The sequence below is a fragment of the Myodes glareolus genome, chromosome 12 (genome assembly GCF_982192425.1).
Source record: "Myodes glareolus chromosome 12, mMyoGla1.1, whole genome shotgun sequence".
Lineage (NCBI taxonomy): Eukaryota > Metazoa > Chordata > Mammalia > Rodentia > Cricetidae > Myodes > Myodes glareolus.
This window is the reverse complement of record NC_142037.1, coordinates 40,316,229-40,388,107: the sequence shown is the minus strand read 5'-3', so window position 1 is coordinate 40,388,107 and position 71,879 is coordinate 40,316,229. Positions and strand designations below refer to the sequence as shown.

The 71,879-nt window shown below is 46.4% G+C and overlaps 1 protein-coding gene across 3 annotated transcripts; it reads right to left on the bottom strand.

Moving 5' to 3' along the window:
- Positions 1 to 34,917: 34,917 nt before the first annotated feature.
- Positions 34,918 to 71,497, bottom strand: Rubcnl (rubicon like autophagy enhancer). Of its 3 annotated transcripts, none has more exons than XM_048421860.3 (14): positions 71,340 to 71,497; positions 58,840 to 59,442; positions 55,503 to 55,585; positions 54,797 to 55,007; positions 51,580 to 51,681; positions 51,138 to 51,201; positions 48,446 to 48,578; positions 46,754 to 46,899; positions 45,235 to 45,299; positions 40,547 to 40,785; positions 40,152 to 40,213; positions 38,342 to 38,495; positions 37,710 to 37,800; positions 34,918 to 35,897 (listed from the first exon to the last, which is right to left on the bottom strand). In XM_048421860.3, exons 2-14 carry the CDS (start codon positions 59,408 to 59,410, stop codon positions 35,782 to 35,784), a joined length of 2,037 nt encoding a protein of 678 aa, XP_048277817.3. In that variant the 5' UTR covers positions 59,411 to 59,442; positions 71,340 to 71,497; the 3' UTR covers positions 34,918 to 35,781. The 3 variants fall into 3 exon arrangements, with proteins under 3 accessions (XP_048277817.3, XP_048277818.3, XP_048277820.3); XM_048421861.3 differs by having other exon boundaries at positions 71,319 to 71,490; XM_048421863.3 differs by lacking the exon at positions 71,340 to 71,497 and adding an exon at positions 67,451 to 67,585.
- Positions 71,498 to 71,879: the final 382 nt, after the last annotated feature.

The window sequence follows — 71,879 nt, the reverse complement described above, 5'->3', positions numbered from 1 at the left end:
CCGCATCCAGTCCCATGGACATCAAAGAAAAAGAAATCTGTGAATTAAAACTACTCATCCTATGCAAAGTTACAGAGCAAGCAACAAACGGGGAGTGTAACTCCTCTAGGTCACTAACCCAGGAATCTTCACTGGAAATGACGGAAACACATTAGAAGCAACAAAGGGAAATATATTGTTTCGTGCACTCGTCCACAGGCAAGATGTTTCAGTAGCTCAAACTGTTTTACTATCTATTTACCTGTCTGCCCGCCATCTGTCTTCACACCACTTTTTAATTTGCCTTCTGCCCAAATGGTCTCCTCCCATTTTTGTTTCTGGAGTAAATCTCTGACTCCAGCGGGCTGTGAGGCACGCAGCAATTAGGATGTCCACATGAGATCCGTCTTTCAAATATTCTTGGTTTAGTCACCCAAACATTCCTCATTCTACCATGCTAATATAAAGGTTAAATAAATAGACATCTCACCAAGTGGGGGACAGTGTGTTGGGCAGAAATCTGCTGATGTGTGGCTTCATGGGAAATCTCTGGCTAGAACACTCCAGGAGCTTTCCAGACTCTACCCACCTCAGGAGGAGGATGCTGGTAGAGATCCAGAAGGTCCTTGAGCACACTGGCCAGTGGTTATCATTGTCAGGTGCATTAGCAGGTGCACATGTGTGAGCTCAGTACCAGTGCCATAGGTTCGAACATCTCCAAAGCCAGTCTCAAAGTCCTCTTACCAATGGGTATCAGTAAAGTTGATAGCCAAACAGCGCTGCAACCCTAGGGGCCACCTTCAAAGTTCCTAGGTTTTCATTGCATTTTCAGGGCTCTCAGCTTTGGGGTGGTTCACTGATAAATCGGTGCTTTCTTGGGGTTAGTTCATTAGCGTATCAAGGCCCATCTCGGGCTTGCCTGTATCTGAGCCGCCTGATCAACAGGCTTTCCTCTTACAGGCACGGTATTATTCCAGTTTACATAAAACGATTTTCAAGTAACACAACGTGGTCTTGCTCACGCTCCTAACACTGACCTAAAGTGATGTGGGGAGGAAGGGGGTTCTTTGGCTTACATTTTCACGTCCTAGTCCAACTCTGGGGGAGATCAGAAAGTCTAGGTAGGAAGCAGGAGGCAGGCCTGCTTGCTGTTGATAGCGTACATTATTACCTCTAACTAGGAAACTCACAGCCAAGAAAGGACAGTACAAACCATAGAGGAGTGTTGCTCAATGGCACACTCACTCAGGTTCCTGCTTAGCTAACTTTCTTATCAAGACAGGACTGCCCGTCCAGGCAATGGTGCCACCCACAGTAAACTGGGCATCCTATATCAATTAACAAGACAATACCCCTATACATGCCAATCTGATCTAAACAATTCCTCAGTTGAGGCTTTACTCTCAGATGGCTGTAGGCTATACCAAGGTGACCATGAGAGCTAACTAGAACATTCGGAAAGCAATAATGGCTAATGACAACTCTAAGTTAATATACAAGAGCCCTAGGAACTCCAGAGAGACATCTGCCATTTATACCAGCTGTGATACTGTGACACACATGGGGGTGAGCGCCATTGATTCAGCTCAAGTCACCTGTCCACTCGTGTCTTAGATAGGGTTACTATTGCCGTGGTGAAACACCATGGGAGGAAAGTTCACTCTCGGTTCCATATAACAGTTCATCATTAAAAGTAGTGAGGGCAGCAATTCTCGCCAAGTGGGAACCTGAGGCAGGAGCTGACACCGAGGCCATGGAGGAGAGCTGCTTTCTGGCTTTCTCCTCGTGGTTTGCTCAACCTGCTTTCTCAAAGAACCACCAACCCAGGAATGGCCCCACCCACAATGGTCTAGGCCTATTGATCACCAATTGAGAAAATGCCCACAGGCTTGCCTACAGCCTAATCTTAGGGCGGCATTTTCTCATCTGAGGCTCCCTCCTCGCTGATCACTCTCGCTGGTGTCAAGTTGACATAAAACTAGCCAGTGCAACATACCAATAATTATCACTCTCTGGATGCCGTGCTACAGTTGGCTACACCTGAGTCACAGGCCCATTTCTAGAATTGAGAAAGGCGGAATAAACCTCTTCTAAAAGAACAGGAACTAAATTCTCCAGAAGAGAATTGTTCCAAGAGGAGGGAAATTATCTTGGAGGTGTAAAATCCAGAACTGTGGAAGGCCTTTGAACTTACTAATAGCCAATAAGTTTTTACATGTGACAAGGAAGCAAAAAGAGGCACTAAATTTGTAAACAGCTCCTACAATCAAAATTACATTTATTTTGAGCATAATTATAAGAATTTCCTGGTTGAAATATTTGTACTCGTGTACAAACAAGCTACTTGTACTCTTCGAGGAGAGTTTATGCATATTAAGATAATATATAGATATATTTCTTCCTTATATAATATTAGCATCATATAGTATTAGCATTCCTTTCTGCAGCTCTCCATTCCGCACTGTTACTGAGTTAGCTCCTCACAGGCCATGGCCCAAATTTCTCTTACGGTACCTTACCATCCCACTGAGTAATATACGTGGTTTCTTTCACCAGACTATAGCTGTGGTAGTTTAATGAGAATGGCCCCCATAGGCTCATAGGTTTGAATACTTGGTCAGCAGTTAGTGGAACTGTTTGAGAAGGCTAAGGAGGCATTTGTTGGAGGAGGTGTGTCACTTGTGTGGGAGGGTCATCTCTGAGGATTCCAACCCAGGCCATCCTAGTTCACCCTCTCTTTCTGTCTCCTGCTCATGGCTCAGATGTAAGCCCTCAGCTGCTGCTCCAGTGCCATACCCGCCTGCCTGTTGTCATACTCCCTGACACCAACCTGCGAGTGGCAGTATTGCACCCGTGTGCTTGTTTTGTTACGCTGGTCATTGCTGTGGTTTGTAGATGTTGCAGCTGGTCAGCACTGTGCAATTGCTTCCCTCCGTTGGCTACTTATATCGTATTTTCTGGCACCATCGAAGCTAGACCACAGGAAAGACGTTTTCAGGTCAGATACATCTCAGTTGATCCAAGTCCTGTGCCCTAAGTGTGTGGTGTCTTCCTCAATATGGGCTACAATACCTGAGGGGCAACCAAGAACTACAATGATAATCTCTATTGTTGGGGAAGTCCCTCGGACTACCCTGAACAACCATTCAGAAGGATGTTCTCCTGCCTGCTACTGGGGTTTTTGTTAGTCTATGGTTCTTGAGAGGGCACTGTCAGCCCAAGAGACTTAACATCTTTTAAGACACACACACACACACACACATGTACACACGCACGCACGCATGCACACACATACAGAGAGAGAGGGGGAGTGTAATTTTAAGTAAATATAAGATAGCATGAGTCACTTAGGTTTTATCCAACAGCCTTGGTCCTCCTTCTCTGTTGCTCTTTCTGTCTCCTCCCCAGTTGGAAGCCCCTCCCCATTATTCTGTTTCCCACTTCATATTACCTGTCTCATGCTATTTCCCTCTGAGATATGCCTCCATGGTACCTTTATACCCTCCTGGTCTCTGTGGATAATCCATGTTGTATGCTCACCCTGAAGATTTGGAGCTGGGATCTTCGAATGAGAGAGAACATTCAGAGTTTGTCCTTCTGGGTCTGGGTCACCTCACTCAATCTACTCTTTCCTAGGTCCATTCATTCACCTTTGAATTTCATGACTTCATTTTTTTCTTTACAGTTGACTAGCGTTCCCTAGTGTACATGCACCACATTGTCATTATCCATTCATCTGTTGAAGAATGTTTGGGTTGTTTTCATCCTCTGGCTATTGTGAGCAGAGCAGCAATAAACATGGGGGAGCAAGCGTCTATGGAGTAAGGTGGCTTTAGGCATATGCCAAGGAGTGGGCTAGCTCAGTCATATGGAAGGGTTTTTTTTTTAAATCTTATCCTTACTGGCAGACTTAAATCTTCACCTAAATCCACACTCATCTTTCTTTGATTTCAGGAGATATTTTTAACATTAAGATCTTCAGACATTGTGCAAAACAAACAAAAAGTTTGTTTTGTTTCCATATTAACTAATAATAATTGTAGCATTTAAAAATGTTTTCCTTGGTATTTTTTTCTATTGACATATTTATTGCTCTTAATATGGTGTGCATACATATACAAACATGCACGTGTGACACACATGACGCACGTGACATACATGACACGCGTGTGACACACATGTGGCAGGAGAGAGCAGCCTTCTGTCAAACACAGTAAACACGTGCCCTTAGCTTGCAGCCTACTTTTTTATTTGACTTGATGTAAAGATTTTAGATGTTAGACTCTGAAATCTATCAAACTGTTCTTTTATGTCCTTTATTGATTAGTTTAGCAAGTCCTTCCTCATTCCTTCAATTATTGACCTGAAATTTATTTACTCTCCACTTGAATCAATGAGTCTCTCAGAATCTTAGCTTTGGAGAACCTAAGAAGTTGTGCCTCCAGCTGCCGTCTACTTGATCTTCACCCCAGGTTGAAATCCACCTCCATGGTCCACAGCAGTCTCACATGGCCAGCCCTTTTGTTTCATTTCCTGTTCTGATCCTCTGAGTTTTCCATTTAATGTCAGTGCTACACTGTTTTCAGTATTTCAACAGAAACCACATCTTGGTACATCTACATTATAAGTTCTAATGTAATTGTTGTTTTTACACAAAACTTTCCAGTCCCCACCCCCTGCCTGTTGGAGAGTAAACCCTGGGCCTTGCACGTACCAGTTCACAACTCTACCGCTGAGCTGCAGCCAGCCCCTGCTCGTATGCCTTTTTCCATAGTGATCGCTGTGATCTTTGGAATTGCTTTATCTTGTTTTCTGCCCTAAGTATACCATTTTGGATTTTTGTTAGAAGTGTTCTAATTTGAAAAGAACCAATACTTACACACAATATAGTATCTCTCCATCTGGTGCGGGAGAATTATCTGTATTCTGTCAATCATATTTTAATAAAACGCTGATTGGCCAGGCAGGCAGTATAGGCGGGAAAGCCCTACAGGAAGTAGGGGTGGAGCAAAGAGACTGGGAGTATTCTGGAAGCAGAAGCTCTCTCTCAGGCACTCCTGTGCAGACCACCGAAGAGGCAACATGTAAGCTGTCACACTGAGAAAGGTACTGAGCCCATGTGGCTAACATAGATAAGGATAATGGGGTAATATATGTTATAAGAGTTAATAAGAAGCTTGACCTAATGGGCCAATCAGTTTATAACCTTATGGAGTCCTGTGTGTGATTTTCCTTGGGGTATGCCAGCTCTGGGGTACCAGGTGGAACAGAAACCCCAACAAGTCGGCCCTCATGTCACATCCATCCAAGAACACTGTTGGTTCATTTATGTGACGATGATGGCTTTGATTTAGTTAGCAGGAGTTCACATATGTTTGATCTCTCTATGCAACAGTAAGAATAGTATGTCTATAGTCTGAGGTCTGAGTCTTCTCCGGACATTGTAACTATGAATGTCATTTCATATCACTAACTTAAAAAGTATAATTTCCAAGCTCAGAGTTTTGTTCTGTATAGCTCAGTGGCATATTTTTAATGTCTAGTTCTGTAAATCTGTAAACTGATGCTGTTTGTGTTCTGTCTTTTTAATTGAATATCATTTTTCCACACAATATATTCTGATTACAGTGTCCCCTCCCCCAGCTCCTCACATATCCTCCCTTCTCCCCACCCACCCAAATCTATACCCTTTCTTTCTCTCTCATTAGAAAATAAACATGCATATAATTATTATTATTATTATTATTATTATTATTAATGGTTAAAACCAAACAAACCTGAATAGGACAAAACAAAAAGACACACATTCACACACAGAAATCCCATAAAAACGCAAAAACAGAAACCATAATATATAATACGATTGAGTTAATTTTGTGTTGATCATCTACTGTTCGTAAATTTGGTTTGTATACCCTGTGAGACTCTGTTGGAGAAAGCTGATTTTTCTTTTGCAAGCAGTTATCAATTAGATATATCTCCAGGCTATGGATGGGGGCTTGTATGTACTTCCCCTCTCAGCACTGGGACCCGATCTGGCTTGGACCTGTGCAAGCCCAGTGCATGCTGCCCCAGTTTCTGTGAGTTCTTATGTGTATTATTAGTCCTAGTGTGTCTAGAAAGCCTTGTTTCCTCGGTGTCCTCCATCCCCACTGGCTTCTACAATCTTTCTGCCTCCTCTTCTAGAGTTCTCTGAACTATGAGGGGAGGGAATTGATGAAAACATCCCTTTCAGGATGGAGTGTCCCAAGATCTCTCACTCTGTGCACGCTGTCCAGTCATGGGTTTCTTATTTTTGTTCTCATTTAATGAAGGAAAACCTTTAATGATGAGAGAGCAAGGCACTACTAATTTTTGATTGTAGTAGAATGTTGTTAGGGATCATTTTTATTGCTGCAATCTTTTAGCAGAACACTAGTATTTGGTTTTCCCTCAGCTCCATGGTTTACCTAGCTTCAGGTTCTTGGCCACCTGAGCAGTGTTAGGTTAGGGTACCCTCACGGAGTAGGTCCGAAATCCAGTCAGTTGTTGGTTATTCTCATAACGTTTGTGCCATTATTGCACCGGCATAACATGTAGTCAAGCCACCATTGTAGATAGAAGGTTTTATAGTTGAGTTGATATTTACTTTTCTCCTCTGGTAGCATGCAGAATATCTTCCAAAATCATGAACACTAGTCAGTAGGGGTGAAGGTTCTAGGTAGGCACCAGCTCAACCTCTCCAGCTCTATGCATTGTCTTCAGCAACAGGACTTTGCCATCACTTTCTGGAGAGCAACCAATAGCCTTGGCAGTAGCCTGAGTTATTTTGGGATTTCAGTGGACACCTTTGTCCAACAATCCATTAGATGTAACCCACTCCTAGTGCTGGAAGCTTCACTTGGTGTTGAGTGGGAGACCTTTCATTTGGGGCTTTGTCGCCCCTATTATTTGGTGACTTTATTTGTATTTCCTTGATTTTTGTGTATATTTTAAAAAGCTTCTATTGCAGTAGGCTTTCATATGATCCCTCAAATGGTCTTTAGCTTCAGCTTTCCCTCTCCACATTCCTTTCCTTACCTTCTTCTCCCCCCCCATTCGATCCTCCATTCCACCACCACCCCCTCATTCATCCATAACTATTCTATTTCCCCTTTCTAGGGAGTAAATTCTGGTTCGTTGGCTTGTTTGTTTGTTCTTTCACTGCCAACAGGCTTCATGGGGAATCAGTATTCTCAGCCACTTGTGCCAAAAGCCAGGGGTGGGATGGAGTGGAGGGCTCCCTAAATCTTCTTTGCCATTTACACTTGGAATCACAGAGAACCGTCAGCATCCTCAGCACATCACAACAGATTCAACATCCTCTGGGCAGCAGGCACTCCCAAGCAGTCCTTGGGTATGTCTGTGCTTTAACACAAACTCTCAAGGAGGCTGGGCTTTTATCTGTTTAAACTCCTGCGTTTTTGGCCTTTGTGCTGAGCCTGACTCCCCTCCTGCCACTGCAATGAGTGACTACTGGAAGAAACTGCCAGCGAGGGCAGGGAGTAGACTTGGGGAGAGACCAGTGCTCAACCAAGGGACCCAGATGGTGCTGCCTAAGGCTTCTGTGTCCTGCCAGTTGTGGGCGGGGGAGAAGTCCAGAGGCCTGGAGCTCATTTGCTTAGGAAGCAGGGAGAACGGCCTATTGTATGGTGGTGAACACGGCTTCTGCAGACTATCCCCACCTCTTCTACCCATGATCATGCATCCTGAGTGTCTTCCACTTCTCAACAGTGTGGACTGACGTTCAGACAGAGTCCTTTTTATCACGAGACAACTAAATAGTACGGCATGGGAAATGGGCAGAGGTTAGTGCTGTCTCATGTTAGAGACTAGACTTGGGTTCTCGTGGCAAATACAAAAAAGCTGAAGTGGAGTGATTTGCCCAAAGCTCCAAACTTGTTACTGAGCTGCCAGAAGTCTTGGTTCTGGACCTGGAGACCGAGACTTAGGAAGGGTAGCTCTTCATTTTAGAAACAGAACTCCTATCTCCTCCAGCCCGTCCCTAGGCTCCCTTTTGCACTGTGACCACTGCCTTTATGCAAGCTGCTGTTGGCTTGCTTGTTTGCTTGTTTAAAATAGATTGTCAAGTCTATATTTCTTCGGTTTCTGCTACTTATAAAACACAGTGACCTTCCAAGTGATCGAATGTCCATGGCGTTCCTCTTGAGTTTTTCATTTGTTGTTTTCATTACATTTGGGGGTTGGGAGAGAAAGCAGAGAGTAATATAAAATTGATTCTTCCTTCTGATTTCTCCGAGTTGTGCTTAGTTGAGCACATCTAATATTTAAATAGGATTCCCTTGACTGCTGAGAAATGCTAATGTTCTGGGTGCAATTAATCTCAGAAATTCATGCATGCACAGAACAAGATGCCAGCTCATTCTGATTACCTCACTCTTTCCTGGCCGGGCAGGAGGCCCTGTGTCTCACAGTAAGTGTCGCAGCGTGTAGTTGTTGAGGGGGTGGAGAGACGGGTCAGCAGTTAAGAGCACTGGCTGCTTTTTCAGAGGACCCAGGTTCAATACTCAGCACCCATATTTGGCAGATCACAAGTGTCTGTAACTCCAGTCCCCTCTTCTGGCTTCTAGTTTCTGTGGGTACCAGACACGCATGTGGTATACATATATGCATACAGGCAAAATACCCATGCACATTAAATAAAAATTATAAATAATTAAAATAGCTTAAAAATGATATCATTGTTTGGGGACATTTGTAGAGTGTAGTGAAGGATTTGCATTTTAATTAATTGTCTCTTTCTTTGCTTTTTAAATGGAAGATAAAAGATTTTTCATCCTGGTGGTCCCTAACATATCCTTTAGCACTACATTGTGTACATAGCGAATAACTCATAAATTTATTCAACTGAGTAAATTCTCAAAACTATAGTGACCCCAATAATATGGTGTGAAGGACCTCACACATTCAATCACTTTGAATCTCTCCTTTGACTTAAGTGAGATGCATTTTCTCTATGTATTCTCATCTTGTAAAATACATTCATAATTATGGTCTTTTATGGCTTTTTGTGAGGAAAAGAATGCTGGGCTCACACATCTCTACCCTTGTGATATCGTACCCTGCAGCTCACTGCAGACTTACTTCCCAGCCACTCCAATGAACACCCTGTTCATTCTAAGCCCAACCTGCCTGCAAACCTTGTCTATCAGTTCATTAAAAAATTCTGTATGTTCACACACCAGCACTTTGCAAGTGCATTTGATGTCGCCTCTCCCCTGCTCACTGAACTATGATGGGCACTAGGGAGCAGCTGCAACAAGGTACCAAAAAACGAGATTTTCACTGTCTTCAGTTTAGTCCTGTAGCTTAAAAGAAGATGATGTTTCCAAAATGAGGTACTACGTAGAACCTGGAAGGAAGGTTGTCAAGACTGGAGTGAGGCTAAGCAGTCTGTCTGCCTGGAGGCTACCTAACTGGCATGTGTGTTGGGTTTGAGAAAGTAGATCAAAAGATAAACCCTGGGATGACAAGCTAGCTCAGTGGGTAATGTGTTTGCCACACAAGTGTGAAGATCTGAGTGCAGATCCCCAGAATCTACATCAAGCCAGACATGGTACACATGTCTGCAATCCCAGCACACCCAGGTGGGAGGTGGAAACAGAGGAATCCTCAGAAGCTCACAGGCCAGTTAAAATGTACATGCATTAGTAAATAGCAAACACTGTCTCAAGGTGCAAGGTCACCTCAGATTGTCCTTTAACAATTTGATTGTCATGGGCACACCGTGGAATGCATGCAGCTGCACCTGCATTCATTCACATAAACACCGACACATGGTGCACACACAGAAAGGGGTGGTATTAAATTGAGTGTCATACGAAGGAATTCCTTTGGAGAGCAGTGCCCAGCTGAGTTAAGGCTTCAGAGGCCATGGGTGATTGCTTCTCCTTGCCCTAAGCCAAGGGAGAAGCTTCCAGGCACACTGATAGTGTCTGGATGTGTTCCCTGAAGCATCAGGAGCAAGGGGCACTGATGTGACACATCCAGAGAAATGTGAAGGAAAGAGATTGCCTACAAGCCTGGGGGTGGGGGGCAAGCAAAGGGAAAGGAGGCAGCAGCCTTGGCAAAAGCTGTAGGCCTCAGATGGGTCAAAGGTGTGTGTTTTCGTCTGTGGGTGCTAGAAAGAAAACCCAAGTCCCCTGCAGGAGCAATAAGTGCTTTCAATTTCTGAGTCATCTTTCCAGTCCCAAGTCACACAGTTCTCATAATACAAAGAGGCAGAAAGGGTTTTGTTATCATAGGGCCAAGGGAAACATCATCTCTGACTTCTCAAGGTTTGCTGGAATGAGCTGAGAGATCTAACAGAAAGAAAACGATGGCATGAATGTGCAAAGGGACCAAAGTCACAGCACGGGGGAATCACAGGACTGTGACTATTCACTAGCCAAGAAGAACTTAGAAGTGTGTTTTCTTCTTCTTCTGCAGAGAACAGGAGAATTGGAAATGCAGATTCATTTCTGGTGCATGAGAACAAGGGTATTTCTTTTCAACATCAATATCATAGAAAGAATTGCCTAATGGGGACTTTCCGATTTCATTCTGTCTGTTTGGTAATATGCCAAGGGAGAAACCCAGTCTGACCCCTTGCCATTATGTATCAGAACCAGCTTTTGGCAGGGCTTGGAGAAACCTTAAACATGCCTATATTTAGATTCTACCTGAATTATTGGTAGGTAATGGCTCTGGGGACAGTCTTTTTGGAATGTAAATCAGCCCAACAGACAAACATTGTCCATGATGGACGTCTGTCCAGGGGTAGCTACATTCCTTGGTACTTGAGGGCCTGAGGGTATGAAAGCTCTTGTTTCCTTTGATCATCTGGCCTTGGTTCATTAGGCAATCGAAGAGAGCCTTTCTCCTTACATCAAATTTCCATGTGCCATAAAACAGTACATTTGGGGGTCTTAGTTATCTGAGCCCCAGTTGGATCTACCAATGTTGTGGGATAATCTTTTTGTGCACTGTGAAGATGTGTCACTCTGGACAACTTAGTAAAGAACTGAACAGTCAATAGCTAGGCAGGATTTGCAGGCACAGAGGATGCTGGGAAGAAGAAGAAGGGGAAGAGTCTCCAGCTGACACAGAGAGAACAGACATGCAGGAGGAGAGGTAAAAGCTGCGAGTCACATGGCAGCATGTAAATTAATAGAGATGGGTTAATTTAAGTTATAAGAGCTAGTTAGAAACAAACCTAAGCTATCAGCTGAGCTTTCATAATTAGTAAGAAGACTCCGTGTTGTTTATTTGGGAGCTGGCTGGCGGGACAGAGAAAAGTCCAACTACAAGAGATTTCATTAAAAGACAGGGAGAGAAAACAGACAAACACAAACATTCTTGGAAAAGGCATCAAAGGTAATGAGAGAAAGAACTCTGTGCTGCCCCTCTCTAACTGCTATCATCCCTAATTGGACCAACCTGTTCAGAAAAGCAGCCATTGAAATTACCTGGTGTGAGTGAGAAGGAAACATGGAACATGCAACAAACCCTCTTAGGAGTGCGCGTCCAGCTTTTAAAGGCTGCCTAGTGCATGCGCACAGGGGGATGGTGTGGTTACGTTATAGGCAGATGACAGAGTTCACGCATATGTGCAAGGGCTCATACAGCTGCGTCATACGTAGATGAGGCAACCATGCTGCATGTGGGTCACATGGGGTCATTTAAGATTCCCAGGGCCATCAGGCACTTCTGCTTGAGGGCTTGTCCACACATGCGTGGCCCTGGAACCGGAAGTGTCAGCCATGTTGTGTGGCTGAATCATTATAGCTATGCCTTCTTCAATCTGGAACTGCTTATGAACGTGGAGAATGTGTGAGGCTGAGAGGGTCAAATGGCCTGTTCTGTTGGAGAGCAGCTTTCGCGATGCCTGGAACACGAGGAGAATCAGGATCAGTTCCACTGTTCAACGTGACACCGGGATCTCAGGGTCTGACCCGCCTAAACGTTTCAGAAGCAAGCTGCTTGTCTGTTTGCCCTTGGGAAAATGAAAACCCGTTCAATATTCACTATGTTTCAATAAAGAAAGTCAATGCTAAGATATTCTTCCAAAACCAGAGGGATCTCCAGAATAAATATGTGTGTGACCACATTCCCCTCCAGCTGATACAGTCAGGAGCCACCTAGCCTGTTCCCCTGGAGCTCGGAGAAGCTGTGCGCCCTATTTTTGAAAGTTTAGTGAGAAGTATAAACTGTGTCAAATCGTAAAAATCATGCTCCCATTCTCTTTTCTTTAGTCTCATCCCAATTTCATACACTGTGCACTGCATCCATTCTTTCTACTCAAGGAAAGACGCGAGCTTGCTGACCTTTTCAACCCCGGATCCCTCCCGATTTTGTCACACACTTTTAATTTGAGGAGCGAGATATGGAACTGGCAGCGTTACCCAAGTCTTTTATAGTAATGCAAGATTTGGCTCCGCCAGCAGATCAATAGTCCCCATCAGGCAGATCCACTTAGGAAAAGTCATTATCTAATTGGAAAGATATGCCAAGACCCCAGATTCTCAACGACCTTAACGGAGCATTTCTCGTCCCAGAAATCATAGTAATGGCCCCTTAAAGAGCTTTGGACAAGGCTATTTCTTTCACAGAAATAATTACCTAATGGGGATTTTCCAATTTCAGTTTTTCTTTCTGTTTGGCAATCTACCAAGTGAGGGACCCAATGTGACCCCTGGTCACTGTGAACCCTTAAACATCCCTGCGTTACGTGCCACCTGAATTCATGTGCATCTTGTGACAGAGGTGCCTGCTGTCATACCATGAGGTCTATCTATCTCTTCCCTAGTTTCCGTGGGAGGGGAGGGGGCAAATGTAATCACAAAATTTGTAGTAGTCAGTTGATGCAAGTCAACAGTATAAAATAAGTTAAAATTTTACTTCTTTTTAAAATTTAATTATTGATTTTATTTTTTTGTGTGTGTGTAAAATGAGGGTTTTGCCTGCATATACGTCTGTACACCACATGCATGCCTGTGCCTTCAGAGGGTAGAAGAGATGGTCAGATCCCCTGGGATTGACACCACAGACAACTGCAGACAACCACGTGGGTGCTGGGAATCTAATCCGGGTCCTCTGGGAGAGCAGCCAATGCTCCTAACCACGAGCCACATCTCCAGCCCCAGCAGTCTATCCTTGGGCTAAGATAAATACGTGTAAAAGAAGCAGAGAAAGAATATCACTTTGTGAAGGCAATAGGATGCTAATTAAGCCATGTCTCGGCTTGATGATATACATTTTCTTCAGTCTGTCAAGACCCTGCCCCAACACCAGAGCCTGGGATCCTCTGAAAACGCTGAGACTCCCCACTGAAGAATTCTCTGGGAGACCTTGTAAGAAATTGTCAGTTTGGGGTCTAGATAGGCAAGCACCACGGCCCTTCCGAGACACACCTGGGCTAGTCACTCAGCTGCTGAGGTACAGGGGCAGGTGGGGACCGCTAAGAAGAGGGGACCCCGATTTCCATTCTCTGAAAGGCTGGTGGCTGGAGTTGAACACAGCACTCAAGGAGGCTTAAGTAAAGTCTCCCCGCTAGGCCCCACCCTCTCCGCTAGGCCCCACCCTCCCCACTAGGCCCCACCTTGGCTCTACACTGATGGTCATTCTGCGCTGTGACAATTCCTTCCAATCTCGTCCCCAAACCACCGTGTCCCCTTCCTCTCTGTTCTCTGTGGGTTCTTAGCACGCAGCATTTACAGCCTTTCCAATAGTTGTGGCTTCCCTCACGCGGCAGAGCTGATGGTCCATCTGCGACAATCCATCTTTGACTCTTAACTTGAGACTGGATTGAGAAAGGCCTGGGAGAAGGGGAAAGCGGACCATACGAGATCAGATCACGGAGTGTTCTGACAGGAATGAATGTATTGAACTCTTGATGGATTCATGACTAGATGGTGCCATTGGGAGGTGGCAAACAGCAGGAGTGAGGCGGAGCTAAAGCGAGTGGACCAGAGTGGCCTTGGAAGTGGTAAACATGCCCCGGGCACCTTCCTGCTCCTCTGCATTGCTCGTTTGGTTACCTTGAATTGAACAGTTCTGCTCCACACACCCTTCCACCATGAGGGCTAAAATCCTGAGGAAGTGTGACTAAAACAAAGAACTCCTCCTTTGAGGTGGTTGTCTGAGGTATTTAGGTCACAGCAGCACAGCGTCAGACTGGCTCACTGTCTAAACCACAGCCTTCTCCTGACCAGCGGCAAGCAATCAGACGCCCTTTCATCGAGAAGTAGCAAGACCCCATCTCCCAAGCCCTTTGCAAACCGAATGGACCCAGCTCCTAGGCTCACCACCCTGCTCACTGGGGGGTTGATGAGCACACGCTGACACACGGTTCCAGGTACCTGAGCATTCCCTAGAGAGGTCCTGAAACACACTTTACATCTATTCCCCCCAAATTGCATGTGTCATGCTCTTATCCAAAGAGGTTCTTAACTTTTTATGACAGTGTCTCCAAATTAAACCTTGACCTCTAATTTAAATAACTTTCAGACATCTCAAGAGATCTATTCAGTAATTGAATGGGAAGTGAGTGGGCGGAAGGCTCCAAGGTACAGCCCAAGCTCCCTGGCTGTAATGGCTTTCAGGATCACTGCCAGACAGGGCCCCAGGCTTCTGAGCCAAGGCACTGTGACGATTCTAACTAGAAAGACTTTTGATATGTTCTCATCAGAAATTATAGCTAACAATTGGTGAGCATAGGCCGAATGCTCGCTGTCCATCATCTGTTTCTCACGTCACTCGGCGAAGCACTTCGAGTTAACATCTCTGTTTTACAGGTAACTGAAGCGAATAAAGGAACAGCAGATCCTGAACAATAAGATAGCAAGGCAATGAATACGTGTCTGAGCCTCTGCTATGGGAAGTTAGCTTGCTTTCTGCCAACTTCTTGACCCCTCTCAGCCCATACCCTAGAAGGTGATGCCACCCCCTTTCCACTCTACTGTAGTCTCCAGACTGAGACTTCTCTTTGAAAATATCGACTGACTCATCACATAGGAAACAGTGTCTCACTGTGGCCATTTTCTTTTTTCTTTTTCTTTTTCTTTTTCTTTTTCTTTTTTTTTTTTTGAGACAGGGTTTTCAATAGCTATGGAGCCAGTTCTGGAACTTGCTCTACAGACCAGGCTGGCCTCAAACTCAGAGATCCACCTGCCTCTGCCTCTTGAGTGCTGGAATTATAGGCATGCACCACCGTCCGACTCTTAATTTTTCTTATTTTCAATTCCATTTTCTGGTAGCTTACCTTTATAAACTTTTTAAATTTTATGGGGCATACACTCTACTAATACAATCAATCTTCTCTTTGGGGCTGGCCTAGCCTAAGTATTTTGTTTTTAAAACAGGAAGGAAGGAAAAAAGGAAAGAAAGAAAAGAGAGAAAGGAAAAGAAGGACGGAGGGAGGGAGGGAGGGGGAGGAGAGAGAGAGAGAGAGAGAGAGAGAGAGAGAGAGAGAGAGGAGAAAGAAAAGAAGGAGGAAAAGAAGGAAGGTTGGAGAAAGGGAAGCCTAGTCATACCAACCCTTCCCGTCCTGTGGCTTGTTGCAGAAAAGGGAACAGTGTCCAGACTCTGAGAAACTGGACACAAGTTGACTCCCCTCAAGGGAGTGTGTCCCTATCAAGGAGCTGACCAGCACAGACACAGGTGACAGGAAGCATGTGGCTTTGCATGTGTCAAAACTAGCTTGAGCCTTGCAGGCTTGTGTGGTATGTTCTTGTGCCAGCCATGGTATTATGTCCCTTCCGTGCTGAGAACTGCACCTCCGTGAATACGGCCCCGAAACCCAAAGCCCAAGCTCACTCCACAGGAAGTAGGTCCACGCTCAGGGCTAGAGCATTTGACGGCAGAAAGCTCTGTGGAGAGCCCAAGGCTCCCACGGCCCTTTCACACCGTTTCGGAGAGTTGCATAAAGCAAAATGACTGCTAGGTGTTGCAAGTGCGGAGACCACAGTCTGCCAGCCACCCTGGCCCCTCCCCTGTGGCCTTCCCTCAACCCTTTCCTGGCAAATAATATCTACTATTTTGTGCAGCGCCAAAGAACAAGGCTTTCCGGGAAATTGTGTCTCTAAAACCGGTGATTGGGCAAGAGAAGAAAAATCAAATTACCAGCTATTCTAGACTACATTGGGATTGCGAGTGCAATGATCCTCAAATGCAAACTATCATCTTTTGCTCCACCCATAAACAAAACAGCTTGAAGGAAGAAACGGCCGGCAAGAACGGCACTGCCAAACTAGCCTTCCTGCTTGGGTTAGCTTGTTTTCCAGAACCTTCCACCAGTGAATACCAGGACAGGATGTGCTCTCCGGGATCTGGGTCTTGAAAGGATAATGAAGCCTCTGCTCGACGAAGGAAGTCACACGTTCAAAGGGCAGGCGAATCTGCTCCTGACTGTTGCTGTTAACAACCACAAACCAGTGGCTTAAAACCACACGGCTTTAGCAGCTCACAATTCTGGGGGGCCCGAAGTTTGAAATGAGGGTCTTCGGTCTAAAGCTGATGGTAACTTCCTTATTGCGTGGTCAGCTGATCAGCAACATGAATTCAACAAGGAACCCCAGGTTTCTTACTGCAGGTGACAAGACCCCTTGTCCAGCTCCAGAGATTTGGATGTAGGTGTGGGGTGAATTGGGTGGGTGCCCTTTCTGCTTGCCAGAGGGAATCTGAGACACTTCAGCCTTTGCCCTCATTCTCTGCGCTCCGCTCTAAGCCCCCCTTAGCCTCACCTTCCACACCCACACCCTGTCACCATTTACACCATTCTCACCCTCCACACCCCTTCACCCTCTATACCACCCTCACCCCACTCTCCGCTCCACCCCCATCCTTCCCACACTCTCTTCCTCCACACCACACCTCCCTTCCAAGGCAGCCTGGCTCTTTTGGCTGCACCTTCACCGCAGGTGGAGCCTAGTGGGGCTCTCTGCTGAAATACATCTTCCGGGCATTTCAGGGATCGTGTTGAGGATGACTGAGGGCACGTGACCTCTGCTTCATGAAGCATCACAGCCACTACTAATGATTCTTGTTTTTGTTTGGTTTTTTTTTGGGGGGGGGTCCCTCAGCCTGAGGAGCTATCAGTGACCCAAACTTCTGTGCCACCATATTGGATTTTGTTGTTGTTGTTGTTCTATGGAAATTATTTTTAATAGCTCTTCAGGCAGTTTGCGGAATGTTTCAAGCTTCTAGGGTTTTCATCTGTGAAAGACAGATTTGGGTCCACATGACACCTGCAGTCAGCGACACAGGTCTCAAATTGAGTGGGCGTATGAGTGAAGCCACCGCGCACAGTGATGCCTCTCCAAGGCGGCTACGTTTGCCACCAACAGTTGTCCCACTGACACCTGCCCTGGCTGGAGGAGGGGATCAGACAAATGGCCACCAAACTGGACCCATGAGCACACTTTCCAGCCCGGCTCATTGTCTATTGTAGCAAGACTTTCGTGACAAAGGAAGCAGTGTGCAGACTTCCTCCCAGACACAATCTTATCACCAAGCAAACCTAACAAAGAGTTCCTGTGTCAGATTCTGAGTAGTGCTGGTGATAAAAAGAATAAATAAAAGAGCTCTCTAGTTCAGAGGGTTAGCAGCAGAACAATTTTAGACAGTGACGGCTTTTGCAAAAAAAAAAAAATTACGTATTTATATATTTTGATTTATAAAACCTATATATAATTATTTGTATGTGTATATTACATATCTATGCAAAAATTACACTCAACAATTTGCAAGAATACAATAGCTTTTGGGCTATGTGGTAGCTTGCAATAATTCTTCCAGATTGCTTAGATTTTCCCTGTAAAAGGCTTATTACACCCACACCTGTTGCCACGTGACTTACCACGCCCTCCTGGAGAAGTTGTTTCTTCTGGCCAGAACTTGTTTTTTTTATTATTTGGAATGTAAGCAGATGATGTCTGTTATCTTACCCAATGCCTCAGGACTGTTATTGTCGCGTGGTTCAACCGTGGCTTTCTTTCTTTCTCTTATAAAAATATAAGACCTAAATGGTAAGAAATAAGCTTTCCTTGTGGTAAGACCCTGAGTCACCCATTGCTGCTGCAGCCTAGCCAAACCAAACGCTAAGAACAATGGCTTAGACAAGAAGTAAAGGACCTGATCTTGTGGCATCTTGAGGATTAGAAAGTTATAACCCCGGGGTTTGGGCTTTTACCCTTCCCTCAACTTGTTGGGTAAAAGTGGGAAAATATAGGGTGAATTGCTTCTGTGTTATTAGGACAAACTCCTTCCATGTAGCTCAAGCTGGCCTAGAATTCAGTATGTTACTCTGTCTGGGCTCAAACTTGCAGGAATCCTCCTGCTTCAGCCTCCATAGTGATAGAATTCCAGGTATAAGCCACCATGCCCAGCATTATTAAAATCACTTACTTTTTTCCTTTTCTTTCTTTCTTTCTTTCTTTCTTTCTTTCTTTCTTTCTTTCTTTCTTTCTCCTTTCTTCCTTCTTTCTTTCCTTCCTTCCTTCCTTCCTCCTTTTCTTTTAGAGAATTAAATCATCAGCAGTAACATTTATAGAGGCTTTATGTAAGGAAAATACTAATTTTAGAAGATATTTTAAGAAGAGTTGGAAGTTTTGTTATGTGATACATATTTCTGTACAAAATACCTTCACTTCACTTTCCTTTAAAATAGAAATTTAGCTGAGAATTGAATTTTAGGCTGGTGGCCTTTCCCTGTTAGCCCTTAGACATGGAGGTTTCAGAACTGTTTTAAATGGCATGCCCGCCCTCTGTATAACAAATGTCCCTCTTTGGCAACCTGTGTGTCTTCTCCTTGCATCTCATGTCTCTCTGTCTTTGATGTTACGAGATACATCTAGCGTGAACTTGGTTTTACTATGCTTGGGAATTTAGTATAAATCCTCAAGTTGGAGCTACAGACTATTCCTTTCTAGGACGTTCTCAGCCATTGGCTCTTGGTTTTCTGCTGCCATTTGTAGTCTCTCTCATCTTCCATTTCCTTCCCATTTTCATCTATTTGTTTTGGTGTCCAGCACTTGTAAGCATTGCAGCTGGCCTACTCCTTTGATTTCTTCCTCATACCAGATCTGGCTTCCAACTCCTACCTTGCAGCAAGCTTACGGATCCAACAGTGGTAGCTTAAAAGACAGGACTTTTACACAGTGCATTGTGGGGAAGGCCAGACAAAAACAAACTGGACTTGGAGTGGAGGAAAAAGAGAAAGCTTAAATGTAGGGAAAGGGGAATTGCTTTCCATTTTCCCAGCTCTTGCAGGATTTGGTAAAGGTCCTGAATAGTATTGGGATCTAAGATCTGTCACATGGCCATTTGGATAACCCCACCCCACCCCACCTCCACCTAGAAGGTGAATCTGTTGTGGTTGAACTGGAGGTGAGGGATAGGGCCCCAGTGAGGCTTGGACCACAATGGGGAGCACAGGCACCAGGAGAACCTATCCAAGTCACAGCACTAAATGCAAACATTGCAGCTGGCTTAGCTTACTCCTTTGCTTTCGCTGAACCAAATGTAAGCATTGCAGCTCTGGTAGCCAGGAAGTCAAGGAATGCTACAAAGTCACTGTAAGTCTAGCTGCTTACAGCTCTGCTCCAGGGAAAGGTTTCCTCAATTTAACAGCTGTGTTGTAGCTGGGGAGGCTTTCCCTAGCCAAGTTGTTATAGCTCTGCTCAAGTTCCGCCAGAGTATAACAACTCTGCTCCACTAGGGGAAGGTTTCCCTGGAAAACGTGTTACAGTTCTGCTAGGCTCCCCTCCAACTCCCCTTCCAGCTCCAGCAAAAAGCTGTTGCAGCTGGGCTTCACTGCAGGGAAAATGTCACACCACACAACAAACCTCACTCGAGAGATTTATTGGGAGGGAAGCATCCAGGAGAGCAGCTGGTTCTGCCAAGGTGGTAAAAGGCAACTCCAATCGAACTGGTACAGAACTTTTTAGGGGCAGAGCTTTTCCAGGGTGAATATTTTCAGGGTGAGAATTGGTTGCATTTCAGTCCCTGAGTTTGGACAAGCTCAGTTAGAGGTTGGCTGGATTTTGTGTTCAGGGATCCGTTGATTTCATGCTCAGGGATTGGTTGTTTTTTCTGCTCAGGGGTTGGTTGGTTTCTGTACTGAGTAGGCCAGGGGCAGAGTGTGTTTCTTTGGCCCTGGTTACAAGGTCAATGTGTGCTTCTTTCACTGACCCTTTTAGACTTATTTTGGCTCTGGCTTCAGGGTCAGGGTGTGTTTCTTTCACCGGCTCTGCTTAACCTTTCGGCTCTGGTTTCAGGGCCAAAGTGTGTTTCATTCACTAGCTCTGGTTTCAGGGCCAGGGTATGTTTCTTTGGCTGACACTTTTACTCTTTAGCTCTCTAAAGGATTACCTCATGTTTGTCTTCCTGTTTTCCAGCTGATTCTAAAATGTCATATAGTTCATACGATCAATTTTTATAGTGGTCCTTTTGATCCTGTTTGATTCTTGTTGACTTTGTTTCTCCACAGTGTCCATTCTTGTGTTATGATTTATAACCCTATTAAATTAGTCACTATAAATGTGCTCATTGCAGAGCCTCTGTCATCTTGTTTTTCACATTCTCCTCATGCTAATCTTGTTTGTTGACTCCTTCTTGGGGATGACTTCCTCTTTGGACTAGCATTTTTTTTCTTTTTTTAGTTGTAATTATTTTTGATAGACGTTACTTTTTCCTAAGGTAATCAACCACATGAGCCCTGGGTTCTGCAAACCTTCCATTTGCTCTGGACTGAGAGCTGTATCGTCAGTGGCTCTGGGTAAGGCCTTTGGTTTTAGTCCTTGGCTTGAGTTTCCCAATCTTTGTAAATAAGATACATTCAGACACCATGTGCAAGGTCTGTGCTTGCATGGGTGATTTTTCCCATGTGTTGATAAATATGGTAATGTCTCTTACAACTTCCTCAAGCAAGTGGCCATTTTTAAAATATGTGTCAAAACTCCTCTCCCCTAGAGTTTCCATCTTAATGTAAAATTCAGATAAAGTTCTGAGGGGCAAAATGCTGTTACTCCGTGAGCCTCTTCCTCCTCCTCCAGACACCCCATTCATTGTTCTAAAGTTTGATTAGAGCCGAAGACTTAAACTATAATTTCTCATCTTTAATGCCTCAGAAATGTCATGAGACACAAGCTACTCCAATTAAATTCAGTCTGTCACCCACCAAAAGAAGACATGGAAGTAGGACAAGGACTAGTATTCCTGAGGAGATTTTATGAGTCAACACGGCTAACCTGGGTCGAATTTTCCCGACTAGTTCTCGTCAGAATTAGCCTGTAGGAGATGCTTCCATGAAGACCGTTGGAGGTCAGACCCAGGTCAGACACTGTTGTAGCTCGCGAACACTCTGGTGGACCTGCTGACCCACTTTGGTGAGCGAGTGGCCTCCAGCCCCACAGCCCCACCATCTTCTGTGGAATCTCTTCCTTTGTCCTCCCACATTCTACCCTCAGCTCAGTCCACAGCAGGAGCACCCACGAGCCATCCTCGACAGTGAGATCGCAAACTTGGAGGTAGAGACGCCAACACAGATGTTCTGCGTTCACAAAGGAATGAGTGAGGCTGAACCCGCCTGTGCGGAAGTGGTAAAGTTCTCACCCTTCCATCTCCTGAAGAGATGAGGAGGATGAAGGGTTTCAGAACCAAGAAGGATAGAGTGGTAGGCAGAGCCGATGCTGTAACACACACTATGACCTTTGCCAGCCTCCCAGGAGGATACAGCAGGCTCCCACAACCATGACTCCTCTGTCCTTCCCTGCTCAGGTCTGTTTGGGAGGCTGCTAATTGTCCAGACTCACTTGGAAGCCGTAAGACTGGGTAGCCGTGAACATAGAGCACGACAATTGTCATGGGGTAACAATAGGAGGGGGTGCACTGAACGAATCTGGAGGAACAAACAGAAGATAACTCATACAGACTCTAACCTCCACCACCTTCTCCATCACACCGGAAGTAGCAGAATCCTCAGCTCTGTGACTTCAGACTCCATCTGAAAATTCACCTCGTAGAACAGAATTCAGACATAAGTTGATGAAAATAGGGCCGTTTACTCCTAGGTTTCTAAGAGAGACTTTCAGTCACAGGCTGTCACAACTATCAGTTAAAGTGGTCTCTTAAAGAGAAGGCCTCCCAAGTGTGGGTGGGTGAAATGTAAGGACGGCCACTGATTCCTGAAGGAAGTGTTGTGGGGCCAGAGGGCTAAAGCCATCTCTTTAATGTGCAGATTTTCACCCAGTTCTCTTGTGTTCACCTTACATCCATCTCTCAAACTCTGCTTGACTGTGATTCTCCTGATCCTTTAAGCTGATAGACCTCCAGAAAAACATGTGTCCCCACCTTTAGCCCAGGGCGCCTCACACTGTGTCTGGCCTTCCTGTAGGACAGAGGAGCGGCAGAGGCTTCTTCCCATGCCAGACACCTGCCAGCATTCCCAGACTTCCATCAGGTGAGACTGTTGAATGAGTCCCCCTTGATGCTCTTTCCCGTACAATTTGCTTTGCTCTCTTAGGTTTCTGTATAGACTTAGCCTCGGTAAGTTTCCAGGAAGAGGGGAGAGCGGAGCACACAGTTGACCCGCTCTGAGGCCGCAGTGCATGAGCATCCATCCTTAAACTAAACGTGGACTCATCGTGAAGGTGGAGCTGCTGCTTTGCTGGAATTTTAGATGCAGAGGCGATGCAGCAGTGTGTTTCTGAAGACTCATCACACAACTCGACAGATCAAGACCATGCCTGCAGCTGTGGCGACACGATTTCTTTCCAGTTTTGTTTGGCAAACTCTTTGTCTTCCATGCACACACGTTCTTGCCCATTCGCTGCCATGAAATATCAGCGTCGTGAAGGCTGATGGGGAGCGAGGAAAGGCTAAGCTGGAGCAGGCTCCAGACCTGGTGTCCTTTCGCTTCGAAAAGGATCATCTCTAAGGAAAAGGAAGGACAACTGGGCTCTTTCCTTTGTTTCATTTATTAGTCTTTCTTTCTCTTTCTTTCTTTCTTTCTTTCTTTCTTTCTTTCTTTCTTTCTTTTTTGAGATGGGATCTCATTATGTAGCCCCATCCTGGGACACTCATCAATCCTCCTGCCTTCACATACGGGGTTCTGAGATGACAGACATGAGCCGCCACACTCCGCTTAAGGCTCTTTATTAAAGGAATCAGGAAGGAATTGCTGAAGGTCATTTACGGTGAATGACTGGGACAACAGCCTGCTCCATAAGCGCAAGATATAGTATTCTCTAAGACTGATCTATCCTCTGTAAACACAAGCTTGGTTAAGTAAAAGCTTAACAGTTCATCAGTAACTATTAGTGATTATTAATTTGTCAATTCATTATTGATTTGTCACTTTAAACTGCTACACACACACACACACACACACACACGGAGAACATTCCTGGCAGAGAAGATGTAAAGGGCCGAGGCAGAAAAGAAAGGAACGAGATTCTTCCTGGGTGGAATGGGCAGGAAGCCAGTGTACTTAGCCCGGCGAGCTGGGGCAGAGGAAGAGGTTAGAGGTAGAGGATGTGGGGGACGGGTGATGAAGAAGCAGTGGAGCATGGGCAGCAGAGCAAGTGGTCTGGAGGACCGGAGAGGGGGCCTCGGAGAGGATGCAATTGGGAGGATGACATCACAGACAGGAGAGGGGGCCTCGGAGAGGATGCAGTTAGGGGGATGACATCACAGGGATGGTTTAGAAGTGGTGCGAAGAGAAAGTATGGTCAGGAAACATAACAGCAGAGGCGAGAGGGAAGAAAGTGGAGAGTGGGGTGGTGTTCCAGATGCAGGATCTGGACAAGGGAGCTGCTTACCCAGCAGCCATATTGGTCAACCACAGGGTTCCCTTCCATGGCGCCCCCACACCTCTGACCCCCAGATCCAATTCTGATGGCCGCTGTTGAGTTTACAAGGGAGGTAGGAACTGAGATAGAAGAGTCAGCTTGAGAGGCAGCAAACAGAGTTTTGAGAGGCCACACGAGGCCAGACCGCCAGCAGACTGGCCCCAGTACATGACATCTCCCATGGGCCCCCAAATCAGCAAGGAGCTTCGTAAATTCAAAAATGGTGGCTCGTTCCTATAATCCCAGTACTCAGAAAGCTGAACAAAAGAATCATGAGATTGAGGTCAGTCTGGGCTATGAGGGCAAGACCTTGTTTCCAAAAACCAAAACAAGCAAACCAAAACAACTAACCAACCACCAGCAACAACAAAATCAGCAAGCATGAATGTTTCCAACGGTATAAGAGATAAACTTTATGCCTGTAATTTGGTATGAGGCTGAATCATGATGACATACACAAGCATGGAAACTTGGCAGTAAGAACCAGGTCCAGAAACTCTTGGAATTCATGAGAATCACTTGTCAAGTTATAGGCCTTGGAAATGAGATACCTGTCTGCACAAATCAGACCCAGGATGGACAGAAAGTTTCTAACAAACTGTCACACCCTGGTCGGCATGGGCCTATAACCCCGGTATTTGGAGACTGAATCAGGACGGTTGCATGCTGAAGGCCAGCCTGAGCTTCACAATGAGACGCTGTCGTAAAACACAAAACAAAACCAGACTCAGCCAGGTGTCAGGACACATGCCTTTAATCCCAGCGCTTAGGTGGCAAAGTCAGGCAGATCTCTGTGAGCTGAAGGCCAGCCTGTTCTGCGTAGTGAGTTTCAGGGCGTCCAGCACTAAATAGTGAGATTCTGCCTTGGAAAACAATAGCAACAACAAAATCTAAACAAGCCAAGCAAAAGACCACACAGAACTTTCTTCCTCGGCAGTTTAATTGCTGGATGTTTGACATCCCACCCAGCCAGTTGCTCCAACCCGGGGAGTGAGGGTGGGCTGCCTCCCTAGCTTTTTCCTGGAGTAGGTGACTTTTGGTTCTTGATCTTCCTGATCCTTGAGTGGGCCGATTCCTCTGCGGCCTGCTGAGCCGGTTTTTATGGGGCCACAAGTATCACCAGCACAGTCCCTTCATTTCAGCTGTGGGCTGATATTAATACATTTGGTGGCTTTTTTCTCAGGAAGATGGTATTGCCATCCTTCCCTCCCATCCCAGATGCCGCTGTTAGGGTTGCTTTTCCTGCAGCTCTGTTGTTGCAGGAACCACTTAGATCAGGGCCATATCTGACCTCCCAAACGGACCACTCAAGAGCCAGCTGTGGCATCATTATCAGAGTCTCTTCCCGCTCTAAAATTCTAGGATTTCAGCAGTTTACAACAAAAGGCCACTTGCTAAGCCTTGCAAAGGACATTTAGGAACGGTCTAAATGACAAGGCTGTGTCACCAGTGCCCTCTGCTGGAGATAACTGGAGTTTACAGCAGGCACTATGGGAAAATGGATGCGGACTAAAGTTCAATAAAGGATTGCTAGGGGTGACTGGTGATCTCCAGACTTCAAACATTTGACCCTCAGAAGACCCGTTTATGTAGATGGTGTTACTGCCACCAACAAAACTCAGGATACCGAGGAAACAAGAAGTCTAAATGACTTGTCCACCGTCATAGGCCTGAGGCCACCAAGTGAGTCTGAACTTGGTCATGAAGTCTGCTGCTTTATCAAGGGAAATGCTTTTTAAAAGATGCTTACAGTGAAATACGGTTTATATGACCAGTATATTCCATAATGGTTCACCACCAAGAGGCAGTCGCAGGCTCGGGGCAGCTGGCTAACTTGATAAAGAGGGCCTGAGTTCAGATCCCCAGACACCCACATAGAAAGCCACATGTCTGTAACCCCAGTCCTGGGGAGGCACCAAGAGGAGAATGCGTAAAGCTTGCTGGCCAGTCAGCCTAACCACATCAATGAGCACCAGATTCAGTGAGAGGCCCACCATGAACTATAAAGTGAAGAGTAGTATTAGAATAACTCCTGACATGTCATCCCCTGGCGTCCATGCACACACATGTGCAAACACATGTGCCTGTACTATGCACAGAGGCTGGCATGAAAGGAACTTGCCACTTGGAAAAGGTAGGTATCTGAGCCCCCACAACCATCGCAGCCTTCCTGTCTGAGTCTGCTTGCTTCTCTCTTCAAGACTTCATCGGCTCCTGGGCAGCTGTGCCATGAAGCAGTGGCTATCAGGAGTCTAGACTCAGCAAGTTCAAAAATTTCATATGCCTTTCTCAGCATTGTACTAAAAAAAATGCCAATGTTACTGTTAGAGGCTTCCCAGCTCCATTTGCAGAAAATGGTGCTTTCTTCTGAGTAACCAGTTGTCAATTTAGACACAGTGGTAAAGTGCCTGCTTCATTAGCATGAGGACCTGACTTCGGATCCCAGCACACACATAAGAGGTGTGCACATGGGTGTGCACCTGTAATCCTGGCAGTTGAGGGGATCCCTTGGTCTGGCTGGCCAGCCAGTCAAGTTCATTAGCAAGCTCCAGGCTTTCTGGCAGAGCCTGTCTTAAAAAACAGGATAGAATATAGGAAGATACCTGATGTCAACCTCTGCTCTGCACATGCAAACACATATGTGTACACACACACACACACACAATTGCCTACACAGGCATGCATTACACACAGAGATACACACAGGCATAAACTACACACGCAGACACACCAACTAATTTGTGAATTTGTATCCAGTAAGAGGAGACATGCGGGAAAGAGTGCGGTCCTACTGTGTGTACAAAGTACCTTAGTATGATCAACGTCCCAGGCAGGAACCAGGGAACATGGCCGAAGAAGCCGGGATGATAATGTGCTAAGCCTCCAGTGGCCTCCGGTGACCTCCAGTGGCCCCCAGCAGCCGACTTCTTCCATCCAGATCTCACCTCTTGCAGGCTCAGCTGCTGACATGCCAGCATCACCAGCCGGCAGCCAAGCGTTCCAGCTCTGTGCCTACTGGAGAACTTCCCTCTCAAATGGTAGCAGAAGTTATTTCCCCAGAGCCTGCAGAGGTAAGGTGATACAGTTTCCCAGACCTGGAGTCCCCACTGAGCAAGAAGAACGGTAAGAGTTTAGCTCCAGTCACTGGCAGCAACTGTCAAGCCCTTCCCCGCAGGCGTCTCTAGGCGCCTAGCAATAGTGCTTGCTCCATAAACTTCATTCGTTTCTTCTTAAAGTTAAAACGTACTTCAGGTGAATGGAACTGAGGACCAGAAAATGATAGCAGGGACAGGGTGGCAAAAGGGATGCTTTCCCTAACAACTGGGAACTTCCCCAAGATCTTGGTCTAGGAATAGGGCCGAGAATTTGCATGGTAGAAGACAGTATTGTAGGGTCGGTGATTTACTGCATTATTCTTTTGCATCTCTGGGCCCCAGCTTCCTGTTCTGGCCGAAGAGAACATTGCAGACTAGACATATCCACAGGCGTTTAGGATGTTAGTCCCTGCCCTTAGGTCTAAGCCTGTGTGCCTGCTTAACATCAACCAGCCAGACGCTGGCTTAGCACCAGCCTTATTGAGGTCGTTCCAGAAGGGAGAAGGCAGAGAATCGCAGTTTCATTGTCGAATAAACATTTGAGGACCTGTGTTAAGAATTAATTTCTCAACTGGTTTGAGAGGGGAACTCATAGTTCCCTTTTTCTGTTCCACTGACAACTAACATGGTTCTTTTCTGAATGATGCTGTGGCAAGCAGACACAAACAGAAATTGGGAACTCAACGTGCAGAGGAGACGGTGGTCCTGCATCCTCAAGTGTATGTGTTGGAGGAGGCTGCTTGTTTGTTTCCTGGCCACTCGGACTCCTGAAATAATCACACAGAAACTATATTATTTAAAATACTGCTTGGCCAATAGCTTAAGCATATGTCTAGCTAGCTCTTAAATCCTAAACTAACCCATCTCCATTAATCTGTGTATTGCCACGTGGCTATGGCTTATCGGCAAGGTTTTGGCGCGTCTGTCTCCTATGGGTGGCTACATGGCATCTCCCTGCCTCCTAAATGCAGCAGGAATAAATCATAAAGCTTAAGTCACGATGCACCGGTCCCTGGACTTTTTCAGCCTCTGTATGTGCCTTTAGTCTCTCATCCCTATGTATCCCGATCCTACCTCATCTTACTGGTTTCCTGCTGCTATGGTCTGTCTGTCTGTCCTTGCTAGTCAGTGATCAGGCTTTTTCTGAGATCCAGGAAGCTGAGGCCTTTACTATGGCCTTTCTCCTGCTCACAGGTAAGAGACAAAGGCTATGGGGCCTTACTTACCCACAGCTCTGTTCCTCTTTAGAATGAGGCTATGGGTACTGGGGAACCCAGAATTCCCTGGAATATGGTTCCAAGTCTCCTTCTATAGCTGCTCAGGACTTTTCTCTGGTTTAGTCTCCTGAAGGTAAGCTGTGCTGCCTCGATGAGTCCCAAGGGGGTCTGTGAGATAGTCAGTGTGCAAGGAAAAGGGAGCCAGTGTCAGCCCAGGGCAAGCTATGCCTGGGCCGTTGGTCCCGAGCAAAGCAGGAGAGCCTGAGACCCAACGCTGCTCTCCCGGTGCCGATGAAGTTAAGCTCATAAAGTAGGAGAATACTTCAATCTTAGACATACAGTCTGTGGGCCTATGATTGTATAAAAGGATTTATATTTATGGGAACTGGGGAGATGGCTCAGCACTTAAGAACACTTGCTGCTCTTGAAGAGCCTGGGTTCCCAGCACCCACATGGTGGCTCACAGCCATCCTTTAACTTCAGTTCCGGAGGGTCTGAAGCATCGAACATGCACATGGTGTGTACACATAGCTATGCAGGCAGGACAGCCTGCCTCCTCCTCCCCGCTGGTGATGTCGTGAGGGCACATAACCAGTTTAGCAACTGAACTATCTCCCCAGCCCCTAACAGCCTTTAAAAACACTATTGAACTGTGTTTTTAAACACTATTTTTGAAAACTGTGTTTTAAAAATACACTTTGGGGAGTTCCTTCAACTCTACACTAAGATGAGTCTCTCATTTACCTGGTCCTGGCTCTTCCTGCCTCTCCAAGGGTCCCCTCCTCTTCCTTCCTTGGCCGTAGTATATGCAGGCCTTTTTTAAATCAGAGAGCCTCCATTCTGTCCTCAATCCACCCAGTACCCAACCCCTTCCCTGTCTTCCTGGAGCAAAGACCAAACTGTGTCCCTCAGAGCCGTTGATGCCATTGCGCTGTGAGGAGCACGGATCCCTCTCGGTCAGTGCACTACCCACCATGGGCTCTTCTTCACGCCCCATTTTTCCCCACTAAATCCTTCCACTTTTCCCCTTGTCCTTTGGCAAAGCAAACTACTGTTCCCACCTCAATACTGATCTGTTGGTCCTCGGGTGGGGTCTCCTCTCTCCACACCTCTCCAATATGGCGTCTGATTAGCCTTCGGGGATCATCCTCTAGCTACAAGTGGAAGCAGCCACTCCAGCAGCATTCTGACAGCACGTTAAGTGTTAGAGTGTCCACAAACATCTCGCCCCTGTTTTCTTTCTATCAGCTCACCAGAAAACCCCAAGTGGCCTACAGCAGAGCCTGTGCTTGACCGTGGTGCCAGCCCCAGGCTCTCCTGCCTCCAGTCTCACTAGAACCCCATAGAATTCTGTTTCACCCCACAGTCTCTGCCTCAGATCTGTCCTCACAGAGAATTTTCTCTCTCCCTCCATTTTCTGGATATCCCAGTGATGCCTCAGTGCTGTGGGACAATGGTTTTATACCCTGCAAAGGTTTGTTGTCAGTTGTATTGGTTCAATAAAATGCTGATTGGCCAGTAGCCGGGCAGGAAGTAGAGTCAGGGCAACTAGGCAGGAAGTAGAGATGGGGCAACAAGAACAGGAGAATTCTGGCAAGAGGAAAGAGTAGTTTGCAGTCATTCCTCAGATGCAGAGAAAGCAAGATGAGACTGCCTCACTGATAAAATGTGCCGAGGCTAACACAGACAAGAATTATGGACTAATTTAGAATGTAAAAGTTAATAAGAAGCCTAAGCTAATAGGCCAATCAGTTTATAATTAATGTAGGCCTCTGTGTGTTTCTTTGGGACCAAACTGCTGCCGGACCGGGCGGGACAAAAAACCTCTGTCAACACCTCAGACTTGACTGAAAACAGAATTTCACTTCTGGAGTGGTTTATTTCCCAGGGCCACACAGAACAAACTCCTCATCTGAATCTCTGTCCTGCACCTGCAGAATGACTTGCCCAGTACTACTACTACTGATAGACAATGATGTCCAAGCTTGGTATTCTGCGCTCTCTCTCTCTCTCTCTCTCTCTCTCTCTCTCTCTCTCTCTCTGGTTTTTCAAGACAGGGTTTCTCTGTGTAGCTTCAAAACCTGTCCTGGAACTTGCTCTGTAGACCAGGCTGGCCTCAAACTCACAGACATCTGCCTGTCTGCCTCTACCTCCCAAGGAGGGCTGGAATTCTACCTTCTCTTCTGTCCCATCCCCCACCTTCCTTATGAGGCTAGGAGGGGAAGTGTGTTTAAAGCTCCGGCCAATCTCACAGAATGCACTGCAGAGTTCACTCTGAGGCAGTTGGGGAAGTTCTGGGCTTCCAGTGTCCTCTCCAGGGCTCATGTGGAACTTTAGCTGCCGTGTGCACAGTGCCGGGAGAAGGGAGCTCACAGAGGTATCTCTGTCACCAGGGCTCTATCTACTTCATGAAGGGCCGTATGCTACTGAAGAACCCAGCAGCTACACAGACTTCCTGTAGGCAGACAGGGAGATGCCATGGCTAGGTGATAAAGGTGGCAAATTTCCAAGACAGCCAGCTCAACATCCCGACTTGAGACAAAAACCTGGTAGCTTTTGTCTCCCATCAGCAGCCTCCCCCCATGGCCTGGCTCAACAAGTTCAAGGCCTCATCAGGATGTGTCAATCACTGCTGTGGACCACCCAACCATCCATCCTATCTATTTTCAAACTGACTTAGACTTCTGGTTTCAAGAACCACAAGCTGACTAAAGCTAATTTGTGTATAAAGTACCTAGCCCCTGGTAGTCTCTCCCAGTTGTAGAGAGCAAACAGGAAGAGGTGGCCTCACGGTCACACACCAGTCTGTCCTCAGCCCTGTGTAGACCACAAGAGGCTTGCTTGAATGTTAGATTCAATTTCTCTTCCATCTGAAAATTAATATGGACCCATAGATCTTCCATGTAAGGCAATACAGTTTCACCATGCTTCCAAACTCATGGCTCGCCCTGACAGCTAGGAGGCAAGCAGCTGTCCCCAATGCTTAAGAAGAGACAGAGTAAGCAAAGCAGTGTCCACTCCATTGCTCTGTGACCTGGGTCTTGTCTGTGGCTAGTGTGCATCTTTGGCCATCATTCAGTTTATTTGCTGTGTCTTGACTGCCGTGTGTTGGGTATACACCATCGGATAAGGCCTCTCATGTGCCTGGAACGGTGATTATTTTTTCGCAGGTGAGTGTCGGGTGTACAGCACCAGATAAGGCCTCTCACGTGCCTGGAACGGTGGCTATTTTCCTACAGGTGCTACTTGCCCAACCTTGAACCCTCACGACCCCCTCAAATAGCAGAGGCCAGTGTTGCTGTGGCACATAACCACAAGCGTGGTAGTTTAAGTAGCAGGATGTTTTACTCTCATAGCTCTGGATTCCATTACCGCGCCAGCGCAGGCTGGAACCAAAAGTCTCTGCGGAGGGTGTCCAGGTTGAATGAATTCACAGAGCATGAGGTTGAGGTGGAACAGCTTCTTTATTGTTCTGCTGGGGCTAGCTTTTATACCATGGCACCAAAAGAGGAGGGGGCTGCGAAGGGAAGGGACTGTCACCTGATCCAAGCAGGGACTGTCACCTGACCCCAGCAGGGATCAAGGAATGATCACGTGCACTCAAACTTCCTTTCCCAACTCCAGGAGCAGAGGGAAGTTATTATGTTTTCTTTGCAGATAAGCACCTCAAATGGGGGCAGGGATATGTAACTCGGGGCTGCAATTCCCACCTTCCATAATTTGCAAGGTAGTGGAGAGCTGTGCCGTCCACTGATGGTCCTTCCAATGGCTTGGAGGCTTCCTCCCATGTCTCTTCCAGCTTCTGGTTACTGTTCATAACCCTTGGCTTGCAGGTACATCATTCCAACCCCATCTCTGCCCTCATCCTTTGTGGTTACATCTCCGTCTATGTTTCTTTCCTCTTCTAAGGATATCAGCCATGGGGTCAAAGTTCATCCTGACCCTGCTCTAATTTGATGGATTACATCCTCAAAGACCCTAATTCTGAATCCATCACCAGTGCCTAGAATTTGGATTCCTTCATACTTGGGGGGCACAAATCAACCCACAACAGTAGGTATTGCTTCAATCCTTCTCCTGTAAATTGTAAACTGACATTCGTGGTAACTTACTCAGAGACTAATAAGATACATGGTACCTAAGTATCTACTTACATCTAATTATCACTTATTGTACCTTGCCTGTGGTAGGTGCCCTGCTGGGTTCCTACCTAGGCCATTCAGCTAGAAGAAGCAGGTGTGGGATTCGATGTAAAGTCCTGGCCAGGTCAATTTAGCAGAATGTCTCTGGGAAGGCCTACCCTCCCTCCTCACCCAACATCTGTTACCTCAAGGTGGCACCATTCTCTGCCTGCATGTGAGAACCATGACTGGAATTGTCCATGCGCAGTAAGTCAGTACAACTGGATGCCTTGCTGTGTGTGGGTGATGGTCTGATGGGAAAGTGTTTCTCTTCTGCCAGCAAGTCAAGCTGAGGAAGAACCACCCGGTGAGTAAACCCCATTAAACACCAATGTCACAATTCACGACCTCCCTGTAGGGGGCGCCAGGGGGCCAGGATCACTTCTCTATTCTAATTGCCTCCTCACTGGGAAGGACTCTCTGCAAGCAGGCTGGGAAGGAATCAAGAGCCTGGAATGGCTACAGAGAAGAGAGTAAAAAGATCTCATTCTGCCTCAAAGTGAAAATGAAAAAAAAACAGGGTTTCCTGGTAGCAATTGGTCCTCCTCAATCCGGACTGTGATAACACAGCCCGGGGCAAAGGCTCAGACAGTAAGTCTCCCCTTGCAGCCCTTCCCCACACCAACCCTGATAACACAGCAGGAGGGGCGGAGGAGTGGCTCAGACAGTAAGTCACTCCCCTTGCCAGCACAGGGGCCTGAAGTCCATCCCCAAGGGAAAACACCAGATTAGTAGTAAGCAATTGTAATCCCAGCACTGGGGAGGCAATGAGGAGAGAATCCCTGGGGCTCGCTTCCCAGCCAATGAGAAAACCCGCACTTGTGGGATTACAATGGATAATCCATTATAAGGGATAATGTTCTCTGGCTTTGGCACGCATGTTGTTCACAGACAGGCACACACATCTGCATGAATGCATGCATACCCACACCCAAACACAGACACACTAAAAACAAAACAGCAACCAAACCAAACACCTTAAGGCTCTTGGTGACAATTCTGAGGACCTGGGGTTGATCCCCGGGATCCATTTGATAGGAAGAGAGAATTGATTCCTGCAGGCTATCCATGAACACACACTTGTGCTTACATACACATGAACATACATGTGTGTGCGCGCACACACACACACACACACACACACACGTGCAAATAAATGTCATTTAAAATTTTAAAGCTGCATATATACATACACGTGCCAGTCTTATGAACACAGTGGCTATGACCCAGAACCTTCCCACAATGACTGAGGCCTAGCAGGTCCCTCAGCTCAACACGGGGTGGGGGTGGGGGAGGATAATGAAAAAAGCACTCTACCCTGTGCCACAAATGATACCCACTTCCTGTGAGAATCCAGGCAAGTTATTTCTCTTCTAGGAGCCTCAGTTTCTTTCCCTGTAAAGTGGGGGTGCCAGCATTCACCCTAGAATACTATTGAGTGAGGAACCATACGTGCTCTCTCACCCTCACTTCTGAGGAGAGACTGTGAGGGACAGACAAGAGGGAAGCAGTGTCTGAGGTTTAATCTTATGTCCCCTGTGCGCCCATATTTCTACTTAAAGAAGACCTTGCTTAAATGGGAGAGCCCTCAACAGAATGTCCAGACATGGCGGCAGGGGTGGGGGGATGGGAGCGCAACACTGCACATACTTCAGTCTGCTCGGTAATATCTCACTGAAACTCATTCTGCTTTCCCTCACTCAGCATGCACGGTGGGGACACTGGTGGGCGGGGCTGGGGACACCTGCAGCACTTCACTGCCTGCCTTTGCTGTTTGAGTTCAGCCTGGGGCACATAGTGCTAGGTGATATGATCTTATGGTGAGTACTGTTGAGAAGGAGTCAGCCTGAGGCTATTCTAGGAAGGGACTTGATCCTAAGTCCCCTCAAGCAGGAGAAGGCATGCAGGAGAAAGGAGGGGGAAAGCAGGCTTACCCATTCCAGGAAAGTGTATAACTAAGAGATGCGGTAGGAAAAGAATTTCACCAGTTTCGCAACCCTCAGAACTTGGTCCTTAGCGTTTACATGCAAAGCGTCCCCAGTCTCACCCCAGGTTCCTGCGTTGGAACATTCGGTCCTTGCCTCGGAGGTTTGGAACCTTTGGGGCCATTGTGGTTGGCAGAGGTGTGTCACTGGGGTGGGCCTGCGGAGGTCTGGCCTAGCTTTGGCTCTAGGCTATCTCTCTGCTTCCTGCCTGCTTTCCGGGACAGAGTCTGTGCCCTGTGTTCCTCTGTGATGTCTACTGCTTCTTCCCTGCTCTCACACGCCTAAACCACAAGGTTATAATGGTTTCCTCCCTTACTTTGGCTCTGGCAGGAATTTTGCCACAGGTGTGAGAAAAGTCTCTCCTGTGCATCTTAATGGATGTCATGATTCTAAGGTTATGATTGAGAGCGCGTGTTTGTCAAGAGTTTAAGAGTACTTTTTTTGTTAGGTATAGTGACACATACCTCTAGTCCCAGTCCTCAGGACAAGTCAGAAGGGAGACGGGACAAGACTCAGGGAGACGGGAGGCAAGTTCGAAGTCCGCCAAGGCTTCACAGGAAGATCCAAACAAAAGCCAAACAAATGAAAAGGAATATTTTATCCAAATTTATTTGTTTTTAAAATTCAATTCTCTTTAAGATTTTTTTTTAAAGCAAAGTACAGGTGGCATGTGACCTGGGTTTCTGTTAATCTAGAAAATCCTAATCTCTGCCTTCAGATTCTCTGTGTTCTGTTCTTTTTATACCCATGAAGAATGGAGTTCTTCCCTCTGGCTCCCTTGGTTTAGCAGGGACTGTCAAGGCTAGCATGGGACAGAGACGGCAAAGGAGCTGAATGTATGCGCCTGAAACAGCGCCACCTATAGGCAATTGTTCCAAATGACATCACCAGGACCTGGGTGGGTGGCTGAAACAGTCATCTAAAAATAAACCTCAGAGCAGAGTTGCCATGTATTCCTTGCACATTCTGGGATAAATAAAACAGGAGACTGACACGCTCATGAGATAACATTCAATAGGAGTCTTTTTTCTTGAAGAAACAAAAGCTTGGTCAAACAGAATTCTTGTTGCCCTGTGTTCCCTCACGGGGCCAATCCATTTCACAAGCAACTTTGAAGGAAGCGGAACTAAGTATTTCTACCTTGTCAGTTACAGTTCATAAAAAAATAGGTTCTATATTTAGCTTAAAACAGCAATCCCTCTACAACTTAAGTACAAAAAGAATTTTTTTTACAAACAGCAGCAAAAAAGTCAAACATTTGTAAACAAAACCTTAGCAACAACCTTATGCTTACTAACAAAACTTCCATAGTCCTTGAAAGCATTAAATATATACAAGAGGGGAATTATTTCCATCTTTCCCTTACTATAAAGTACTTGGTGTCTGAAACAATGTTACCAGGAGCAGACACAATTTGGTATGGTCATAAATCTCTTTGAACAAATGCTTCAGGGCCGTCATGTCCCAGCCACAGAGGGAGAGCTCTCCAGATGCTGTCTCCGAGCCATGATCCTGGCACAGCGGGGGCATCTCGAAGACTGGAAACACTGTTTGTGAAAGCAAGCCCTGCACCCTGCAAGCAAATGGGGCCAGTGGTCAGAAATGTGCCCCTTGATTTCTCACATACAGATGGATACTTGTTCCCACGGGGGTGTGGGATGGGGAGGGGCTGAGACCCTGAGTCCACAACACAGGGTCTTATAGGAAAAAATCAACCCTGCCAAAACTCTCAGGGCTATCAGTGGCTCAACTGTTCTTGACTATGAACGAGTTTCAGGAGCCTGGTGGATGTGGTCGATGCCACCTACTTCCAGATCAGTCCAAGCACTAGGGACAGTTCTGCTCGTCTTAACTTGGTGACTGATGGCTCATGCGAGGTGGCATCAATGTTCCTGAAATGTCTCTAAACGGACAGAGCTGCCTCATCTGAAGTCATGTTCGTTTCTCAGCACTAGCCTGAATCCAGTGACGGGTTGCTGTGACGTTTGAAGACCCAGCTATCTCTGCAAGCTGGGACGATGCTGAAAAGCTACCCCCACTGCCACCCAGAGCTCTGTAAGATGGCCCCGGGCTCCTTGTAGCCTACCACTATTCAATAGTGCCGCTGTCCAGGCATGCTATTTTCACATCCCCACGGGCCTGGAAATCCCAAGCTGAAGTCTCTTTTCTGGGGAACTTGTCTGCAAGACTAGAATATCCTGAGAAGAAACCAAGTCCACATAAAATATGAAGAAAGGGTTCCCCATGAAAATCCCTCCCACGCAACAGAATTTAGAGAGTGTGGGATTCCCGCAACAGCCCCATCTATAAAGAGGCAAATAATTAGGACTAGGAGATAGCTCAATTGGTAAAGTATTTGCCACTTAAATATGAGGACCTGGGTTCAATCGCCCAGAGCCCACATACAAAGTTGGGTGTGGCGGCACATGCCTGTAACTCCGTGTTGAGAAGACAGAGACAGGAGGATTGCAGGGACTATGGATCCGCCTAGCATATTCTAGGTGAGTTCAAGGCCAGTGGGAGACCCTATCTCAAAATTAAAGATGGATTGTGCCTGAGAGATGACACCCAAGGGTGGCTTCTGGCCTCCACACACATGCACACACACTGGCCCACACCTATGAATGTACACGCACACACGCACATAAGAGCCAGTATCAAATGTTTTAGACTTTGAGAGCCATTTTTGTTTCTGTGGTGGTTTGAATAAGTATGGCTCCCATAGACGCATGTATTTGAATGCTTGGACCACAGGGAATGGCGTCATTAGGAAATGTGGCCTTGCTGGAGGAAGTGTGTCACTGTGGGAGTGGCTTTCAGGTCTCCTACGCTCAAGCTGCCCAGCCTGTAGATCAAATTATAGAACCCTCAGCTCCTTCTCCAGCACCAAGCTTCTGCTTGCACACTGCCCTGCTTCCCACCATAATGATAATAGACTAAACCTCAGAACCAGTAAGCCAACCCTGATTAAATGTTTTCCTTTGTAAGAGTTGCTGTGGTCACTGTGTCTCTTCCCAACAACAGAAACCCTAATTAAGACAGTCTCTGTAACAACAGGTTCACTCCACCACTACGCTTTAAGAACAGAGATAACCCTTCAGAGTTGGATGGGACTGTAATCTAGTGAAAACTGGTGGTGGCAATGGGTCAAACTGGGACTATCCTCTCAATCCAACACCCCAAGAAATATCATTCTTTATCCCTCTCTGCAAAATACACCTTGCTGTGAGCCCCAAACTTTACCACCTCCCGTCCACCCTCGAGCGCACCCTGCATCACTGCCCTGTACAGAGATAAGAGGATGAGGCATCTTTCCCTTGAAGTTAGTATTGGGATTTAGCTACTTTGCAATTAAGTGATTATGAAGCTGATGTTATTAAAGTACCTGAGCATCTTATGCAAGTCATGGTCTGGAATGGGAAGATGACGGTCGTACTCTGACAAAACTCACAGATGAAGCCCTTCCCCTGGCACAGCTGTAAAAAAAAAAGGCATCTAAGGTCACAGGCTGACACTGCTGCTTGTGCTGGCCAAACTGGGCTGCCATTTACACAGAACCGTAGAAGCATCAACTTGTTAATGTCTATGCATTTAGCCTTTAGGGGAATGGATCAGAATAAGAATAAGAATAAGAATAAGAATAAGAATAAGAATAAGAATAAGAATAAGAATGGAGGAGGGAGGAAGGAGAAGGAGGAGGAGGAGGAGGAGGAAGAAAAGGAGGGGGAGGAGGAGGAGGAAGAGGAGGAGGAAGAAGAAGAAGAAGCACATTCCATAAGGCTGCTTCAGGGCAGAGTGGGCTCTAACAGAGTGTGGGCATTCAAACGAAGAAGCTACAGGGTCCCATCTTGCATCCCAGCAGACTGGCTCTGGTTAGTTAATACAAGATTCTGTCTGATTCAATGCTCTGCCTGCTCAGGGCGGGGAAAGTTAAATGTGATCAAGAGTCAAATGAGAAGCATCTCCCTCCCTAGATCCTGGCACTAGGAAAGGAACCTGTCCCAGGTGATCCCTCACCTCACAGCTGGCCACGTGGGCAAGAGAAGATTTCAGGATGTCCTTAAGCAAGGGTGCCAGCAGTCCTTTCTTGGTCCTGAGGAGGTCCTCCATGGAGAACAGATGGCATTCATCAGTCAGATGACTGGGAACCTGCTCAAACTCCTTCAGCACACTGCCAGAGAAGAGATAGTTCCCTGAGTCGCCTACACTTTTTTTCCCAATTAAAAGGCTCTCTTGGGGCTGGGACGATGGCTCAGTCACAAAAACACTTGCTTTGTAAGAAGAGGACCTGAGTCCAGATCCCCAGCACCTACACGGAAAGCTGGGCACTGCAGCGAATGCCTGTAATCCCAGTGCTGGGGATGCCCAGTGTTCACTGGAGCTTGCCAATTGGTACATGAGCTTCAGACCAAGTGAAAGACTGTGACTCAAAAACTAAGGGGGAGAGTTATTGATGAGACACCCACCACCAACCTCTGGCCTCCGCATGCACATACACACACATAAAATTTCTATTCATAAGTTCATATCTCAACCTTTACTGACTTTTTGCTTTTGATAATGTGTCTGTGATGTAAATTTAACTATCACCCTATTACTGAACACATAGTAGGTTTCTATGTTATTTCTTATTTTAAATGTATATTTTAACTAAATTTCTTCCCATCTCTGTAAGAATAGCCCTAGGGTAAGCATTGAGAAGTAGTTTCGGGAAGCCATGATCTCACTCAGTGAGATATGCATCCTGCCTCTACGTGAGGGGCATTTAGTAGGCCCTGGAAACCCTCACACCACTGCCCACAAGAGACAGACAGCAGCCTACCCTGATGGAGGAGGGTTATCTGTCTATTGTGATATTTTCATTGGTCAATAAAGAGACTGCCTTGGCCCTTTGATAAGACAGAAAATTAGGTAGGCGGAGTAAACAGAATAGAATGCTGGGAAGAGGGCTATGAGGCAGACGCCATGGAGCCAGCCACCAGGTCAGACATGCTGAATCTTTTCTGGTAAGCCACCACCTCTTGGTGCTACACAGATTATTAGAAATGGGTTAATCAAGATGTGAGAGTTAGCCAGTAACTAACTCTCTAGAGATAATGGGCCAGGCAGTGTTTAAATGAATACAATTTGTGTGTTATTATTTCTGGGACTAAGCTAGCTGTGCAGGAGCCGGACGGGATAAAAAGCAGGCCTGCCTGCAGCTCCTTACTACACTACCCCTTGGTGGGCGGATTTAAAAAACTCAGTATGCACACACAGCCCAATGCTACTCGGTCTTCAAAAGGGATGGACCTTCAGGACACGGAAGTGAAATAATCCAGTGATAAGAGGACATTTATTCTATGATCCACATACATTAAGTATATAGAGTGGTCAAATTCATCGAGAAAGAATGTGGGTTGCCAGGGGCCGGGATGCAAGAGGAGAAAAGGGAACAGTATAATGGCTACAGAGATGGGGTTTTGCAAGAGGCAGGAGTTCTGCAGATGGACTGTAGTGGTGACGGCACAATGGAGACACCCTCAATGCCCATGAACTGTGCACTGAAAGTGGGTGGGACGATACAACTCCATTGCAGGGGTTCAGCGCAATCTATTGCATATATTTATATTCTGTGCATACTCTAGCCACTGACCGAGGTATTTACTTTTATCCTTTTCCTATCCTTTTATTATTAAAAAAAAGAAGAAACCTCATTTTTGTTTGTTTCCTTCAGTGCTGGGGGTCAAGAATAAAAGGCCCTAAGAAGCTGGAGGAACCGTGGCAGCCAGGCAAGGAAGCACACCTGAGGTAGGAGTGGGGAGAGTGTTCCCACTGGGGATTTTACCTGTCAGCAAACCTGCAAGTCTTCAACAGCTTCTTGATATGAAACAGTTGCTCCCGGATGTCCTAAGGCAAGAAGTCAACCCCTGAGAATGAGATGATGTATGGCCACTGGCAACATACATAACAAACCTTCAAGTTATCTGAAATACTATGCTGGCAAGCAAAATCAACTGTCAAGGAAACATAACTGAATCCTGGGATCCACCATCCTGAATGGACGCAGATTCTGTGGAGCCTTGGAAAAAGCCCACGCAGGTGAGAGACCATTCACTCCACAACCTATCTGCCTTGTTGAGGGTCGGGAGACTCCCTGAAACCAGAGTGACAGGCATCTCCTCCTATGGGAGGAGCCCTCTTCCTACCCTTGCTTCCTCCTCCATGGAGGCTTCCGCTCACCTTCACCCTATCCAGCTCCTTGGCTTTTGCGTAGAGGCTGTGGTGCCCGCCTCGCAGGTTGAAGACAGGCCGGTGCCATATACTGTCCAGTAGCCACTTGGAGAAATCGCTGACTGGGTACTTCCTGAAGTCCCACATGGTCAGGATCCTCGCAGGGATCCAGGACTCGGCAGCTGAGTGGCAGCTGTCACAAAAGTACTTGCCCAGATACTCACAGTACCGGAGCCGCTTCACAAACTCTGTGGAGGGCAGGAGGGTGAGACCGTGTTCAGGATGCTAAGAATCTGCCCTTCGCCACCTCCCCACTCCTACGCCAGCCTCAGACTCAGACCACTGCCCACAGCGGCAAGGCCAGGTTCAACTGCCAGGCAGCACTGCTGGGACATGGGCACGGGGATTTCACTACGGCCATTCGTGACTTTGCTGGGATAAGACAGAGGCCAGAGAAACGGAATCCTCCCAGACACTTTTGGACTTGGAAAACGGGCTCCGTGAACTGCAGTGCAGTGAGAACCTTTCACGTGGGGTCTGGGAATCTGGCGGAGTGTGCGGGTGCCACCTGCTACTGACAGGAACTCCGAAGACAGCTCAGAATCTCTTAGGTTAATAAACTGCGACCCAGAGACTTTGGGGATAGCCCACATATGAAGAAGCCTGCTGAAGAGTATATATATACATGCATACACACACACACACACACACACACACACACATGTATATACATATATGGACTGGGAAGAGAGTACCTAGACTATAAATCACAGATTATAAATCTGAGGAGGGCACAGAGAGAGTACCTAGACCTAGCCCCGCCCCCCCCCCCCCCCCCCGAAAGCTAACAATGCACATCTCTGCGCCATGGGGAAAACTACTTGTTTCTTGCCCTTTTGAATCTGCTAAAAACAAACACATGGTGCTTCTGAAATCTCTCTAATAAAACGTTTTGATGCACAAAATGTGCATCAGAATGTAGGAATGGCGGTGACAATACGGTGCCCTCACAACCTGGGCTAAGAAGGAAGACAACACAGCCAAAGTCTCCCGTGCAGCCGTCCCTAAGCATTAACACCCGACTTGAGCAAACTCTTGGCGTTTGCCCTGCTTTGATGTGTGTCTCTAGGTAGTCGAGATAACACAAGGTGTAATTCTAGTTCTTGTGTCTGTTAGCTCTGTGGTAAGAAAGAACAACAGAATGGATGGGAAGGCGGTGACTAACGCCCTAGCACACTGTAGATACCCATGACCACGTTCCTAATAATGCCTCGAAGAATAGGCAGGAATGGGTCTTCGCTGGGCACTTAACCTGTTCCCCAAGCTGGTTATAGGTTAATATATGTTGCTCTATGCTTATAATTCCATGACTTAGGAGCTTGTGTTTTCTTTTTAAGGAAAACACAGAACAGCGAAGACAAATCACCATAGGAACACACAGGCAGTGAACAGGCGAGCTCAGTTGAAATCCAGTGGATAGCCAGCATGTCCTGCTCCTCCCTGTGTTCAGGTGCTGAAGGGGAAGAGGAAGAGCCGATGTCTCTGCACTTGCTGAATTATCCTTTGGGGAGAGGTTTGCTAAACAACAAAATCTCCAACAAAACCAATTACAAAAAGCACAGTACTCCACATGCCACCGGAAGGACAGGTGTAGTGCACTATACCATATAAACGCACAACACTCTGCATGACTCCTGAAAGCAGACTCTGCCCTGGTAACTCACATCCCTGATCAGACTTGGCATGATGGGAAGAGACAGAAGGATACAAGGGACCAGTAATTTCCTCCTGATATAACCCGGCTCTCCCCAGCATCTAAGCCCCCAGTATCTCAGTATCCATTCACTCATCCACTCACCAAGCCTCACTGAATGCCCACTGTGCTGTCATTGGTATAGCACGGATGATGTCATCACTCTCCCTAAGACTGTTAGGACAGAAAAATGGAAGGTTCCTAAACCTGCGACTCTCAGCCAGGGCAACTTTTACCCTCTTAGTGGGGGGGGGGGGGGGGGGAGGGCATTGGGAAGTATCTGAAGCCATTTCACTGGTCGCTGTTTAGGGGCCTCTAAGGGATTATGTAATTCTGCTCCAAACCTTAAACCCTGCCCCCCCAATTCAGCAGAACTGGAGTTAGAAATCCCTCCTCCCACAGCTGTTTTCTATCTCACAGAATCAGTGACATGGAAAATGATTCTAGAATTGGGCTGTCAAACAAAACCTTTTGAAGACATGGTGATGCACTGCTGTCCCACATGGCTGCCATGACATGGGCCAAGGGTGACTAAGAAACTGAAGTTTAAATTTTACTTAACTTTGAGTTTATGATACCACATGGGCAGGCGGCTGCCATATTGGAGAATGCACTTCTCGGATAAAGCTGACCAGAGAGAAATAGTACCTAGATTCACTATACAAAATTAAATTGGAACCTGAGCCATACATGATGATGTCTGGCAGATAGGGAGAGTGGAGCAGAGGAGCTAATAGTGGGACTTGCTGTTGCTATTTTGTCGTGATAACTGCCTACAATCCTTCCTTTTAGAACATTGAGTAAGGGGTTGTCTTAGTTGGGGTTTCTATTGATGTGATGAAACACAATGGCCAAAGAGCAAGTTGGGGAGGAAAGGGTTATTTGGCTTACTCTTCTACATTATAGCTCATCATTGATGGAAGTCAGGACAGGAACTCAAGCAGGACTGGAACCTGGAGGCAGGAGCTGATACAGAGGCCATGGAGGGATGCTGCTTTCTGGCTTGCTCCCCATGGCTTGCTCAGCCTGCTCTCTTATAAAACCCAAGACCACTAACCCAGGGAACGGCACCTCCCACAATGGACTGTGCCCTCCCCAATTGTTAACTAATTAAGAAAATGCCTTATAGCTGGATCTTAGGGTGGCCTTTCTCAATTAAGGGTCCCTCCTTTCAGATGACTCTAGTTTGTGTGTCAAGTTGACAGAAGACCAGCCAGCACAGAGGTAGAAGGTAAAATGACCTGTATGTAAGACTGGAGGGGACTCAGGAAGAATGTCAACAGAATGTGGAATTTTGGACTGAACTCTGAAACGGATAAAGGCTATGGGCCACCGTCTTCTGAAATTTGGTAAAGTCTGAAGTTAATCTGAGGGGATTGAGCCAACCTTAGCATCTCAGATGTAATGATTGCCCTGTGATTGGCATTGACAGAAGCCAGGGGAGATGGCTTGGGAGCCCTTCGCACTGTTTCTGAAACTCTTCTGTAAGTCTAAATGATCTCAGAATTCAAAGTGGAAGCAATCAGAATCAGACAAGGTTTTCAGGAGACGCGCTAGATCACTTCCGTAGATGACATCACCGACTTACACTGCACCTCCTCTGCAGGGTTTCCCTCTTCTCAGCCCCGTCCCAGTGGCCACAGGCCCTTTGCATGTGCTGAGTACCCCACGTCCTGGAGATAATCACCTCCTTATGAAACCTCTCATTCTCCTCTCCACCTCCACCTCAGATTAAGTTTCTCTGCTGTGAATTTCACAGCAGTCTTGCCTTCCCCTTTCCTTATCTTGCCCTCTAAACTGGGTAGCAGATTCTGTGAGGCGGGATCTGCCGGTTTCCCCACTGTACTGTCAGGATTTCAGTGAATTTAGAGAGGTACCAAATGATCGATGGAGTCGGTTGTGTCTACGTAGTTTCTGAGTCATGCATTTGACATTTTGTATGGTGTTAGGATGTACAGATTAACTAACAGACCTGCTTCTTGGTAGACTAGCCAGAAAACTGAGTCATTTGAGGAAGACTCTGCGACTGTGGTACATTCATGTGCAGTGAGATAAAAGAAGCCGGGTTAGTTCTGCTGGGTTAGTTCTGCTTTCAGTTCTAATCTCTTGAAATAAACATCTTTGCTGGAGACCAAGCAATGCCCAGTCTCAGCTAAAAATCTTGCATGGGGAACATGAGTTTGCAGGATCTTGACCAGCCCAGAATGAGTCACCATGTCCTCTCTCTGAGAAGTCTTGCCAGGAGCCATTTGTTTACTCTGTGGGTGTGTCTGGGGGGTGGGGTGGGGATCATCTATTAGCCAGCATGGCCCTGAGGCTGGAGATGAGCAATGAACAAAACCAACAATGTCTCCGCCTTCTTGGAGCTTACTGCTGATGGCGACAGATAGTAATCTGTATATAAAGCTAAGTGTATTCTAGGGATGGAAGCCATGCTGGGAGTAAACAGTCTGGAGGCTGATTGAATGAAGTACACAAACTCCTGGATGTGGCTAGGTAGGCATGTCCCATGGGGTAGCCAGGGAAAACTTGGAGTAAAGAGGAGGAGGAGGAAGTGAAGAAGAGGGGGAGACGAAGAAGAGGAGTGGGGTGAAAAAGAGGGTAAAGATGTGAAAGAAGCCAAGAGTCATAGGGGAGTCTTCAGGGAGGGCATTCTGCGGAGAGGAAGCAATAGGTTCAAACGCCTTAATCAGGAGTGGCTGGGTTCTCCAAGTGCCTAGCAGAGAAAGTAGTTAGGATGCTCGTCCTCCTGGCTCCTGACTAGTCACACAGCTTAGTGGATCATGGTGGCCTCCTAGTGAAAGACAGCGTCACTTCCACAAATCCCTCACAACATGCTTACACTGAAAAGGCTCCTGTCCCACACCAAAGCAGTGCACCGCCCAGCTCTGCCTATCAGCCCTGTTACCACGCAACAGGCAAGCGGCACAGGACCCGTACTTACTGGGCTGTATCGGAGTCCCACATCCGGCACAGAAGAAATTCTGGGCCACCACCGCTATGTCCCTCCTGAGGAGAGAAAGTCGCCATTGTTAACATTTCGGAGCTGATCAGGGCAGCATTTATTCATTGATAGTAAAATAGTCAGCATCATGGTGTGCTCCTTGGCATAGGGTGCTTAATTTTGTCATTTTTTTTTCATTTTGAGAGAATTTTATACGTATCCAATATGGTTGTCTAGTTAAACATGGGACTCTTTAAGTTAAAAGTCAAATTAAAAGTCCCCAAATTAGAAGTCAGTATCACAAAGAACTCTTCTAGTGTAGAGTCCTTGGGGCTTCCCATTGCCCGTGAACAGAAGCCAGAGGTACACTAAAGACAGCCGAGGAGACACAACACAATCTGACATGCCCGGAAAGGTCACACATGAATAAATGCAATGTACATTAGAAGAAGAGAGGACGCAAGGCCAGGTTATCAAAGGCTCCTTCCTGCGAAGATTGTTCTGGGAACAGCGGTGCCCTGATTTCAATGGTGACCTAGAATTATGGGCACAGGGGTAAACTTAAACTTTTGTTGCAGTTCAAGGTCAACAAAAATCGCCAAGGTTAAAAAGAATGCATTAAATCTCTATCTGTATGCCTTATAGAGGATTCTGGGAAAATTGAGAGAAAAGCTAGCCTGTGCAAGGAGAGTGACCTGTCCCAGTGCCCTAAGGGCAAGCTCTGTCCAGGCCTACACAGCGGCCTTCCTGGGTTACACCAAGTCTGAGAGCAAAGACAGTAGGCAAAGATATGACACATGAGCCACCTCCATGGAGCTCAGGAAACGTTGCTCCATAGCCCTGAAGTTCACATGAGGGAACATGAGAACAGAAAACCTGCACGTGGCTCAAATATGTTGCCTGGAACCTTTGTCTGCAATCCATTACCTACTCTCAGGACAAATTACAATTGAACTACTATGTACACACAAGGTGTTCAGCCACATACGCACACACAATTTAAGTTTACTCCCTTCTTATATAATTTTAGCTGTCTCGGAGAGCCTGTGATGTTATGGAATAAAGATTTTACTCGTGTCCCGCTACGTTTCTCAATAATGGACAATCTCCTCGAGATTAAATTCTTCTCTCAAAACTCGCATGCATTCATTGTTTTTTTCATTGCATGCTAGCCGGTCTGGGAAAGAGAGTGGTCTCATCATTTGAAACCGTTGCGTTCGGTTTTGGTTTCAGTATCAGCCACTTAAAATCCTCTTTGCACCGACTTGATCTAGAGGTGCTAGGGAACGTTCGGAACTGGGGAGGGAGAGTCACACGTATGGGACCTAACACATGGGACCGCTTCTGTGCCCTCGCCCACCCCCAAAGCTCACAACAGAGCGCCAAAAACGAAGCCAGAAACATTCTCTCCTTTGTCCCTCAGTACAATGGTTTTGCTTCATCAGCTTCCATAGGAACCAGGTGGGCCCCGTCACGTCTTCCAAGTAGAACCCGGATCCCGGGTAGCACCCACACTTACTTGATTGGCGTGTGAACCGTAAGTATGATTTGAAATCGAGGGGGAGCCCAGTCTTCAGCCCCTGGGGCCCGAGACTTAGGCATGAGCTCCTGAGTTGTGTCCACACTGGAGTCCAAGTCTTCCCCGGCATGCTCCTCATCCTCCACCTGCATGACACGTGAGAGGATTCAGGGGTGACCTCAGAAAAGCATTTCAGGAGCTTCACTGAAAAGAACTCTTCAGTGTGTTTCCCAGAAGAATTTACCACCAGAACTTGGAACTGGTTTTAGCTGATCTAAAGGATTTGACACTGGTTCCTTACTTTCCAGCTGAGCCCCCCCCCCCCTTTTTTAAACTATCCTGTGCTTTGTGTGCGTGGTGCCTGTGCAGGCCAGAAGAGGGTGTCAGAACCCCCGGGACTGGAGTTCCTCGCCCTTGTGAGCCACCGGGTGTCTTAGCCACTGCGCCTGGGCTCACCTGTTTTAGTATTTATAGCTCATTTGCTTCCAGACTTCCCACAAGGTGAGGGGGGCTCTGTGACCAGGGCCACTCCATGACAGAAGCAGCCTCCAGTGACAAAAGCAGCAGCCAATCAGAGAGCTTTGCCACGGTCTTGCTGCAGAACCCTGGCTTACAAAGCCCAACAGCTAGCTGTAAAACCTTACATTTTCCTGTTGTTGTTTAGAGTCCAGACTCCTCCAATCTAAAAACCCCCACAATTTGGCCATTCTCATTCAAGCCTGTTCCCATGAATCCCAGCCCCCACCACACACACACTTAGACTGTCTACCACACCTGAGTCTGCTCATGGGGCTTCAGACCCCTCCATGTGTGTTCCCACAGCCTTTGCTAGCTCCACCTGGCTAACACCAGGGTCACCATCAAAGCTCTCCAGGTAGCTTAATTCCTCTGATAGAATTAGACGCCTGCCCATCCTGGCCCTTCCAGAGAGGTGTTTTTTTGTTTGTTTGTTTGTTTTTCAACACTTCTTTTAGCATTTACTACCACCAGGGAGCTTCATGTTCTTTTTTTTTTAAAGTATCTATTTATTTGTTTGTTTATTTATTTATTTATTACGTATACAGCATTCCTTCTATGTATGCCTACAGGCCAGAAGAGGGCACCAGACCTCATTACAGATGGTTGTGAGCCACCATATGGTTGCTGGGAATTGAACTCAGGACCTTTGGAAGAGCAGGCAATGCTCTTACCCTCTGAGCCATCTCTCCAGCCTCAAGCTTCATGTTCTTGCGGTATATCCTGCAAGTAAAGTCTTGCATATTTTCGCGTCTGTCAGCTAGGAGAGACACCTGCTTCACCACTGACCCTCCCTGCCCACTGCCCTGCTCAGGTCTGCCCAGCACTTAAATGAGAGTAATAAGGGGGAAATGAGAGCAACACCTCAGGATACTTGGGGGGGGATCACAACATCTCAGCAGGTCTGTAATCCCAGCAGTAGGGAGTCTGGAGTAAAAGGATTCTGTAAATTAGAGGCTGGCCTGGGCTACACAGCAAGACCATTTCTCAAAAAACAATAACACCGTAGTGCGAATCGTTAAGTACATCCCCTGATGTTTAATGGGTGCTCACAATCATTTGAGACTTTCGGGATGCCTATAAAACCATCCTAGGAAACACAAACATTTGAATCGAGCAGGCCAAGTGAGAAATTAAGAACGTTTCATTCCACATCAACCGGCTTCCATTACTTACTCCTGAGTTGGCCGCTGTCAAGGAGTCTGGCAGCCGAGAATTGACTTCCGACAGCACCTGGCACTTCCAGAACCCTCGGAACAACTCTCTGGCTAACAGCCCAGCAGGACTGAAGTCTGACTCACAAGCTGCACTGGAACACGAGAGAGAGAAATGCTGAACAACTGTACATAGGGTTTACAGCCGGGATCTTTGGGAGTTCAACTGTGCGTTGAGAAAACCATCATGTGAGCATCTAAAGCAACATGGTTCATCCACAATCAGCAAACAGAGTCTCTCATTTATTAAGACCACTGAGGCCTGGGGTAGGGTGAAAAGAGCACTGGATTGAAAGTCAGAAAAACCAGAGTTCAAATCCTTCTTCTGATGTTTAATAGCATTGTGGGGCTGACCCATCCTTTAATATCAGCACTGGGGTGGCAGAGGCAGGGGGATCTCTGTGAGTTCAAGGCCAGTCTAATCTACCTAACAAGTTCCAAGACAACTATAGCTACATAGTGAGACCCTGTCAAGAGGGGTGAGGGCACTGTGACATCCTTTTATAAGCCTTAGCTTCCACATCTATAAAACAGGGTTACAAATAAACGCATAGGGGTTAGAGAGGATTCAGCAGTTAAGAGCACTTGCTGCTCTTAATCTTAACCCAGGATTTGGTTCCAGCACCTACATGGAGGCTCACAATTATCCATAATTCCAATTCCAGGGGATCAAAGCCTCTCTCCTGACCTCCATGGGCACACGATACACACGTGGTACATAAACATACATGCAGGTAAAACACTCATAAAATAAAATAAATCTAAATTTGTTTTAAATAAATGCACAAAGACATATGGAAAACTTGCCTAGCCTCCCTGTGAGGTTAAATAAAGACATGGACGTTGCAGAATTTTTGTACACTGTGTGAAGATGTGCTGCTGTGATTGGTGTAATAAAAAGCTGAACGACCAATAGCTAGGCAGGAGAGGATGGGCGGGACTTCCAGGCAGAGGAAGACAGAGAGGGGTGAATCTAGGCACAAGGGCTCAATGAAACTCAAGGGAGACACTGAAGAGGTCAGACATACAGTACAGAGTAGAGGTAACTGAGTCACGTGGATGAATGTAGATTAATAAAAGCAGGTTAATTTAAGTTGTAAGAGCTGGTTAGAAAAAAGCCTAAGCCAAGGCCAAGCTTTCATAATTAATAAGTCTCTGTGGGCTGGCGGTCTTGACAAGAAAGCTTACTACATATATACAATAGCTTTCTACACAGCATATATAAAGCCCACAGTGACTTTGGGGGTGCTGGGCCTTGAATATGGGCCGTGTCCTCCAAAGGTTCAGGTGTTAAGGGATTGGCTCCCAGAGAGATGACTGAAGCTTGGGGTGGTGGAACTTAGCAGGAGGTCTGTAGATCCCTGGGGGCAGTAACTACAAAGGATGGTGGGGGGAGACATTCCCCCCTACCCTTGATCCTGCCATGATAACCCCAAGCCACACCACCCTCACTGTCAACAACACTATCATGTCTTTGAGTTTCCAAAGACAGCAACCTTTTTTCTCTATAAGTTAGTTGTCTTGGGTATTTTATCATTGCAAACAACGCTCCTGTTATGGAGGTGACCGGTTGACTTCTAGGCAATCGTCCTGGATTAGTTTCTTCTGGTGCTGTGATAAAATGGCAAAAGCAACTTAAGAGGCAAAACACCCATGCAGATAAATAAAATACATATGCCTAAGAAAAAATTAATTTAAGGGAGAAATAATTTATTTAACTTTTTGTAATTTTAAATTTTTTCATTGTTGTTGTTTGTTTTGTTTTTGTTTTTTGAGACAGGGTTTCTCTGTGTAGCCTTGGCTGTTCTGGAACTCACTCTGTGGACTATGCTGGCTTCAAACTCAGAGAGCCGCCTGCCTCTGCCTCCCAAATTCTGAGATTAAAGGCTTGCACCACCACAGTCTGGTTAAAATTTTTGATAGTATAATTATAACTTCTCCCTTCCCTTCCCACCCTCCACCACTAACTTGCTAGACCAGCATAATCTGGATAAGCCACCTATAAACCTTTGCTGTTAAAAGTGTAGTCGTGGCCTCTCCTCAAGAAAACTTCTCTGTACAACAGAGACGAGAGAAAACTACAACCAATCAGAATGCAGAGTCGTGGAGTCCAATCTCAATAAATACATCTCCAGACACTCCCACACCTAAGACTCGGGGGAACACTGCAGAAGAGGAGGTTGGAAAATTGTTAGAGCCAGGGGCTTGGGGTGTTTGCTGTGAGGCTGTCTCCAGGAATGTCAGAAAAGTTTTATTTTAGCTTCAAGGGACAGTCCACTATAGTAGAGGAGTCAAGGCATTGGGAAGCGGCTCATCACACTGCACAGTAGTCAGAACAGTGAATGTATGCAAGCTCACACTCAGCATTTTCTCTACCCATAGAGTGCAGCTCACCTTGCCCGGAGGATGGTCCACCATTAACATGGGTCTTCCCACATCAGATCATATAGTCCAGATGATCACCAGAGACAGGCTGAGGGGCCCTCCTCTTGGGTGATTCTGGATTCTGTCAACCTGACAATTAACGCTAGCCATCCCCGAACGCTGTTTGTGGCTAACCTGATCACAATATCCAGTATCAGTGACTTAGTGTACATGGTGACTCCAAAGAAACCCCCAGCGGTCCATGTGTGTAAGCACAAGAAGACATGTACCTTTTTAAAGAGTTACAGGGGCGGCGTCTGCCGCCTTCTGTGACGTCATTACATTCCCCAAGTTCTGCAAGAAAATGAGAGAAAGGATAACAGGGTCTTTTAGCCTGTCTCACTTGGTTAATTTTGTAAGAATACAAAAATTGGAGCCTGTATTCGGGAAACCTGCTGTGGCTAACCACCTACAGACAACAATGCGAGACTCCAGGTAACCACCAGAGATGGGATTTTTATATAAACTTCATCTAATGAATATCTGAATTTTTTTTTTGTTTAGCTCATACAAGTGAGATGAACAATTATCAAGATGCTGGAAACAGCTTCTCCTTCACCGCATCCTGGGAGAGATTTCCTCAGACATCCCTAACATGGCCTCGTATGCGATGTTTGCTGGTAGGTATGTGGTATGTGAGGGACTTGGAAGCAAGGAGGTTCTAAACCTCACCTAACATAACGAACTCATTCGAGTCATGTCTGCAGGCCTCTCTCACCACAGGAGAGGCAGAAAGTGTCTCAGCCACTGCGCTGACCTGGAGCACAGCACAACCTGGAAAGAAGGAAGAGGGACGATGTCATCAGGAAATGAGACCGGAGGCTGGAGAGATGGGTCAGTCGGCACAGTGTTCACTGTGCAAGGACCCAAGTGCAACTCCCAGAATTGACAGATAAAGCTGATCATGGTAACTTGAGCTTGTAATTCCAACCCTGGGAAGTGGAGTGGCGGGGGGGGAGGGGGGCGGGTAGGGCACACAGGTAGAACTTAGGAGCTCACTAGAGTCAGTGAGCTAATCACAGAGTTCTAGGCCAGTGGTAGAGCTTGTCTTTAAAAAAAAAAAAGACAGAAACCTGCATCAGAACAATGGACTGAGCTTCCAAAGTTCAGTTTAAGAGTGGTCCTCGAGGAATGAGAATATGAGTAAAGAGGTCAAGACCATGATGGATACACCCATTGAAACAGTCGATTTGAGCTAATGGGAGCTCACCAACTCCAGCTGGACAGGCAAGGAACAAGCATAGGACCAAACTAGTTCCTCTGAATGGGGTTGACAGATGCATGCCTGGGGCAGACTGAGGGGCCACTGGCAGTGGCACCAGGATTTATTCCTACTGCATGTACTAGCTTTTGGGGAACCTATTCTCTTTGGATGCATACCTTGCTCAGCCTAGGTATAGTAAGGAGGGTCTTGGACCTTCCACCAAGCAATGTGCAACCCTCTCTGAGGATTGGATGGGGGTGGAGTGGGAGAGTATGTGGAGGGAATGGGAGGAGGGGAGGGAGTGGGAACTTGGATTGGTATGTATAATAAAAAGAGATTGTTTTCTTTTTTAAAACATATATAAAAAGAAAGGAAAGAAGAAAGAGAGTACAAAGGAAGAAGAGAAAGGAAGGAAGGTAGGAAGGAGATAGCTCCTGATACCAAAATTTTCCTCTGACCTGCACACACACACACACACACACACACACACACGCACACATAACCATCATCATCATCAACAACATCATCACACACATGTTTAAACACATATGCATGAACACCATAATAAGCAATAGTAGAACACCTGCAGGGTGGTGGTGGTGCACACCTTTAATCCCAGGCAGAGGCAGGTGAAGCTCTGAGTTTAAGGCCAACCTGTTCTACAGAGGGAGTTCCAGGATTCCCAGGGAGATGCAAAGAAACCTTATCTTGAGAGGTAAAGGCTGGAGGATTGCACATTCAAACCAGTCTGGTATACAGTAAGACATTTTTGAAAGAAGAAGAGGAAGACGGTGAGGAAGAGGAAGGAGAGAGGAAGGAAGTGGAAGGAAGAGGAAGAATAGGAGGAAGGGGGAAAGAACAGTGTAGCTCCCAACTGACAGAAATTGGACTGGTGGCAGGGATGAAGCTGCAGCTTCAAGGATTAAAGGCAGCAGGAAGCTAGTTAGGATCTCTCGTTCACTATAATTGGGTGAAACAGGCTGATACAATCTGTCAGCTTTTCGATATGTTTGAAAATTTCCCAGTATAACACAAAGTTTAAAATAAAACTAACAGAGTCAAAATAAAAATTAAAAAAGCCAAACAGGCCATGAAATACATAGCGCAGGGCACATAATTATGCTGGGTTGAGTCATGTCCGTCCAAAGTTGGTGTCCACCTAGAACGCGTGAATGTGATCTTATTTGGCAATAGAATCTACACAGACAGAAGAGAGAGTCAAGCCATAGCCTCCCGCCCCTCAGAAGGGGTTTTAGATGAAGAGTGTAGCTGTGTTAAATTAGATCTTAACTCTGCCCACCTTGAAGCTAGACATATGACTGTCCTAAGAGAAACAGAGAAAGTGCAGTGTCTTTAAGCCATACAGGAAGGGCGTTAAGCTGGAGGAGCTGGGCACCCACCAACTGGACAGATACAGAAAGAGACTTAAAAGAGGCTCAGGACTAAAGGTGCAGGTCTCTCAGAGGTGTCCACTTAGAAGAGGCAATTGATGAAGACAAAATCTGCTAGAAACTACACATGGGGGCAGGACTGAAGGTGGAACTTATTTTAAGAAATGGATGCAAAGTGTCAGAGTAAACATTCATTGCTACCTTTGGCGCCCTTTTCCCCAGAACGAACTCCCTGGGTTCCCAGCTGCCCTTGACCAGTGACTAGGCTGGACTGTCACCTCTGCAAGGTGTTAGCCCTCTCGCCTCCTTGGCCCCAGCTCTTCACTTCTTCTCTAGGGAAAGAGAGTGTGGTAGTTTGCATGTAACTGGCCCCCATAATCTCACAGTGAGTGATCACAGTGAGTGATACTACTACAAAGTGTGACCTTATCGAAATAGATGTGGCCTTACCGGAGGAAGTGTGTACACATTGTGGGGATGGGTTTTGAGGTCTCCTATGTTCAAGGTATCACCCAATGTCACAGTTCATTTCCTGTTGCCTTCAAGATGTAGCCAGCACCATGTCTGCCTGCATGCCAGCATGCTCTCTGCCATGATGATAATGGACTGAACCTCTGAAACTGTAAGTGAGCCACCCCAGTGAAATATTTTCCTTATAAGAGTTGCCATGTGTCTCTTCACAGCCATAGAAACCCTAACTACAACAGAAGGTGTCCTGCCACCACTGAGTCCCATCACCAAGTACACAGCAGGTTCATTGTTGGCTAAATGAAAGAGGACCACTGGGCAAGGAGGAAAAACATGGAAGGAAAGGTAGGGGAATGCTATGTGATGGAAAACGAAGGAAGACAGAAGACAACAGCCACCGTGAAAAGGCAGAATGAAATCCAAGGAAAAACCAAACAAGAAATGCAGTATTGGCCAAAAGATGGAACATGAGCACCAATCACAAGTCAAGACAGCAGCCCAGGAGATCATCCACACGTGCAAAGTGACATTATCACCAACCAAGTACGTACACCACCAAAGGCCCTCAAAATTGGGTCACTGAAAGTAACACATCACACACACTCACACACACACACACACATACACACACCTCAAAATGTTCTAAGTTAGTTTCAGATTTTGAATTGCCACATTCATGGCTAACCTAGGGTGTATGTTCCCAATGGGCCGTGGATTGATCACATTTTCAAAGGACTGAAATATGTCCCTCCTTCTGGACTGGACAGTGGACAGACAGCGTGTGCGGACATCACAACCCTCAGAGTCAAGCGTTTGCCCAACTTGCCTTCATAGCCACTGTCTGAGGAAGTGGAGGACCCTGGCTCCGGCCTTGTAGGGGTGTAAAATGCCACTTCAGCCTCGATCTGATTGTCCCCACGAGACCCGCTGGCCTCCTCTGTGCCCCAGATCTCTGGCAGCTGTTGATTCATGAGGTTGCATTTCATTGTCTCCAGTGCTGAGATAATCATGTCTGCCACATAGAAGTGGACATTTTCCTGCAGGAAAAAAACATAGTTCAAACAGGAGCATGATCAGCTTTGCTTCGGAGTATGGATCAGATTTCAAAACTGATGAAGTGCCACTTAAGTGACCCGAATGCAGATACATATAGCTGTTGATTTAACTAAATTATGGCATAACCCACATTCAGAGACACAGATATACCAAACTGAATTAATTCTTTTTCAGGACTGGAGACTGAACTTAACATCACATACTCTAGGCAAGCACTCTCCTACTGAGTCCCAACCCCAGCCACCAAGTTGAATTTCTTATGATAAGATACTCTCAGGACGTGGGGCGCAGCACCGGGCATAGTTCATCAGTCACGGACAACTGAGCACACGGTGCCTGGAAACTTCTCCCGGCAGCTTCCATCAAACACTGAGCAGAGCCCTTTGGCTGTGCCTCGCCAGGGTGGTTTCTACACTCACATCTGAGAGACTCTGCCAAAGGACTCAGACTCTCAGTGGTTGAGAAGATCCACTTACCTTTTCCACATCAATGGGCGGCACAAATGTCTCTACTGGGAAGAAATTCCAAGAATGGCTTCTTCTACTGCCCCAAGTAGCACCTGCCAATACAGCTAGGCATTAAAACGGAGAAAGGGTGTGCATTATCCTGAATGGGCATACATAAGGCACCGTTGAGAGGGGTGTCTCAGTGGTTAAGAGCACTGGCTGCTCTTCCAGAGGTCCTGAGTTCAATTCCCGGCAACAACATGGTGGTTCACAACCATCTATAATGAGATCTGGCATCCTCTTCCTGCTTGCAGGCGTACATGCAGACAGAACACTGTATACATAATAAATAAATAAATCTTTAAAAAGAACTATAAAAATAATAATAAAATGGAGAAAGGGGGCCTGGGGACATGGCTTGGTCAAGAAAGTGCTTGCTATGCAAGCTCCAGGACCCGAGTTTAGGACCCGAGTTCAGTCTCCTGTTGGATCGGGCACAGCACTGTAATCTCAGTGCTGGAGAAGTGGGGACAGAAGAGTCCCTGGGCTTGATAGTTTAGACAAATTAGTGAGCTGCCGGTTCAATGAGAGACTCTGTCTCCAAAAGAAGGGTGGATGGAGAATGATAGCGGCCACCTGAGCGGCCACCTGAGCGGCCACCTGACATTGACCTCTGGCCTCCATGTGTACATGCATGCAGGTGAACATAAAACACAAAAGAAAACACACACACACACACACATGCACGCATGAGTGCATACAAAGACAGAGAAAAAATGGGGAGAAGAAATTTAAAGATTATCTAAACAAACAAAACCAATTGTAAGTACAAGTCTTCAACACCGTAAGAGGGGGGAAAGGTACAGTTCTAGAAAGATGTGGGGGATGGAAGAGGAAAGAGACTTCTGATGACCAGGCCTGTAGACACAGCCTTGCTGTCAATCATTTCTACAGGAATCTAATGGAGTGACTGAGAGGTATCGGCGGGAAACCACCGGAACGGAGGGACCAGTGGAGCAAAGATGGTAGGAAGATGAGCAGGTCACGGGAAATACCCACGAGAGACGGGAAGGTGGCCTTAAGAATTACAGGATCTCTTCCCCAGCTCGTGGCAATTGGCCCCAGACTTCCTGTTACATAAACAAAGTCATCTGAAAACAAAGAGTCCCCAGTCAGGTCCAGCGTCTATGACACTGTGTCATCCATTCCTGTGCCCCCCCACTCCTTCCTGGCAATGGGCACCGAAGAGAGGGCTTCCTATCACAGAGCTGCTAACTGCAGCCTTGGAAGGAAGTGAAATTTCATGACAGCCGGAGGAGCTGAGGTTTCCTGACCCACTAAATTAAAATAAGATCCTGCCAACGCTCTGGGGGCTGTGGGTTCTCAGCTGCCAGACAAAGGCTGCCCGTGTCACCCTGATGCCTCATGTTGACCAAAGTGGGTTGGACATGGAAAATGGAGGATTTCTTGGCTGGGGTTGGTAAACATTTTAGGGGTAGGATGTGAAGGCCACTCACCATCTCTGCCACTGTAACCAGAGACCACTGTTGATGAAAGAAACTAAATTGCTGGTTTGTCTCTCTTTGGTTTTTTTTATATATAAAAAAACAGGAAGCTGGCAGGTTTGGGCCCCTTCGTCATAGGCGCAGACCTGAGGGTAGAGGAAAAAGCAAGATCCTGCAGAATGGTGCCCAGCCCTGTAATACCTTGGTCACAGATTCTCTCGTGCCTTGAGTTAGGATTATTACCTGTTGCACATAAGGAGATAGAGAAGGCAAAGGTATTTTGTAAACATGTAGGTCCTGTTTAACCAATAGGACCCAAGAGGATTGCTTCTACAGTCTCAGGAAATGCTCCCCTCAGCAGCCATTAGAGGCATGGGGGTCTGGGGAAAGCCCATGTCTTAGTGGCCAATGTTCCTTCTTTCTGCTGCTCCACACTAAAGGGAGAGAGAACCCGGTCACTTCTGGGCTTCTATTTCTTAACGGCACAGAAGGAATCTCTTCGCCGAGCTCAAGACAGTCTTGTCAGGCATGATGACTCACGCCTATCGTCCCAGCCCTCAGGAAGCGGAAGTGAGAGGATTGCTATGGGTCTAAGACCAGCCTGCACTACAGAGTGAGAGCTCGTCTCTAAACAAAACAAAGAGAACACCTCAAAATACTGAATAGGTACGATAAGGATTGCTGGGAAACCCTGCCTTTGGACAACAGGGGCCAGCCGCAGTACTTGTCTTTGCTTTGGGGTTCATTTTGTCCCATTGTTTTATCCAGGAGAAAGACAAAGACACAAAAGTAAGGCTAAGTTGAAGAACTACTTGTACAAGTCTATGACAAGGGGTTTGGGCCTCAGAGGCCATCGTCAGGCAGTGGTTGCTTTAACTTGTTACCATGATGGTTTATGTGGGGAAAGACTTCCTCCAGGAGGCAATCTGACAGCAAACTTGTCTCTCACTTAGCAACTTCTACATCCTCAAGCTGCTCTTTACCCTGAGAACCAACCACCTGGGTGGACCAAAGAAAGAAAGAAGAGGCCTCTTTTGAGAGGCATTTCGCTCAAATTTGGTTGCCTCGACATTAGCCTCTGAAAGACAGTAAGACAAATGCACACACAGGCCGAGAACAGGCAAGTGACAGCTTTGAAAATTACTTTGCAACAAACAACAACGGCAACAGCATGCTTCCCAGACTGTGAAGCAGGGCTCTAAACTCACAGTGTGGATATAAGGTAACGAATCCTTCGACATAAAATAGAGACAAACTAGTTGAACCTTGCCTGGGGCTTTGGTTGGACTAATTCATTCAGCTTTCTATTTTCAGAATCTGTGCATTGCTTCACAGAAAGGGGAGTCCTTGTTTTCGCACCAAGAGGCTTTAGATAGCCTTCGGGGCTGGGGAGTATCGTGGCTACTGTTTTCAAACCTGCTGTTTCCACAGCTGTCTGTGCTGGAACTAGCACAGGTGAGGCACGTCCATCATCCGCCTTCCCCACCCACAGCGGGTTGAGTGTTTCTAATGTTCTTCCTGCAAACAAAGCCTTGAGTGTTTTCACATCTGCCAGCTAGGAACGATACCCGCCTCACCGCCGACCCTCCCTTCTAAGGTCCCGGCCCAGCACTTGAACTATACTGAGCTAAAACGATGACCTTTCTCTCAGTGGGAGGAGGAGAGGATATCTGATCCACCTGTTGTGACCATCACAGAATGTGGGCTGTGGTGACATTAAAGGAGCTCCCGCATTGGCTCCTGATCAAAGTAGAAGGCCATGAACTTCATTTCTCACGGCAAGACAATAGGCAGACTTTTGAGCCAAGCCCAGACAAACACGTGGATGGAGAAGAATAAAGGAAGTCACCAGGTAGAGTTACCGTCATCTGCAGTCAAAGGAGACTCAAAACGGGCACTGTCTTCCTTAGGGCATGGGGAAGTGGCCACAGTCTTGGGGTTTTTGAGCAGAGATTTGTGCTGAGGATGAATCTCTTGCTCTTCCGTTGCCAGGGAAAAGTCACCATTCTTTCCCCCAGGGCCATTGGCAGTATTCTCAGACAGTGGTGTCTCAGTTAGGGCGTCCCGGTGGGACAACAGTGGAAGGCCCACAGGAGAGGGAGTGTCCTCCACCAAGTGTTTCCCACTATTCTGCACTGTTGTTCTCTGGGGGCATAAGTCTTGTAGCGGCTGCTCCACACACAGCGGGTTGATCCAGCAGGCTTTATGCCGCAGGAGTCTCACGTCTAACTGGCAAAGAGGGTGGTCAGTGTCCAGGAGCTGGGGTGAACCATCAGCATCCTCACAGGTACCGCTGATCCCTTCCCAGGGGTCCACAGGACAGTCTGGCCGGTCTGTGGACTGGGACACCATCCTTCCTGGTGTGGAGTGAGCATGCTCAAAACATAGCTCTCCCGTGACTGCTGTCCCACCAGGCATGGTCCTTGAATTCATCACATGGCCAGCTGCAGGTCTGAAGAGTTTATCTGCAATGAGCAAGAGTCATTCTAGATAAGTAAGAGTCCACTTGTATTTTGGGTTGTATATTATTGTCAATAAGCAAAAAACAAACAAACAAAAAGAAATAATTCCTTTATACCTCACATTAACTTCTTATATTTTCAAGTCAAAGATAAAAGACTAAATCAGAGAAACAAAACAAATAAACAAAAATAGCAGCAAATCTAGAGAGTTTGATGTAGAGATAAGAAACATTGTTGCCAGTGTGAGCTTAGTTGAAGAAGCCACAAAGATCAATTAATAATACAAACTAGCAACATATCAAAGGTATTATGATAAAAATTACCTATCAAATCAAAAATGGAAATTTCATGTAAAAGTAAAGACAGTTTTACAGCGTGATGTTTGGAGTTTGTTCTAGCCTTAGTGCAAAGTCGGGAAGACAACCACTAAGACCCTGGTGCCGTGTGGTTTGCATCAGCTTGAATACTCGGGACATCTATAGGAATTCAGTATGAGTTTCTAATATTTTTAAATGACGCTCTAGAATTTATCTTTAAAATGGTTCTGTCTGCTTTGGCCGTGGTGAGGGTGATGATGGCGAAAACGTTAATCTGCACAGTGAGAAACCCTTTGGCAATTCCAGCAAACATTTCTTTCTCCTGTCCACCTTTGAGAGCAAGGGGGTCCAACCAAGTCAGCCTTCATAAGACGCGGTCCATCTGAGCAAGTTCAGCCCAAATGAAGAGTGCCACCTCACGGGAGACTGGCTTTATATCTTTGTGTCCAAACACCAGAGAGAAAAGCATCTTAAGGACTGACTGGGCTCATGTCTTTAGTGGGTTCAGTCCTTGGTCACATAAACCATGTTACCGGGTGTAGTGACCCAATGTGTCATGGCTGTGTGAGTACGTGGCAAAGACAGAAACAAGAAGGGGCCTGAATAAGACATGGCCTTCTCAGCACGCCTTTGATGTCTTGCTTCTTCCAATCAGCCCCATCTAACCATAGCCTACTCAATTTTTTAATCCCTCGGTGGGTTAGTCCACGGATTAGATCAGACTCTCATGATTGAATCCTCTCTGAAGACTATCACAGACATGCCAGAGGTTTATTCTACTCGATCCAGTCAACAGCAAGAGTATCACATACAAGTGTAACTGAACATGAGAACTTAGAGTCAACTCCAGAGTGTTAACCGTCATCACGCTGTGTGGAGAGCTGACTCCCAAGTGCGCATTTTCATCTGACGTCCTCTCCACTCCAGTAAGTCCATCTTACTTACATATTACCTGCTTGACCATTTCCCAGTGACCCTCAACTTAATACACCTAAATCAGACTCTAAAGCCCCCTCTCTCAAACCTGTTCCTCTCCTACTTTCTCCATCCCAGGAAGTACATTTCTCAGTCACCTGAGTCTACAATTTAGGAGCCATGTGTTACCCCATGCATTCCCAGCTCTCCATCTTTAATCCCTGAACAAGTTTAGAGCCAGCGTGTCCATCTAAGCCACTGACTTCTCCCACTTGGACATCCACCTAGGACTTCACAGTGGAGAGCGCCTTCCCTTCTTCTGCCCTTCCACAAGCCCAGGCATTCAGAGAAACCGTTTATAAACCCAAACTGTATCCCATTCCCCCAATCAAACCCCAAAGGATTCCCATCAAATCAAGAATGAAATCCACACTCCTTACCTTGTGTATAAGGCTTGCCATGACCTTGAAGACCTCCCATTTATCTTTCTCAGCCCTTGTCAGCCCCAACAACACAAGAAGCTCTTGGGCCCTCAATTCTCACCACCCCAGGGGTGCAGTTCACCTTCTGCTTAAAGGGCTCTTCCCTCAAGTGAGCACAGCCTGGTCCTCTCTTGTCATGCATGCCTTAGTTTTGAATTACTTCCTCAAGGAACTCTTTCCTAACTAAAGGCAGTTCCCTGGTCACCCCCTACTCTGTCACTCTGTCCAACTGTCGTCACAGAAACATCACTTCCTGATTCTTTTCCCGCTCCTTCCCTCTGAGTCTTCCTCTGCCCCCAACTGTAAGCTCCATGACAGCAAGGGTTTTGTCTGTTCTCTGCCACATCATATCTCCTGTGTCTCCAGTTGCATGTAAGAGCCTAATAAAAGCTTGTGGAATAATGAACATAACCAACAATTTGGAAAGAAAGTCAAGAGATAAATCCTTTCTTTGGTAGATGTGGTCATTCAATTACTGGGGCATAATTATTTTTAACAAGAATAGAAATGAACGCAAGCCTCCTAAAGATACGGATTTTTTCTCACTCCCTGTGGACATTGATAAGATACAACCTCAAATACACCAAAAGAAACTACACATGAAAATTGCTCTTAAAAGTCTTTAGATTTCCTTGATTTGAAGGCCCTGTATTCTAGGTTACATATTTTGGAGTAATGCAGATGAAGCATACGCCCTGTGGGTATGTGTGTGTGCACGCACACATGTGCACATATACGTGCTTATGCACCTATATCTGCCTATGTGGACCCCCTGAAAAATCTGCAGGAGTCCCGAATTACCATCGAGAGAAACCACAGGATGAAAGTGTCTGTGCTAACTGCCAGAGCTTACTACCTTAAGTGTTCCATCTTCCTTCTTCGTTCCTCAAACCCCACCCCGTGCCCCAATTTCTCTTTGTCACACAACTTTCTTGCCCAGTAACTTTGGATTTTATTTACAAATAATAATAATAATAATAGGTTTCTATAAAGGTCTCAAATACAGAGCCCCAGAACAAGAAGTAAAGAGTTCCCATCACTCAACGCTCCATCAACCCTTCTTCAGTCCCACAGATAACTGCTGACTATTCCATCCCTCCCACGCCCTTTGCAATGAATAATTCACCTACGTCAGATCCCAAGATTTGTTTTGTCTTTCTGTTCAAGCACACACATCGGATCTTCTTTGTTACTGTAGCACTGTTGTGAAGAGACACTGTGACCAAGGCAATCCTTATCAAAGAAAGCATTTAACTGGTTTTTTTTTATAGTTCCAGAGGGTTAATTCGTGGTCACCATGGCAGGAAGCAGACAGACATGGTGCTGGAGCCGTAGCTGAGGGCTCTACATCCTGATTCGAAAGATAGTAGCAGGGGGTGGGGGGCTGAGATTGGGCCTGGTGTGTGGGATTTGAAAACTCAAAGCCCATTCTCAGTGATAGATGTCCTCCAAAAAGGCCACATCTCCCAGTCTTTCCCAAACAGTTCACCTACTGGGGACCGAGCATTCAAAGGTATGAGCCTCTGGGGGCCATTCTCCTTCAAAGCTTCACAGTTTCATAGTGGACATGTTCTGTAATTTATATTATTCTTTTCAACAATGCAGCTTAAAGATTATTTTACCCAGGGGCTGGAGAGATGGCTCAGCGATTAAGAACATTGCCTGCTCTTCCAAAGGTCCTGAGTTCAATTCCCAGCAACCACATGGTGGCTCACAGCCATCTATAATGAGGTCTGGTGCCCTCTTCTGGCCTTCAGGCATACATGCAGACAGAATATTGTATACATAATAAATAAATAAATATTTTTTTAAAAAAAAGATTATTTCACCCACTTTTTAACTTCTTTTTTAATTTTGTATCTTTATTTTTATCAAATGACTATTTTGTCTCCATGTGTATATGTTCACCATGTGTGTGCCTGGTCCCTATGGCGGTCAGAAGAGGACAACAGATTCCCTGGACCAGGATTACAAGCAGCTGAGATTCACTGTATGGGAGCTGGGAACTGAACCCCTGCCCTTTGCTAGAGCAGCCACCTCTCCAGCCCTTGTCTGAACTTCCTACCACTTTCCCCGGTGTACACGTGCTACGGTTTACATAGCCAGACCTGACATAAATGTTTATTTCCGGCTTTTCATTACTATGAAATATACATCAGTGAGCAACTTTGTTCGCAATATTTTTGCTGACTCCCTCTGCTTGTCTGTTTCTCTTACTAGCTCCAATCTTACTTGGAGTCACACTTCAAAGTGGCCCCATGATTCCCTAGGGCTCTAGCCCCCAGTTTGTTTTCTACCTCTGTGACAAACATCATGAATAAAAGCAAGTTGGCGGGGGGGGGGGGGGGGCTAACCTTGGTTGTCAACTTGATGACATCAGGAATTGATTAAAACCCAAGCATACCTGTGTTGGGTTTTCCTGAATGGATCATTTAAGGTGGGCTGACTTGTATTCTGTTGTGTGTATATACTGCATTTTTGAAATTTAGTCATCTGCTGATGAACACTTAAGATATTTACATATGTCGGCTATAGTGAACAGTCATGGTGAACACAGGACTGTAGATACCTCTGGCATGATGAGTTCACTTCTTTTGGACATTTATCCAGAAGCGAGACTCTTACACCATTTGGTAGTTCCATTTATAGCATTGGCTAGCCCTTTGTAGTGTTCCCATAATGGCATTGCTGTTACCTCCAATAGCACACCAGGCCCCCTTTCTCCACATCCCCACAAAGAAAATTCATTACAACACATTTCCTGGTGTGCTACTAAATACACCCAGTAGTAAGCAAATGTGGCCAAAAATGAGTAATTCTTCAACCATAGCATGTGGTCAAATTCATGAATATTTCCCTATACCCTCTTCAGTCTCTCCAGGCTTACTTCCCTTCAGACCCTGACTTCAAACAAAGATTCACATCCCCAAGTAAGCTGACAGACTCTGAATCTATCATGTCAAACTGAAAATGTTAATATGCCCAGCAACACAGCGCCAAGCTTCTAGACAGCATCTAGGATCAGAGCAAACAGATTTTTTTTTTTAAGGTCAAAGCTTTACTGTAACAGGTGAACATTATCTTATAGGAAGGTCAGCAGGAAGGACACAGTGTCTTACTGCAGTGGCTGCTGGGTGACATCACAGGCACTGCTTCCTCTCTGGTCCTCTCTTTAGTAAAAAGAGATTTGTCAGTAGCTCTATAGGCTTGCTGTCAGAGTCACAAGGAAGAAGGACAGAGAGCCATCAAAAGTAATATGTGTGGTGGCACGAGGGTACAGCCCTAAGGCAAGGATGGGAGAATACCGGATATTCACCTGAAGAACCACAGAGTTGCCTCAGATTCACAAGTGACCAACTTCCTACAGCTGTTACATGCTTCCCACTTCCCACTCTTAGCTTTCTCGGGGAACACTCACATAAGCTCAGGTGCTAATGCATCAGTTTGAGAAATGAGATGGGACCATGAGGGGACTTGCCCCAAGTTGTACTTTGGCAATCAGCAGAAGTAGAACAAAATGGAACTCTGATGCCTGAGCCAAAAGTCCTTCTATGAGGAGTCATATGGCACACACCGGCTGACGTCAGCAATAAACCACCAGTTTCCTTGGCAATGTGATCTTAAAGACTTTCCTATCAGATTTATTTTCAAGTGCAGAATTAAGGAGCTGGGAGTTGTGGCTCGTGCCTAGGATTTCAGCCCTTGGGAGACTAGGGCAGGAGGATCTTGAATTACAGGATCAGTTGAGCTACTAAAGAGTTCAAGGCCAGTGTGGTCTACAGAGTGAGATGTGGTCTCAAACAGCAGCAATAAAAAGAAGATTAAGAACTGGAGTGCTCCCTGGACTTGGTGGTAGATACTTGTAATCCCAGCTACTCAAGGGGCTGGGGATTCTAAGATGATTGGCAGATTGGGCAATGTGTCAAGATTCTGTCTCAAAAGAAAAGTTAAAGGGTCCGTGGGTGTATCTCAATAGCACAGCACTTGCCTAGCAAACACACCAGGACATGGTTCTTTCCCCTTCCTCTTCCTCCCCCAAAAGAAGAGAGTTTCATTTATATGCCCCATACAGTCTCTATTTTAATTATATATTCCGTGTAATTATAAAGCACGTGTAAAAACATTATTTTTGCTTTCTAATGAATCTTCTTGTACCCCAAAAATACCCTGCATTTGAGAGATCATTGCTCAAGTAATAGTCCGTTTTTAATGTTACAGATGGAAAACAATAGTAAACCACCTATAACTCCAACATTCAAGAGGCAGAAGCAGGAGGAGCAAGATTCTGTCTCAAAAAAGAAAGTACACGAACAAACAAGAAACCTTACAAACCAACCAACATGAAACCAGAAGTATATATGAACATAATTAAAGACTAACTAAAACACTTAAAAATACCTATTAACACGGAAACATTTGAGTTGGTACTTGGCCTTGAAAGATGCCGAAATTGCCACACATGAGTAAAATAAAATGAGTTGCCCTGTTGGAAAATGTCTGGCACATCACCAGGATTAACACAAACCGACCATCTGATCTAGGAACTCTTCTGCAGACTCGCAAAAAAAAAAAAAAAAAAAAAAAAAAAAAAAAAGAAAAAGAAAAAGAAAAGAAAAGGATGTTCAACAAGCCTCATACTTGAATGTGAGAGCAGCACTTGCTCATCACAGACAGAAAAGAGGAAACACTGTAAATGTCCACCAACCAATGACTACATGAACAAAGGGGGTCCGACAAGCATACTGTGAAATAGTGCTTAGTCATGATTTAAAAAGAATGCTGCGGGGAGTGAGTCAAGTAAACAAAGTCAGACTCCAAAGACATTTCCCTTTTCTAAGTATTTATGTCCGACGTCCAGAACAGGTGAATCTGCACAGACAGAGTAGATTAGTAGCTCTTAGAGTGGAGAGGGGAAAGCGGTTGGCTAAAGAGAAGCAGGCTTACTTACTTCTGAGGTAGGAAAAGGGTTCTCAAAGCAGCCACAGCAATGGCACCCACTAAGGTTCATTGACTTCTATGAGAAACAAGAGTCATATGGCATCTGAATTTTATATCGATCTCAGCAATGCTATTTTTGTATTGGGACAGGAAGAAGTGTCCCTCTCCCTTAAAGAAGATCTAGGAAGACGAGGGGGCTGGTGAACCAAAGTGGGGTCATCAGAGGAACGCCAACCGCAAGGCTGTGGAGGTATAGAAATGGTAGAAGAAAGCAGGAGAGAGAAGGCGAGTTAAGAGATGATGAAGAGATGAACCTAAAATAGCATGCAGAGAGAGGGGAAGTAAAAGTGAACTCACCACAACAGCACTGTTTAGAAGAGAGAGAGAGTGGGGGGGGGGGTGGATGGCGAAGAAACATCATTGTAGTTGGCTTCTGGACAGCTCCCACACCTATTTCTTGAGAACGCCACATACTCAGACATGTACCCTGTCTTTCAAACAGCACAGGGGCCAAGTCTGTGATCCGGTTAACAGCAAGGAAACAAGGCCCGAATGTTAAGTACTGTGGTGTGTATGGTTGGGTGCCTCCATACAGAAAGACTTAGAAAGAGCAGGGTTTCTTGCGTTGTTTTAAAATGCTGCCAGAAGGGATGGATGTGGAAGACGGGGGTTATTAGACACACCGATAACTACTGGGATTGGTAGAAGAGAGCACTATTCATTACACTAGCCTTTCTACTTGCGTGTGGAAATTTTCCATTAGAAAATCTTACAAGTAAAGAAATTTGAAAAAGAGACTTAATTTGCTACATTTATATGCTATGACCTCTATGGCACCCCTATCCTTCCTGGGACACTCCACACCATTATCACTTTGGTATCTGGGTCTTTATGGAAATGCTACCATCACCTTTTAACCACCTAGGTGTGTGCTGTCCCCATTTCCCACCCACTTTTTCTCCATAGCAGTTTTCCTCTGACATCGCTCTCCGCATCCCGTCATAGTACAGCGCTCAGTTTGTGCCTTGCTGTTCTAAATCACACACACACACACACACACACACACACACACACACACACACACTTTGATTAAGGTACTGTATTTCAAGACATTTCAGATAAAAATAAACTCTCTTGCTTTCCAAATAGCAGCAGAGGCCAGAGGATGAGAACAAGATGAAGACTATTAAAAAAAAGTCAGGACGACTAAGAAAGACTTGGTATGGGAGAAAACCTGGAAGTCCTTAAATGGTGGAAGATGGTCCAGAAATGCGGACCCTTGACATAAAATAAACTTGGGTTCTGAAAGGAAAGAAGAAGAGGGAAAAGAGAAGGAGGAAGGAAAGAACAGAAACCCACCTCTTTATCCTGAGTCCACGAGAAGATGTTGACGGGGCTACCTCTTGGGGAAGGCACACACAATCTGAAAAACTGTTTTCAAATGGTAGACCCCAGAGACCCAGGCCAAACCAATTTAACTCTTATTTTCTCAGACCCACAGGTGAAGGGGAAAAGTTTAAACCTCAGGACTCAAACTCCCCCGGAAGAACAGTACTTTACACATGCTGCCGCCGTCACATGATGATGGTATGCTGTAGTGATATTTTGTTTGTGTTTTAATAAATAAATCTTGCCTGGAGATCAGAGTGCAGAGCTAAGCCATTCGAGGCCAGGGATGGTGGCACACACCTTTAGTCCAAGGCCTTGAGGCCACCCTGGGATTCATGAGAATGAGTCTGTCTAAAAAAGAGAAATAGAACTCATACAAAGGTGACCCCAGCACTTGGAATTCCACGCCTTTAATCCCAGCACTAGGAAGGTGAAGACAGGAGTGATATGGCCGGCCGGGCAGAGAGTGGTATTTAAGGAGGAGGAGACAAGCTCATTGGAATCTGAGGTTTGGTGGAGGCACAGTGCCGTCTAGGCACTCTGAGGATCGCCCCTTCGGTCTGAGCATTGGTGGAGGTAAAAGGTCTCTCTAGTGATTTGCTGCTCTGCTCTGGTCTTCAGCTTTAACCCCTCCATCTGACTCTGGGTTTTGACTAATAAAGATCAACTAGAATTCGTGCTATATTATGTGCTTGCTTCTCAGACACTAAAGCTCCACAAAACTTTAAAATGAGAGCAAGCAGCCCAAAAACGCCTGGTTTTATTCAGGTTACAGGACAATTCAGATCCTTTGGCAACTGAGCCATACTTGCATGTTTTTAGATAACTGTTCATGTTTCTTTAGCTGTCCCCGAAACTACCTTTTAAAAACTCATTTTCAAATGAAGAAAGAGCAGAGAAGGAGACCACATAGATTTTCAGAGTTCAGATGTTCTCAGATCCACTAGAATGGGTTACAATTAAAAGGGGGTGAAGAACATAGGAAAAATAGCCTGGCTGCAATGTTCATTACTTAACATCAACTGAGGACAACACCGGCTCACACCTCAGACCTCCATATTCTTCCATCTACCCACAACAACACACACACACAACCCACCTTGGAGGGCTAATGTACATTTCCCTCTTTTAATAAATATAAAGCCAAAGATGCAATTATTTAGAGGGGGGCGCTAAATCATGCTGGGTGTGTGGTTTCATGGTCTATGGTCTATTTATTTACAGATACCCAGCTGCCAGGTGACAAAAACATCCACATCTGAAATCTCCTTTTCCCCCTAAGAAGTCTTTTCCCTTCTCAGCTCACGCTGCCTGTTCTGAAGGACACAGAGCATCTACTCAATATGAGAATACTATTATTATTTCACGGATCCGAAAACTGAAAGTGATGACCACACAGCCGTCCAATGGCTCTTTGGAGAATCACAGCTGGGAAGATGTTTCCAGGACCTCCATTCTCAACCCGCAGACCACCTCTGTGTATGGGATAAAACCCGGGGCAGAGGGCAAACACACACTCACATGCACTCACGTGCACACACACACCTCCCACAGTCAGTAAGGTGATTTCACGAAAGAGTGGTAACACACTTCTGAGTCCCGTGACCTTGAAGGAGGCACCGCACCTCTCTGTGCTCCATTCCAAGCTCCAGTTAGATGTGAGAACTAACTGAATTGTAGCTTGTGTGAGTCAGGCACACCGTGTTCTCTAGAAGTTAACTTCTCTGTCATTGTTCTCGCTATCACAGATCACAGAGCCGTTCCCAGCTAGGACGGATGGCTAGGAAGCCCTCTGAGTCTTCCTTCAGGTCCTCTTAACTCAAATGTATAAACCGACCAGAGATCTTTTGGAGGCACAATAAAAAGATGTAATAGGATCGACAGGCACCAGTGCCTCTGGGATTTACTCTCTCTGGAAGCCTGGGCATGTTTATTTAAGAAGGTGCATAGACATTAATAGTCACAGAGTCCACCACGCCAATCTCTCTGCACATGAATAGAAGTCTATTGTTAGTGATGAGGGAAACTATTCAAATCTGTCGATTGTGTCATGTGTGCACATGCAGGGGAACGGGGACTTGGGTCACTAGGCTGTCCCTCTTCAGCACCTGACTTACTTCCCACTAGCAAATGAAGTTCTTTCCACTTGAATATTCACCCTCGACTCCCACAGAAACTGTCTGTGTAAAAACAAAACAAGTAAGCAAGGGGGCTGGAGAGATGGCTCAGTAGTTAAGAGCACTTGTTGCTCTTGCAAAGGACCCAGGTTCAAGTCCCAGCATCCACATGATGACTCACAACCATCCACAGTTGGGGGATCCGAAGCCTACTTGTGCTCTCCTTGGGCACCAGACACACCCATAGTGCACAGATAGACAGGAGGACAAAACACTAAAACATAAACTAAAATAAATCTATTAAAAAAAAAACAGGAGCATGGTATGCAAACTAACCACGGCCTCAGAGGCCATGACCCTCGAATTCCATCATTGTTCCTTGCACCCCTCCCGCCTCTATACAGACCCCAAGGAACTGAATGAGAAGAAGCAGTTCCTATTATCTGGGCTCTGAGGAGCAGGTGGCAAGGCCGCTGAAGAGGAACTGAGAGCTGCGGGGATGGAGAAACAGACATGCTTTTGACCCTTGCCACAGGGAGTTACAAAAAGATCAAGTTTGCATAAATCCTCTTCTGGCCGCTGCCCGGCAGGAGCTGTGGGCCCAGCACCAGTCACTCACTGCAAAAGCCCAAGGCCACCCCTAAAACCTGTAGAGGGTTCCTCCCTCCTGGAGGCTCATTTCTCTTTCCAACTCTCTGGAAAGTGGAACCCGGGCTCTCTCACCTCACCAAGGAAGTGCCTTGAGACTGTGCCCTGAGACTGGTCTAAGGAACCCCGAGTTTGCTAACGGGGTTTCAAGTTCGTTGCCACTGAAGAATCTCACACTCGGGGTAGGGGCAGCTCCAGGGAACATGTTTCTCCTGAGCCTAAACTCTCACTTAGGGTAATACCCCTTCTCACTTCTCTGCAATCCCGCACTGGTGTCACTAGGTGGTCCGGTCCGGAATCGCCCCAATTCCAGGTCAGCAGGTGGATGGACTTCAGGTGGGGTGTGCTTGCTTATATGGCAAAATGTTTTTCTGCCACCTTGAAGAAGTCAAGGGCAGCTGCCATTTAAGGGCCTATGGGCCACCACCTGGATTCAGGCTCCTTACTGCCCCCAGTGATGATGCCTGGCCCCTTCCCTCCCCTGGCCCTCTCCCTCCCCAAAAGAGTACTCATTTTGCAAAGTCACACGGCAAAAAAAAAAAAAAACTTCTTCCCCGAGGAACGCCTTCCCACATCCCCCAAGTAACCATGACACTGTCCTGACCACCTCTAGGACCACGGGTTACCCTGTGTCTGAGGCCTCCTGCACTCCCCTCTCATCCTCATAGTGCCCCGCCTCCCGCAGCCAGGCCAATACAGCTCCCGGCTGCCTTCAAAGGGTCACTGCGTTGCGGAACCTTGGGAACACGCAGCGAGGACCGAGATGCAGCCAGAACGCTGCCGGGATGCCAGTCATCTTCGCTTCCCTCTAACTGTGACGCCAACCATAACGAAAAGCCCCGGGAAAGCGAAGCCTGCGTCTGCACGCAGGAACGCGGGGACACTGGGACGCGCCACCGAGTGGGTGCCCTGGACCCGTGCCTCGAGACTACACTCTGCCCTCGGATGCCACCGACCCGCCACACCCGGCTGAAATAAGCGCGAAACCGAACTAGCACAAATGAGCTCCCAGCCCCCAACTTCCAAGCAGCAGCTTCCCCCACTCGGATGTGTCAGCGCTTAAGTCAGCGAACCTCGCGTGGACCGCGGCTTACCCGAGCCTCCTGGTCGTTATATCCACCTAATAGCCACCTTGCCATGGGGCAACAGCAGGTCCGGATCACCTCGTCGATGTGCGGCCAACAACTCCGAGGTTCTGATGGTGCAGGGAGAAGTTGCCAACGAATACAGAAAGTTTTCACCAATAGAAACCTAAGTCCTCTGCTCAGCTGCACGTGCAACCACGCTCAGCCCCTCTAGGTGGCGCTGCGTGCTCTCTGGGGAAAGGATTGGGACCATTAATCCCGTTGACAGTCCCAGCATCCCAAGGCTCGCTTCTCTGCTTCTCTGCAAAATCCATCTCCATCACTCCAGATGGTTCTTTGGCTTTGCCCGTTATTGTTTCCAGGTTACAGAGCAAATGCAATGAGATTTTGGATTATTTGTCGAGCATCTCTGAAATATTCCCAGTGCCTGGGACAAGTTTGGAGTGGTTTAAACTTAACTAGTTATTGACTTTTCAGAGGAAGTTAGACACTAATTAAAACAAAGCCAGTTGAATACTAGCTGCCAGTCATTGTCCTCCCCTTTCTTTG

What these genes read in the sequence shown, in the direction of transcription:
- Rubcnl (XM_048421860.3), bottom strand. Translation starts at nt 59,410, where the DNA reads ATGAATTCAAGGACCATGCCTGGTGGGACAGCAGTCACGGGAGAGCTA. An exon ending in CCCACGTGGCCAGCTGTGAG is followed by an intron (nt 37,801 to 38,341) that starts GTGAGGGATCAC and finishes TTTTTTTTACAG; the next exon opens with CTGTGCCAGGGGAAGGGCTT. An exon ending in GACTTGCATAAGATGCTCAG is followed by an intron (nt 35,898 to 37,709) that starts GTACTTTAATAA and finishes ATTTGCTTGCAG; the next exon opens with GGTGCAGGGCTTGCTTTCAC.